This window comes from Eucyclogobius newberryi, unplaced genomic scaffold, assembly GCF_026437365.1.
Source record: "Eucyclogobius newberryi isolate DKJ021-1_F unplaced genomic scaffold, fEucNew1.0.hap1 SCAF_5, whole genome shotgun sequence".
Taxonomy (NCBI): Eukaryota; Metazoa; Chordata; class Actinopteri; order Gobiiformes; family Gobiidae; genus Eucyclogobius; species Eucyclogobius newberryi.
In genome coordinates, this window is record NW_027316167.1 from 35,662,835 (window position 1) to 35,732,556 (window position 69,722).

The 69,722-nt window shown below is 40.9% G+C and overlaps 6 protein-coding genes and 1 long non-coding RNA gene across 8 annotated transcripts; 4 read left to right on the forward strand and 3 right to left on the reverse strand.

Annotated features, from left to right (window-relative positions):
- Positions 1-509: 509 nt before the first annotated feature.
- Positions 510-6,131, reverse strand: psmd13 (proteasome 26S subunit, non-ATPase 13). Its single transcript, XM_072465315.1, has 13 exons — positions 5,924-6,131; positions 4,870-4,948; positions 4,602-4,636; positions 4,465-4,520; positions 4,344-4,387; positions 4,184-4,270; positions 3,270-3,441; positions 2,047-2,126; positions 1,838-1,963; positions 1,689-1,751; positions 1,523-1,603; positions 765-881; positions 510-686 (listed from the first exon to the last, which is right to left on the reverse strand). The coding sequence occupies exons 1-13, from the start codon at positions 6,022-6,024 to the stop codon at positions 591-593; spliced, it is 1,137 nt and encodes a 378-aa protein (XP_072321416.1). The 5' UTR covers positions 6,025-6,131; the 3' UTR covers positions 510-590.
- A 238-nt stretch (positions 6,132-6,369) lies between these two features.
- On the forward strand, positions 6,370-14,297 carry sirt3 (sirtuin 3). Its single transcript, XM_072465322.1, has 9 exons — positions 6,370-6,481; positions 6,569-6,691; positions 6,762-6,795; positions 7,072-7,221; positions 10,167-10,399; positions 11,060-11,160; positions 11,885-12,046; positions 13,399-13,602; positions 13,680-14,297. The coding sequence occupies exons 2-9, from the start codon at positions 6,625-6,627 to the stop codon at positions 13,701-13,703; spliced, it is 975 nt and encodes a 324-aa protein (XP_072321423.1). The 5' UTR covers positions 6,370-6,481; positions 6,569-6,624; the 3' UTR covers positions 13,704-14,297.
- Positions 14,298-16,237: 1,940 nt separating this feature from the next.
- Positions 16,238-17,929, forward strand: LOC140381285 (troponin I, fast skeletal muscle-like). Its single transcript, XM_072465321.1, has 5 exons — positions 16,238-16,348; positions 16,529-16,657; positions 16,873-16,962; positions 17,309-17,485; positions 17,802-17,929. Exons 1-5 carry the CDS (start codon positions 16,280-16,282, stop codon positions 17,880-17,882), a joined length of 546 nt encoding a protein of 181 aa, XP_072321422.1. The 5' UTR covers positions 16,238-16,279; the 3' UTR covers positions 17,883-17,929.
- A 4,512-nt stretch (positions 17,930-22,441) lies between these two features.
- On the forward strand, positions 22,442-28,415 carry aph1b (APH1B gamma secretase subunit). Its single transcript, XM_072465320.1, has 6 exons — positions 22,442-22,738; positions 23,974-24,144; positions 25,316-25,389; positions 25,500-25,622; positions 25,709-25,836; positions 26,607-28,415. The coding sequence occupies exons 1-6, from the start codon at positions 22,626-22,628 to the stop codon at positions 26,772-26,774; spliced, it is 777 nt and encodes a 258-aa protein (XP_072321421.1). The 5' UTR covers positions 22,442-22,625; the 3' UTR covers positions 26,775-28,415.
- An 8,202-nt stretch (positions 28,416-36,617) lies between these two features.
- LOC140380745 (uncharacterized) lies at positions 36,618-48,203 on the reverse strand. The gene is made up of 6 exons (XM_072464650.1): positions 47,935-48,203; positions 47,051-47,131; positions 46,556-46,612; positions 44,641-44,713; positions 38,485-38,992; positions 36,618-38,217 (listed from the first exon to the last, which is right to left on the reverse strand). The coding sequence occupies exons 1-6, from the start codon at positions 48,201-48,203 to the stop codon at positions 37,391-37,393; spliced, it is 1,815 nt and encodes a 604-aa protein (XP_072320751.1). The 3' UTR covers positions 36,618-37,390.
- Positions 48,204-48,546: 343 nt separating this feature from the next.
- LOC140381276 (uncharacterized) lies at positions 48,547-59,813 on the reverse strand. 2 transcript variants are annotated; one of them, XM_072465311.1, is made up of 14 exons: positions 59,732-59,813; positions 59,402-59,451; positions 58,666-58,707; positions 58,540-58,578; positions 58,415-58,465; positions 57,899-57,937; positions 57,767-57,823; positions 56,960-56,998; positions 56,835-56,891; positions 56,674-56,754; positions 53,315-53,386; positions 52,863-52,944; positions 51,740-51,968; positions 48,547-50,912 (listed from the first exon to the last, which is right to left on the reverse strand). In XM_072465311.1, the coding sequence occupies exons 3-14, from the start codon at positions 58,674-58,676 to the stop codon at positions 50,134-50,136; spliced, it is 1,536 nt and encodes a 511-aa protein (XP_072321412.1). In that variant the 5' UTR covers positions 58,677-58,707; positions 59,402-59,451; positions 59,732-59,813; the 3' UTR covers positions 48,547-50,133. The 2 variants fall into 2 exon arrangements, with proteins under 2 accessions (XP_072321412.1, XP_072321413.1); XM_072465312.1 differs by lacking the exons at positions 56,674-56,754; positions 56,835-56,891; positions 56,960-56,998; ... (5 more) ...; positions 59,402-59,451; positions 59,732-59,813 and adding exons at positions 55,050-55,115; positions 55,200-55,229; positions 55,572-55,917 and having other exon boundaries at positions 48,552-50,912.
- A 3,145-nt stretch (positions 59,814-62,958) lies between these two features.
- Positions 62,959-66,593, forward strand: LOC140381288 (uncharacterized). The gene is made up of 3 exons (XR_011931239.1): positions 62,959-63,186; positions 65,415-65,466; positions 66,521-66,593. It is a non-coding gene; the product is annotated as an uncharacterized lncRNA (long non-coding RNA).
- The last annotated feature ends 3,129 nt before the right edge of the window (positions 66,594-69,722 follow it).

The window sequence follows — 69,722 nt, forward strand, 5'->3', positions numbered from 1 at the left end:
TATCACCCAGACCTTGGACCCCCTCACCAACCCGGAAATGCAAACGGCTTGGTTTGATATTCGCCCCCACCCTTGCGAAGAGTGATCTGGCTCCCCCGCCCAACCCGTGACGTAGTCTCAGAGGGCGTGTGTGCCCCGCCCACCCGTGACGTAGTGTGTGTCCCACAGCTGTCTTGAGTGAGAAACGACTAGAAAACGGGTGAGGGGGGATGATGACGCGTGCCTGTGGTTATGACGAGGTCTTGCAGCCACCGCCCGTCAGTTTGGAGATTCGAGGAAAGGAGATAAGTCTGTAATATAGCTAAACACTGCAGGAATCAATCAAAAAAACACTCTGGGTACATATATGAAGCACAAATAGCAATGTAAGAAGGTTATAAGCTCTGAAAAGTCGATTTTGCATGTTATGGGAACTTTAAGTCAAGCTGCTACAGACTCTCAGGATGGGGGAATCAAAGACTTTGTTGCCCTAGAACTTCTGTTTATCATAGAAATGAAAATCCACCGAGTCCAAACATGGGGCACATTTATTTGAGGACACATGTACAGAGGTATGAAACAAAGAAGAGTATAAACAAGAGAATTAGGCTTTATGTGAGAATGTCGTGAGCCTGCTGTTCCACGAGCATCGCCATGTTCTTCACATCTCCGCACCAGAAGTCCAGACGCTCCTTCATGCCCTTGACCTGAGTGAGAAGAGAGAGAAAAGAGCGGTCAATAAAACGCAAAACTCTGCTTCGTACAGGCGTGGAAAGGGTTCGAACCTGTTGCAGGTCGAGGACTCGCGGTTGGACCCAGGTCATCTGTACTTTCTGGTCCACTTCGTCGATGTTTCCCTTGATCAGCCCCACGGACAGAGCCTTCATCACCAGCAGCTCCACCTGGACGACGACGACGACAACAACAACAACAACCACCGTTTAGTTAGTGTGGGCAGAGATTCAAACCAAGGACACATAAACAATGTTTTTAGGTTTAGAACAGAAATGTGCTAAAACATGTCTTTGAACGCAAGTGTCAAACCCAAAATGAAGTGCAGAAAGATCACATACCATTAGTTCACAAAAAAAAATATTTTGGTGGCAATTTTATGATATACAATGTTCTTTATATTAAAAACAATGGCATATACTTAAAAGAAGAACAATTCTTAAACATAATCACAAGAATGAAATAAACCGCTATATTAAACTTAATATGCTCTAATTTTTCTTTTTTTTATGCCACTACCTTTTCTTTCCTTGGTTCCCTGTTTTTTGAATTCAAATTTTGTTTTGTATTTTTCTTATAATTTATTATCATTACATTATTTTATTTTTTATTATGTTTTTCTGTTGTTGCTTTATTGTTTTTGTTGTTCCAAGTTTCAATAAAAAAAATTAAATGAATCCGTCTGCACCAGGTAAGACGACGTCAGACCGATGCAGAACTCATCTCGGCCTTGGCCCAACAGACGCATAATTCCACCTTCAGCCTGGTCAACTGTCTGAACTCGTTTAAGTTTAGTTTCTCTGGCACTGACCTCGTTGACCGGGATCTTTGCGCTCTGGCCGATCTCTGTGAACGTGAGCTGCCTGTGGTTCGCCGGTCGCGTGAACGTCATCTTGAAACGCAAAACACAAACGCCTCTATTTAATGAGCAGCTCAGAAGCAAGAACGCGACCGCCGTCTCCTACGCAATCGCTCACCTCCATGACACACAGCAGCTGGAGCTTCTGCATCAGTTTGGCTTCGTTCGTGGCCAGGTCCGGCTGCGACAGAAGACAAGCATCGGTCTTAATCCTGCGGTATAAAACCAAAGCCCGAACGAGTCGTATTGTGTGTGTCCGCGCCTCACCTGCTGCCCCCAGGCCGACTTGTAGCCCTGAAACTTCTCCACGTTCCCGGCGTTGAAGGCGAAGAGCGTGTCGATGAGCCACTGCTTGTCCGTGTTCCTCAGAGACTCCAGGACCGGGTGCTGCAGCTGAGATCGACAGACGCGCCGTGAGTAAATGCGCGAATAAAGAAGCCTTGAAGAGCGTTTGGGAAATGTTAAAAGTGACGCACCAGTTCGCCAAAGTTGTACACGCCTTCGCCCAAAAGTCCGGCCAAACCCAGAGTGAACGCACGCTCCTGTTTCTCGGAATCTGAAAGAAAGGCATTTTGAAGACGTATTTTGAAAAGGTAAAGTTTCACAGAGGGGGGATGAGCGATTTAAAAACAGAACTTGATTGTTTTAAACTGTTTGCAGCCGTCCAAAGTTATAGCTCATCCCAGTTATTCACCACATTGAGTTTAGAAGCGATTTTCACGACTTTTGTAGGCTGGAACGGTTAAAAACAAATGCTAGCATGCTAACGGCTGCTTCACGGAAAGTAAAACATTCTACAATAAACTCTTAAAAACATTCGGAATTCTGAAAAGGAGGCAGACGCTTCAGTGGAACATAATGTGATTTCACTGGTGAAACTGGGATTAACATCAGAATGTCACAAAATATGAAAAATCCTGGTGGTTTTGTAAAAGTGAAAGCCTCATACATCAGAGCTGCTTTAAACATGTTTAACTTTGTGTTTTTTTCCATCGCTTATTTAAGGAGATTATGACAAACGATGAAGGAAAAAGCCATATTTTTTACTACCACATACTTTACCACAAATTATATATATGTATTTTTGAGGCTCGAACACAATTCAAAGGTTACAAAAGTGTATTTTTCTAAAATTCACAATTGTTGCCGTAAAAACATTAGCATTTCGATCTGACGCAGACCTCACAAAGCTGTCTCATTTTGACCAGAGTCGCTTTTATGATAAATCTGTACTTTATTACATGAAACAAATTGTGTACGGACCATGTAAATAAATCCAATTACAATGACAATAAAGTACAGTAATCGTCACAAAAAAAAACACACGCCCCTTCAGGTCTAGTGTTTACTTCATTTAGATACATTTTATTCACTCCTTGTGCTCTTCCCCGAGTAAAGCCCCGTTTTAGACCGGAAATAGTCCAGTTATGAACCCGATTTAGATGTGGTCGTCCTGAGAAAGCCAATGTTTGAGAATCACCGACCGTTTAGGGCTGTCACTAACAATTATTTTAGTATTCGGCAAGACGCTTTAAACGCAAAGGCTTGAAAAATTGTGACTGAAAGCTTCTAGTTAGAGAATATTTACAATTTAAGTGTATTATTGATCCTTTGACATTTTCATGAAATAACCTTACTTTTTTGCACGTTTGAGTCGATTTAATCCAGATAATAATGCTTCTAGTGACTTGCTCCTCACCTGGCAGGTCCTTGATGTCGACGCAGCCCAGGTATCTCAGCGCGTCCTTGTAGTAGTTGGCGTGGTTGCCCATGATGCGGTGGTACTTGCTGGACAGGTCGTAGAAGCGGCCGTGCACTGAGGTCACGCCGGGCAGATTGTTCAGCGTCTCCTCCACTTCCTCGATGATCTTCTGCGGAGACGCAAAGACGCAAAAGCGCAAGACCGTTTAGACGCATAAGTCAGTCATTTCATTTCGGTTAAATTTTAAAACAAAAAAAGTACTCTGAATGTCGTTTGTGTGTCTTAATAAAGCCGGTTACAGACTAGAGGAATTGTGATCGATTAGACAATTTAGTTTATTTAGACTTGATGTCATTAAGTGTGAATAATTGTTAAGTTGTTAAAAATAGATATATTCATATTTTTAATGGTGTTTTAACCACATTATTCTGATGTTTTATTGTGTCGCGATCCAGCAGCAGCAGTTTCTTCACGTCTTTATTGATATTTCTATTATTTTTCAGTGCATTAAATGTATATTATAATAGTTTAGTGCTGAAAAAATAAAGACTTTTTGCAGATATCCAGCAACTTCAGAATAAAGCTTATTTTAGTCAAACAATTATTTCTATTAAGACTTTTTAACAACATTTTTAATCAATAAAAGGTTGAAATGTGTGACTGAAGCTTAAATCTAAATGTCAAATGAAATGCACTTAAAAATAACCAGTTGTTCTCATTTGGAAAATTACATTAAAATATCAAGTGGACCACTAAAATACTATTGCTGCTCCTATTGGCCCATATTTGAGCAATTACTCGGCTCTTTAACAGAAACAAACCAGACAAAGATCAACATTCAAACGATTTCCAAGTCAAACGGTTTGCTGAATGTCGTCTCGCGTTCTCCATAGTCGCTCCGCTGTGTTTACCTTTGTGGCCGGGAGGTCGCTGATCTCCATTTTGAGGCTTCCGATTGACGTCTTGCACAGAATCACTGCCTCGTCGCTGCTTTTCACCTGAAACACACAAACATTTGTTCAGTGACCGGACGCATCAGACACGGGACACTTCGGACGTGAATTAACTCACCTTTTCCTTGGTTTTCTCCAGGAACGTAATCGCATCTTTAGGCTCTGAAACAACAATGATGAAAGTACTGTTAAGCATCGAAAAATTTGCATTTCTGGACCAGATCGTGAGCGTTTTGTACCGGTCATCTGACGAGCCACGAACAAAATTATCTCCATCAAAGACAGAGGGTTGATTCTGAGGAGAGAGAGAGAGATTCTTCAGAAAACACAAATAAAACATCACAGGTAAACACACGGGGGTGAATAATGGTGTCACCTGTGTTCAAAGTCACTGATGAAGTTGTCGTAGAGCTGAAAAACACAACATTTAGGTTTGAGAAATACAAAGTAGATGGGTGAGTTGTTAACAAACCACTAAAGACTCTACATGAGGAATATAAAGAACCAATTCATTTATTTGAGTTTGTTTATAAGAAAAAACAATAATACTATAATACGGCTGGGCGATAATCACCATTTTATTGGAGCGAATGTTTACCGTTTTACGGATAGATTTCACATAAAATCACAGTAACAGCGCTGACCTGAATGAGTCCATCTCCGTTTTGGAAACACGGGTCTTTCACAAAGTCTGTCAGCTTCAGTGTGACCTGGTGCCACAACCTGCAACAAAAAGAAACCAAGAGCAACATTAGGACACAAGAGCAAAATTCGGAAACATTAGCATTAACATTCCATTTGACTTTAAAACTGTGTCTCTGAGACATTAAACTTCTGAAATGGAAAAAAATAGATGGATCATAGGGCTGAACTTTTGAAAGCAGGAAAAAAAATGTCAGACACAAAATGAACAGAGGTAGACACTAATTTTGCTAGAATTATTTCATTTAATTGATTACCATAGTTGTTTAGAACGCAATCTTGCAAACCTGACCAGTTGAAGCTGAAGTGAAGCGCTTGGTGATTCTGGTGGAGAACATTTGTGTGTGTGTTTTCTCATCAAATATACTCAATTTATTCAATTTCATGAAATTGCATCTCAATTTGTGACAGTGACATAAACCTTCTTTTCTCAGCTCATGCCATGTTTTAGAACCTGTGTATTTGACCAGTGAATGATTATCTGATTACTAAATTAGTTGATTATTTCAAATCTGGCTCTCGACGCTTTGCTGCATGTCCTTCCCCATTCCACGCTGCACTGTTCTGTTCTGTCAAATAAAGAATGTATTTAGAGAATATATTAGATACTTGGCATTTAATCCCCATGTTTAAGTTTTACTGGACAGTACTTACAGAAATGTTGACCCCACAATAGTTTTCCATTTCATCTACAGATATCTTAAATACTAGAAAATTGTTACCCCATCCCAAGAAAAACGCTGTAAAATCAAAATAATAGGTAATTTTGTTATTAAAAACTCAAAATCATTAGGCTTTAAATCTGATGTCAGTTCATCTTTGTTATGGACGTCTTCATTTTGTCTTTATTCAAGAACATTTAGAACATTTTTTTTTTATGTTTTTCTGACAGTAAACATTGGCTTAGCATTAGCCCCGTGACTCAGCGGCGCCGTTAATATGAATGAGCCTCTGTTAGCTTAGCATAGCCCCCACTCTGATTCTGTCACATTTTACCTTTTGTTATAAAGTTCCTCCAGGCCGTGCCACTCCGCCGCCATCTCCGGAGTCGGGCTGCAGCTCTGTTGCTGCTTGAGAAACCCACTAACATCTTTCATTTTGGCTAAATTATGTTATTTCCTACGATGAAGCAAGAAACTGTGTGGTCCGCCTTTTCTGCTTACAAGAGAAGCGGACTGCGCATGCGCTGTAGTGGACCGCAAACGGAAACGTCTTCTGGAAAATAGCACCACCCACTGGACAAAATACGAACTTACACTACATTAGCATCTTTAAAACTTGATTTTGAGATTTACCAAAAAAAAAAAAAAACACACAAAATGTCCGCTACAAACTAAATAGCAAATCTCCATATTTAATTAGAAAGTTGTATATAAGATATAAGGCTGACGTGGATAACAGCGTCTTACGTCATCGCGTCGCAGGAAGGTCAACTGCATTTTCACAGACAAGGCAAACAAGCCCACATTTCAGAAGGATATTTGTAAGAAAACTGATCATAAATGCATAACAATATGCTCAAACCCGACTTTATAGAATATAGGCTGCATAAGGGTGAGTTAACGCACCTTGTATATATGATGAATCACGTTTAAGAGTATTAATTTGCTCAATGTTTTTGAAAAAATACATTTCTTTCAGGTTCTACTCAGACATGAGGAGCCACAGTGAAGAAGACTTTTCTTCATAATTTATGAATGGCATCGGTGCTGGGCTCTTCAGTCATGTTGGCAACTAGAGTTTGTTTATCTCATGGGTTCAATGGTAAGAAGTAATGCAGACTTATAATTATAGTATTTTATTATGGAATGCTTTATTTATGTCTTCTCTGTAGGACATAAAATACTCTTCACAGCCCCTTGTACCAGGTCAGTTCTACTTTTGTGAGAAGAAACATTTTACGTTGACTAGATTATTATTTTATTAAAGTTCACTATCACCATCAAGGGAACAGTTATACACACAAGTAAATAGTAAAAAAGTCTTTCTTCACGTTGTGATGAGCCATTCTTTTTACAATTATTATAAAATTCTTATATTATTATTTCTGTGTTCTACCTGAATAATGACATTGCTACTGTCAACAATTTGTTTGGACATGGAAGTTAAGTAAATTCTGAGGTTCACACAAGTTTCTCCTCTAGAGCCCGGCGATTGTTTGGCTCCGGTGGATCCGCAGACTCGGCGTTGACCCTGGATCAGTTGGCTCTGAACCTGAAGCAGCAGAAGTATCGGAGAGTGATCGTGATGGTGGGAGCCGGTATCAGCACTCCCAGTGGCATCCCGGACTTCAGGTGAGGCTCTTCTGATCGCTCCGAGTGTCATGTGGTGCCGTGTTACCGTCACTTGCAGCTAAACGGGAAAGTCTAAACATTTAACCGATGCTGCGTGACTTTCTGGAGGTGGCACGTCTGGGGGGACCACCGTGTTGCTGAATGTGGTGGGACAAACGCCATATGGTTTTCAGTTTTCATCAATTGTAACGCACGGAAAGATATTGGAATAGCAATTTAAATGCCAACATATTACAACATGGAAGCTAGTGTAGCCAAAAAGTGATCTTTTTGAATATTAAACATGTTTTCTATATAAATTTCACTTTTCATTGAATTTGTTTTATATCAGTGAAAAAGTGGTAGTAAATTGTCATTTTACGTTTTGTTCATTGTAAACCACAATATTGATCTTAAACGGCTGAATAATAGAAACAGGTCCATTGAATTCCTGTTCAAAACTGCAGAACTGAGTGTTACTATAATAATAATAATAATAATGATAAATCTTTTATTTATATAGTGCTTTTCAGGGACCCAAAGACGCTTTGACATATACAAAAAGGGGGGGTATTTACAGACAGGGGGGGACAGCACGTACAATACACAATAAATAATGTACAGATAAAATAAACAAGACAGAAGAAGTAGAAAGAAAATGATGGGGATGTAACAGGGGGTAGTCAGTGGGGTAGAGGAGGCTAGGGGTAGGGGAGGTCATAGGCTTGGGTGAAGAGGTATGTTTTAGGCGGGATTTAAATGTTGTGAGTGAGGGAGAGTGGCGGACAGGTTGGGGGAGGGAGTTCCAGAGTCGGGGTGCTGTTCGGGAGAATGCTCTGTCACCAAAAGTTTTTCGTCGGGATGTTGGTGCAGCCAGGGTGAGAGTGGAGGAGGAGCGGAGGGCTCGGGAGGGGCGGTGGGGGATGAGGAGGTCAGACAGGTAGGGGGGGGCAAGGTGGTGAAGAGCTTTGAAGGTGAAGAGGAGTATTTTAAAGTTTATGCGCTGCTTGATGGGGAGCCAGTGGAGAGAGCGGCGAACGGGAGTGATGTGTTCACGGGACCGGGTGTGGGTGAGGAGGCGGGCAGCGGAGTTTTGGACCATTTGGAGTCTATGGAGGGAATGGGAGGAGATGCCAGTGAGGAGGGAGTTGCAGTAGTCGAGGCGGGAGGAGATGAAGGCATGGATGAGGGATTCAGCAGCGGGGAGGGTGAGGCAGTGTCGGATTTTGGCGATGCGGCGGAGGTGGAAGTATGAGGTCTTGACGATGTGGCTGACATGGGGAGTGAAGGAGAGGGTGGGGTCCATGATGACACCGAGATTGCGTACCAGGGTAGAGGGGGTGATGGTCGAGGTGTCGATGCTGAGTGAAAAGGGACCAGTTTTATTGAGAGTGGATTTGGTGCCAATGAGGAGGAGCTCTGTTTTGTCACTGTTCAGTTTGAGGAAGTTGAGAGTTAGCCATGTTTTGATTGTTGAGATGCAGGTTTCGATGTGGCTGAGGGGAGGGTTTTGGGTGGATTTGGTGGTGAGGTATATCTGGGTGTCGTCAGCGTAGCAGTGAAAGTCCAGGTTGAGTTGGCGGAGGATGTGACCAAGGGGGACGAGGTAGCAGATGAAGAGGAGGAGGCCAGAGGTACCAAGCTAGTGGTTTCTATGGGACTTGCATGATTCCATAGAAATAGAAAGTTTACAACAAATATGGTAAAGCCTTTAAGCACAATTACTCAAATAAAAGTACAAAGTATTTGGAGAAAATATACTGTGGAACTGTTCAGACATTATTCGGAATTTTAGCATTTTATAGATGAGTCATAAAGTGATGAGTGAGTGAATTATCATATTTCTTTAATTATATTTCAGTTCCATAAAGGAAACATCCTTGTGACACTTTTTCTCACACTGATAGGAGTAAGATAAGATAAGATAAGATATTCCTTTATTGTCCCACATGGGGAAATTTCATTGGTGCAACGCAGGTAGATACAGAGGTAGATCCAGAAGAAAAGAACAGATCACTTATAGGAAGTCTGAAAAACACTTTCAGTAGAAGATCTCCTATAAATAAATAAAAACTCCCATAGACAAATAAATAAATACATAAATACCATTCAGTGAACCAGGAACTTGCTTCAGCGAAACTGTACAACAGGAAACGACAATAATAATATTAGAATATAGAAAGAAGGCATGAATAAAACAAAGAGTTAAGTGAGATTAACAGACTAAACCAAATGCCGTAGAGTCCTCATCCTGGTGTTGTTCCTTGTGTGTCCTTCATTAGAGTCCTCATCCTGGTGTTGTTCCTTGTGTGTCCTTCATTAGAGTCCTCATCCTGGTGTTCCTGGTCTGTCCTTCATTAGAGTCCTCATCCTGGTGTTGTTCCTGGTGTGTCCTTCATTGGCGTCCTCATCCTGGTGTTGTTCCTTGTGTGTCCTTCATTAGAGTCCTCATCCTGGTGTTGTTCCTGGTGTGTCCTTCATTGGCGTCCTCATCCTGGTGTTGTTCCTTGTGTGTCCTTCATTAGAGTCCTCATCTTGGTGTTGTTCCTGGTGTGTCCTTCATTAGAGTCCTCATCCTGGTGTTGTTCCTTGTGTGTCCTTCATTAGAGTCCTCATCTTGGTGTTGTTCCTGGTGTGTCCTTCATTAGAGTCCTCATCCTGGTGTTGTTCCTTGTGTGTCCTTCATTTGCGTCCTCATCCTGGTGTTGTTCCTTGTGTGTCCTTCATTAGAGTCCTCATCCTGGTGTTCCTGGTCTGTCCTTCATTAGAGTCCTCATCCTGGTGTTCCTGGTCTGTCCTTCATTAGAGTCCTCATCCTGGTGTTGTTCCTGGTGTGTCCTTCATTGGCGTCCTCATCCTGGTGTTGTTCCTTGTGTGTCCTTCATTAGAGTCCTCATCCTGGTGTTGTTCCTGGTGTGTCCTTTATTAGCGTCCTCATCCTGGTGTTGTTCCTGGTTTGTCCTCAGGTCCCCGGGCAGCGGCCTGTACTCAAACCTGCAGCAGTACAACCTGCCGTACGCCGAGGCCATCTTTGAGCTGGATTATTTCCACCAAAACCCCAAACCCTTTTTCACTCTGGCCAAAGAGCTTTATCCCGGGAACTACAGTCCCAACGAGGCCCACGCTCTGTGTCGCCTCCTGCTGGATAAAGGGCTGCTGCAGCGGCTGTACACGCAGAACATAGATGGACTCGAGCGCCGTGAGTGGACCACAGACTGAATTGGTTAGAGTCTTAGACCGGGTTTGGACTGGGTTTAAACTGGGTTTAGTCCAGGTTTAGATTAGGTTTAGATTAGGTTTAGACCGGGTTTCTGTAAAGAGAGGTGTTGTTTCCCTCTCAACTGAGCACATTAGAAGTTATTTATTTGTCATTATTGGGAATGTCACGATATCAAGTGTTACGATTATTGTGAGAAAAAACATCACAATTTAACGATTATTCGTGATTATTGAGACTGTGACCAAAAACAGTGAAAATTTTAACAAACTGAACTACCTGAAAGACAAAATAAAGTTAAATGTGACAAAAACAGCCAGATAACAGCCAGATGTTTTTTACATTTAAGCAATTTTTTGGAGGATAGATTGAACAAAAAAATATTTTTTTCCCCTTCTTTAACCAAATAAGCTTGACATCTCTAATTACTTCTTATTGCTTCTTAATATTTTTATCTATCAACTGTGCTTTTAAACTGAATATTACAACGGGAACTTAAAGGTATGATCACTCCACCCTCAATGTTATTGGGGGTGGAGTGATCATGTTAAATTTCAAATACTTTAAAAACCTCCATTCTTACGTGAACAGGCCTCCAGAAAAGTGACACAGTGGCTCTTTAGCATTGTGTTTTCTGTGCAGTGGCTGGGATTCCTGAGGAGAAGCTAGTAGAGGCTCATGGGACGTTTTCCACAGCGACGTGCACCATCTGTTGCAGGAAATATAGTGGAGACTACGTCAGAGTAAGTGTGAGCCAGCAGGGGGCGCTATGGCTGTCTGCGAGAGCTCGAGTGTGATCAGTGAGTGAGGGAGACTTTAAAAACACGGAGGAGCTGTCTATTGAGGACAAACTAAATATCACTGAAACGTGTGAATGATTTTGATGAGAAAACAACATTATGAATACAATAATTGTTTAAAAAAAATAGTAATAATAATATAGCAAAATAGAGAACATTTAGCAGATTTTGTAGGTAAAGTATAAGTTTAAAGCAAAAAGGGCCAGTAAACAATGCCAGGGAGTTTTTTGGCCTTCATCGGGTTAAAAGAACAAAGTACGACAAAAAGAACAAAGTATACCAGGTCAGGGGATGTCACTGGATCACGTTCATAATTTTTTTTAGACTTTATTGATCCACAAGGGAAAGGACACAGTAGATCACACACGTTGTAATATAATAATCACAGCAGAACAATTTCAAATAAGGTACAACTAAGTAGATTTGCAGCAAGACATTTTAATGTGCTCAATGTTAATTTAAACTGTTAAAGCTGCACGGCCAGGCAATTCGTCATTTTTGTACTCCATTTTGTTCTTTTAACATGAAGGCCAGGTAAGGCTGAAATTGTTGATGAATTAATAAAGGCTTTTAATATTTTTGTTGAGTGCCTTTACAATGACTCTGATCCTAAACCTGCAGAGCTCCAGGTGAATGTTGGAAAACCTACTCTCTTCTCTGTCTTCAGCCGGCGGTGATGTCCGGAGCAGTGCCACAATGTCCTACGTGCACCGGAGTCATTAAACCTGACATTGTGTTCTTCGGAGAACAGCTTCCTCCCATGTTCCTCAAATACCTCACAGACTTTCCTCTGGCCGATCTGCTGCTCGTCATGGGAACGTCTCTGGAGGTAACGCAACAACACGACTCATGTGGTCAAGTGTGCACGTCATGTCCAAAAAAGAACTTTACTCTCTGGTCCTGTCTTTCTTTCTTTCTTTTTTTTTAAATTTATTTATTTTTCTAGAATAATGTTTTTTTTGTATTTTTTTCTTTTATTTTGTAAAATGAAAAAAGATGTCGGTGTGTTTGAGAAGGGTCATATCATTGGCATCGAGCCGAGAAAACATCTGAACCCCATCAACACATGATCTGTGTGAGGAACAATGACACACTGAAGATTTGTGTGAGGAATAATGACACACTGAAGATTTGTGTGAGGAATAATGACACACTGAAGATCTGTGTGAGGAATAATTACACACTGAAGATCTGTGTGAGGAACAATGACACACTGAAGATCTGTGTGAGGAATAATTACACACTGAAGATTTGTGTGAGGAATAATGACACACTGAAGATCTGTGTGAGGAATAATGACACACTGAAGATTTGTGTGAGGAATAATGACACACTGAAGATCTGTGTGAGGAATAATTACACACTGAAGATCTGTGTGAGGAATAATTACACACTGAAGATCTGTGTGAGGAATAATGACACACTGAAGATCTGTGTGAGGAATAATGACACACTGAAGATCTGTGTGAGGAATAATGACACACTGAAGATCTGTGTGAGGAATAATGACACACTGAAGATCTGTGTGAGGAATAATGACACACTGAAGATCTGTGTGAGGAATAATTACACACTGAAGATCTGTGTGAGGAATAATGACACTGAAGATCTGTGTGAGGAACATGACACACTGAAGATATGTGTGAGGAATAATGACACAGACGATCTGTGTGAGGAATAACGACACACTGAAGATCTGTGAGGAACAATGACACACTGAAGATCTGTGTGAGGAATAACGACACACTGAAGATCTGTGAGGAACAATGACACACTGAAGATCTGTGTGAGGAACATGACACACTGAAGATCTGTGTGAGGAATAACGACACACTGAAGATCTGTGAGGAACAATGACACACTGAAGATCTGTGTGAGGAACATGACACACTGAAGATCTGTGTGAGGAACATGACACACTGAAGAGAAATGAGTGTTTATATTGTAGACGCTTTTTTGAAACTATGTCACGGTGAATGTGTGCCGTGATCAAAGCGTGAGACCGTTTTTCATCTATCCTTGCCCTTTTAGGCCTTCATAGGTCAGTGAACAACACGTGGCGCTGTAAAGGGTTTAAATTGTTTTTCACGTTTCAAACCCGCCTCGACTCATTTACCAGCTCAAGTTGTATTTCATTTTCAAACTCGTTTTCCCAGCCGCTCTCCCTCCGTTCTCCTTCAGGTAGAACCGTTTGCATCTCTGGCCCGAGCTGTACTACCATCCGTCCCTCGGCTGCTCGTGAACCGTGTCCCGGTTGGGCCGTTTCTGTGGAGACGCCGGTCGCGTGACGTGGTGCTCCTGGGAGATCTGGTCCAGGGAGTCCGGACTCTGGTTCAGCTCCTGGGCTGGACCCAGGACCTGGGGCGAGTCATGGAGGAGCTGAAGGTGGGAACGGTCTAAAAAGTCTAATAATACGTATCTTTTATGTCTTTGGTTAATCTTTTTCTGTTGTAATTTCCCAGGTTCACAAAGAGTCAGAGGAGTAACAGCAGGATTAAAAAAGCAGAACTTTGAAGAACTTCTTCCTCACAAAAACTTTCCAAACGTGAATCCAGGGCACTTTTGTTTCAAAGAAGACACTGTGCTTTTTATGGTGCTCTTTATGGTTTAAAGAAACAAAAAATATATATATTTTCATTTTACAGGAACAAACTGGAACATGTAGTTCCAACTTATCTATTCATGACCAGGCCTTTCTTTCATAGTAAAATTGTAAAAATGTGAGCTCTATTTGGTAAAGGCTGAAAGGACTTGAAACTTAGTCCACATAAAAGTTCTCAGTTTTTCTAATTATGACTCAGTTTGGTGGTGTAGAATCTGAGGTAAATATTTATCATAGTTTTACGTCTGTTAAGTGGTTTGTCCTCTGTGATGTCATCAGTGTGCGATGTGCCGTTGAAAACACAGACTTTTTACACTTTTCTGACCGTTTAAAACATCGTTCAACAAAATAAAGGCCTTATATGGTATTATTGTGTGTCAAGTCATAACTGTGGTGTCATTGATATGGATTTTGGCTCTTGTTTACTGTCTGGTTGCTAGGTAACAGCTGCGGAATTACCATGTCATAATTAGAAAAACAGGAGAACCATCATAAAAATGTGTAAAATGTACACAAGAAAACTACTACTCAGAGAAATTTGTTACTTTTTAATTAATTGTTTGCAGCAATTTGGTTCAAAATTTGATAAAAGAAACTGTTTGAACTGAATGTAGTCGTTTTCAGTTTGCTGATGTGAAAGAAGAAACAGCAAAGACATGATTTTCAACTCTAACGACAATTACATGCAAAAAAAAAGAAAGAAGTACAATACACTCAAAACATCTACTCTGTGCCTGTCACGTGAGCTACTTTCCACTACAGTAAAAAAAATAAACATGACGCACATTTAATCACAGTTTGTTGTTGAGGGAAGAATCCTTGAGAGTGTCAGACCAGGAGCAGCTGAGAGACTCGTAAAGTCCTGGTTTAGACCTGGGATAGTCCTGGTTAAGTCCCAGTTGAGTCCCGGCTTAGACCACCAGCTGCCGTCTTCTGTTTCTGGCACACATTTGTCTCCCACGGGTGCCTCGTCTGCTCAGACCTTCAAACGAGTATTTTAGGAATGAGTCCATTTCACAAACAAACATGTAGAGCTATTAGCTTTATTTGTTTTATATTGAGCCTTAATTTTTTAATCTTAAAAGGAATCAGTCACAAATATAAATGTATGTATTTTTTTTCTCAAATTCTCATGTTCCACAGTTGTACAGTAGTATTATTATTTTTTGATTGACCGATTTCGTATTTCGAGATAAAGACTAAAAAAATATGACTTTTACACTAGTTATAAGTGATGTTGCCAAGAAGAAATACAAGAAGATTTTATTGGCCTAAAACAAATTTTAAAAACTAAATAAAAGGGCTGCACACATTGTCCAAACACAAATGTACAATAAAATCGAAATAGAAGATTATTAATTATATCATCAAATGTACTCAAATTTGACTTTAAAAGAGGGGTTGTTATGGTGATGGATGATTCCTATTGCTCTTTTTGTTTTTAAAGGAAATGTCTAAACTCAATGTCTAAACTACTCTTTTGTTTGTTTGTTTTCACGAGAAACTGGTTCCACAAGCTCAAAATGTTCTTGTGTCTTACATTTTGATGCTTTTAGCTGTGAAAAAGACAAATGTTTTGGTGGTTAAGTTCTGCTGGTAAAAAATGTTAAGCTTTGTGTCAGTTTTTGTTTCAAAGATATGAACCGTAAACCAGGTCGACCTTTCTGCATTTTGAGTCTTTAAAATAACCGTCCCGCAGCATTTTCAAAAGCCAAATCTGTTTCAGTGCAATTTCTTTAACAAATTCCCTAAACATGTATTAATAATATGTGCAGAACAAAATACACATTTTCAAAACAGAAATACCCGTTTTTGCAAATTAACTATTGAAACTGAGTCGTAAAGTGATGATCGATGGAATTCCAACAGCATTTATAAAAAAAAAAAAAGGTTTGAAATGTTCTTTATCAGTGCTTTTAAATATGTATTATGATTTAATTTATTCAGTTGTTTCCAGATCTATAAATAAGACAAAGGTTTGAGCATCTCAGCTGTTTTCACAACGAGAACAACTGCAAAGATGTCGACTCCTCCCCCAAAACCCTTGGACCAACTGGACTAACAAAAGACCCCCAGGACCCAGTGTGGACCCAAAACCACAACCTCTGCACCTAAATCTAGACCAGGACTAAACTGGGACTGAACCAGAACTGAACCAGGACTGAACCGGGACTGAACCAGGACTTAACCAGGACCAGAGTCTATAAACGTGTGGCTGAGCTTCTCCAGGATCGGCTCCATCATGGCTGAGTGAGTAGTGCTGTTTTTTCATTTTTAATTCAATCATTTATACTTATAATATTATAGTTTTATTCAGAGCTGATTTGTGGTTAATTTTCAATGATTCCAACATGCATAAGTTTAACACACATTTATGTAATTATGTCTTATTTTGACTCAGGTTTCACAATATTATTTTCGTGTTTTGTCCTTGATAGTTTGACTTAATACTTGATATGCATGTGTAATGTTTTTGTTTGTCGTTTCTTCAGTAAAAAGATGCCATTGTCTCGGAGGAACTACCTCAAGGTACGAGATACTGTTCACTTTAACATTTCCTTTTGTGAGATCAAGATCCAATAAGTAACAAAGAAATTCCATTAGAGCATGTCCAAACAATGGCCGGGGGACCAAAACCGGCCCTCAGTTCTCTTTACTCTTTAATGTGATTGTAAAACAAAACTTTATTTACCCTGTTGTATTTGTCAGAGTTTGCTGCTGCAGATCGGCCAGTCGATTCTGGAGGAAGAAGCCCAAAATAAAGCACAAGAGAAACAGAGCTATATGGAAGAAACCTGTCCCTCATTGTCACTGCCGCAGACTGTGCAAGATCTGCAGGTAAACCAGGTCTAAGCCGGGCCTAAACCAGGACTAAACCAGGTCTAAACCGGGCCTAAACCAGGACTAAACCAGGCCTAAACCAAGTTTGAACCAGGTCTGAACTGGGTCTAAACAGGGTCTAAATCAGGCCTAAACCACAGGGGGCAATCTTCCTCACACAGAAATCAGAAACGGGGCGCTTTTCATGTGACTAATCCTTCTCCCATTTTCAGGAATTATGTAAAAAGTTGCATAAAATGGTCGATCTTGTGGACGACGAGCGCTACGACATGGAACTCAAAGCATCAAAGTCGGACAAAGAGGTAAAACATTAAAGTCAGTGTATTGGTATATTTTATGATTTATATCTACTGAAAACTACATGGTGTTCCTTTAAGTTGATAAGATTCAATTTTAGTTTCCTCGAAGGGCGAAGATCATCATGTTCATACCTGCAGCCAAAGCTTGAGCTCCTTAATTCATCAAAAGTAAATCAACAGGTTAATTGATTCGAAAAATAATGATCAGTTGCAACAGTTTTAAACCGCCTAAAACTGTCAAACTATAAAATAAATGTGTTAAATGGCCGCTTGTTCTACTGACTTTATGAGAGAGTAATGGCCTGCTGCTTCTAACCCTCTAAATTTGACTCTCTGTTCTGTGTTTCAGATCGACGACCTGAAGATCAAGCTCCAGGATCTGAAGGGAAAGTTCAAGAAGCCAGCGCTGAAGAGAGTCAGGATGTCTGCGGACGCCATGTTGGCCGCTCTGCTCGGGTCCAAACACAAGGTCTCCATGGACCTGAGAGCAAACCTGCGGCAGGTTAAGAAGGAGACCAAGGAGGAGGTGAGGACCAGGGGTGGACCAGGACTTAAGGATTCTTTTCAATAGCTCCCCAGTCAGCCAACCTAGATAGTCAACACTAAGTTATAATAGTAGTTTGAGTCTCTAGGTATCACCTTTTACTTTTTCTCTTTTTTTAAAATATGTTTGATATTTTTTTGTAAAAGATAACACATTTTTAACACTTTACGTACTTTAGAGACGGTCCCTAACAAGCAGCAAGGAGAGCTTTCGAACTAACCTTCGGACTTGTGAACCTTCGGACTTATGGGCAGCCATCTAAGTTGTATAACTCCTTACCGTCATTTGTGTTTTGAAGCTTTCTGGCGACTGGAGGAAGAACGTCGAGGACAAAGCCGGGATGGACGGGAGGAAGAAGATGTTCGAGACAGAGGCCTGAAGCGGCGGACATGTTGTTTTTTTGTGTTCATGTTGTGTTTCGTTTAAAACCAGATCACAGATGATAATTACATAAACTGCTTTTGTGTTGGACATTTTTGTTTCATCCTGGATTGATTGTCCACACTGTTCACCTCTCAATAAAACATGCATTAAAATGGAAAGTATTTCTTTAGTTTCTTTAGTACTGTCTCAACAGAATTCCCTAATGCAGCAGCAGTATAATTTAGATTATATTTTCTTCTCCTCCCCAGATTAGTAATTGTTTAGTTTGTTAATGGTGCTCAGATTCAAATTTGCATCAATAATAAACATTCACTGTCACTAAAATAGGTGATTCTAAGGTCCAACAAATATTAGAGCATGAGACCCTCATCTTCACCAGAGAAGTCCAGGGAACAATCCAGATGCGCGGGAACAACAGTTGCTGCTCAGTTGATTAGAGGCTGGACATTTCAAACATCTGCCGTGAAGCGTGGTACTGCAGATGGAGTCAGAGGCGCATCATTCACACCACATTTTAGGAGCGGGTTACATTGTATACATCGCATTTATTCTTCTAAATAAAGAGGCCCTTGAAAATTTGCCATCATACAGCAGTTGTGCCAGATCTGGTTAACAGTTTCTAGTCCGAGTGGAACAGGCGAGTCCCAGATGTGGAAACACTTGACTCTGGCGACGACTCTCTCCACAACGGTCCGGAGATGGGCAATGTTTTGGGTCTGCTCCTTCTGACCGAACCGACCAGGGGAGGTAAGTTTGGCCCCCGCTTCATCCAGGTGGTCCTGAATGTTGAAACATCCATCTGCTATCACTTCATCCCCTGGCTCCAGCAGAGGAAGGATTCCACTGATCCTCGTGAGCTCTCTGTCGGAGATGCAGCTGGAGAAATGACGTGAAATAAATGTGACCAACCCACAAGGAGCAACGCCGATCAGTCCTTTCAAAGTCCTACGGCTCTTGAAGGCTGGACGTGTTTCGGACTGAGAGGTGAGGGATGACCCCGTCTTCAGATACATCTCTACACAGTCCAGAATCACACGCACATTTGGAGAGAACTTCTGGAACATCTGAGGCATGTTCTCTTTTACCTTAGCCCGGCAAATCCAGACGTTAATGTAGGACAGAACAATGAACAGGTAGTTTGCCCAGGTTACAGTAACTCTGCCGACTGTGGCAACACTCACATTAAACTTGTCAGCAATCAGTTCCTCTGTCATGCCCACTGCCACTGTTTGGCGGAATTAACTCATGATTTATTGTTTTTGTCATTGGTTAAAACCAACCGTCCAGACTTCGTTGTAAAATAATTTAAGCTATATTCCCCTTATTAATCGACTTTTCAGCCTTCAAGTTGGTGAAAATACAACATTTCACTGAAAATAAACCCGCCAAACAGATCTGAGCAGATAAACACACGGAGAAACATCAAACTCAAGTGATTTTAGTGTGATATTTAATGTGTTTTGTGACTGTAGCCGGTCTGAGATTTTACCCTTTTTAAAAAAAAAATAAAAAAAACTTATGAAACTCTATTTAACTTAAATGACTGACGAATTAAAGCTACAAATGACAGAAAACATTTTAACCGTGTCCTGCGTTTTAAATTATGAAAATATTGTGAAGCTAACTACTAGCATAACTGACTCAAATTCATTAGCTTTAGCTTTTATCAATCAACTGTGGAAAGTGAAGCTCCAGGCATTTGGTCCCAAAACAAGATTTAGATTGTGGCCCTTTGTTTAAATATATGGACATTTATAATTAGAAAAAAGTCACATGTAGGGATGTCACGATTTAAAATTTTAGTGCAACAATTATTGCAAGAAGAAACATCACGATTTCACAATTATTCACGGTTATTAACATCACGACCAAAACAACAATCAAATCTTGTTTTCTTAACTCCTTACCACTCCTCAATGTGTGACCTGCTTTATTAAATCAAACTTTCTGAATGATCAATTTGACATAAACGCCTAGATAAAAGCACTGTAATTACATTCAGATTTACTTTAGGCTGAGCAGAAGGCACTTAATTTTGCTTCTAAAATCGTCACTTTACCCAATTTTTTTTTTTTTTTTTAAATAACTCATTTGGAAATGTTCACTTTTCTATAAATTGAATTAAAACAAAAACAAAAATGTCACAATTCAAAATTTTTTAGCCTTTGCAATTATATTGTGACCTCAATAATCACGATTATCGATTAACCTAATAATCTTGACCTCCCTAATCACATGGAAAGGGGAACAAGTAATGTCATTTCTTATATTCTAATAATAATACATAACACTTGTATAGGGCTTTTCATGACACTCAAAAAGATGCTCTAGGAACACGAGAGGCATTAGGTTAAAAAAAAGGAAAAAGGGTTGTTATTTGTAAGCCGTTTTGCGTTTTCACTGTTCTTTTTGAAGAAGGTGAGTATGGATGAGTCTCTGATGTGTTTGGGAGTTCAGAAGCAGGTTTTATGAATTTTAAAAGTAGGGAATTGAATTAGGATTATCTTGTTTATCCATCTGTTATATAACATTGTAGATCAAAAGAATCCGAATCTGAAATGCACCAGTAACAGAACATTGAGGAACATTAAATAACAACTGTATATATGTCAAAATAAACACCTTCTATTAGCACATACACATGTGTAAACAACATTATAGTGATTGCATATAGTGTATACATCATTAATATATATACATAAAAATGGAAGAAGATTAAATTATTTATAAAATAAATCCAGACTAAACATGGACTAGAAAAGGACCAAATCAGGTCTACATAAACAATGTTTTGTGAAGGAAAAGAAATGTCAGTAATTCACTTGTTTTAAAACTTTATTCCGGACTGGAAAACGTATTGAACGATAACAAGAAGTGTTTAATTTGTCCAAGTTGCTCAGCCTTTCTTCTCTTTTCAACAGTTTTAGGTTCAATTCAATTCAATTTATTTTTGTAACGCCCAAAATCAATCAGTTGCTTTGTTCTTCAGAGCCGGCAACTTTCCTTCTCTCCATTCGAATAGAAGGAATCTGACCTGTCATCTTTGAAATAAAGTCCTTAGGTGGGGACAGGGAAAGAGAAATGTAGGAGCAGAGAAACGTGTGGACAAATCGGCTCTGCATGAGAGTGACTGACGAGTCCACACGAGGGAGAGTTTATTTCTGATTGAACAACAGGATTAAACATTCACTTTTGAGACAAGACAATTCTGCTCTATTGTTTTACTTTATCTCTTGAGAATTGTCTTGAGAGAAATTCTATCACACCCGCAATTAGTGTTTTTTACTTTTTAATTGCAGGAAGAAAAACACATGAAATAGATTGGAGAATGGTCTGTGATGAATTAATACTATTAATTTACTTCAAATAATGACCTGAAATGGATGTAGAGACATTTTGAATCAGTATGTTTCAATGCACTAAAAAATGCTCATGCCTGTGACATTCAACACATACTTTGAAGATGCACAACTACAGTAGGTGGCGGTAAATGCACCTTCTCAGTTGGCTGCCAACTGCCATTAAAGCAACAACAACAACAACAACATCCAATACTTCACTTCATGCCAAAAGAGAGCTCTCAACTGAACTCAACACTCAACTCAGACAAACAGCTGCCAACTAACTGAATTTCTAAACTTTAGAACAATCAGATCAGAAAAAGAAGACCCCTTTTCGCCACTTTTTTCGGTCTTCATTGCATCACAAGAACAAGGAGGTAACTCTTTTTTTCTGCCCTGGTGAGGTATAAAATCATGAGAAGATTTGGAAAAACACAGCTCTGTTCAATCAAACAGAGTCTTGACATGATGTTTATTGGTTGGCTTTGGGCATTGAACTGTTTATTATCATTTTCAAATACATAAAATAAGCTTACCATAAATAAAAAATCTGATAAAAGTTAATGTCTCCTGGTCCTGTACCAACTGTAAATAAACTTAAACGTGTAAAATAATGTTCTAATGTTCTTTATCATTTCCATTGTGATCATATTTTTTCATTATGAACAAATGTACTTTATTTTTAGTCTGATGTTAAGGAGATATATTGTGCTTAGTATTAAAACTACATTTTTTTTTTAACAGAATGGTTGATAAAGACAGTGATAGAAACTGGTCATGAAACTGGTCCTTTGAACTGTGACCTTTCATCGTAACAAGCAGCCAATTGTTACACGTTTGTGATATTTGAGGGCCAGACATTCCTAGAGGTGAGCATGGCAAAAATTCACATATTATAAACGTTGTTTTGAATAAATGCTAAATTTAAATATGGAGTTTACTGTTTAAAGTAAAAAAATCTCAAATTGGCTGTAATTGAAGACCAAATAATGACAAGCATGAAAGCAGCTTAAACGTCAGCTGTCATTTATTTACTTTTGATTAAATTTGTTTTATTATTTGTTTGTTATCCTTCTCTTTTTAAATGTCTTTTATTTCGTTTTTTTACCCTATTAATATATGTGTTTGTTTGTGTATAATTTAAATAATTGAATACTGAAAAAAAATAAAACAAATAAAGGAAATTATTTCCGCGTTGATCATGTGACCACCGTGAGGAGGAAGCGCCGCATCACAACAACAAAAGCTTCTCATTCCCCCGATATACAACCGTTTGTACCGCCACAGAGAGGCCTGGACCCCGCTGCCTCTCCCGGAGCTTTCCCCTGCAGCTTCATCCACTTCGCTCCAGCGGTTCGAGCAGGTTTCCGTGGCCGTTTTTGTTGAACCTTTGCGGGATGACGGCGGCGGTGTTCTTCGGCTGCACGTTCATCGCGTTCGGCCCCGCCATTGCCCTGTTCGTCTTCACCGTGTCCCGGGAGCCGCTGCGGGTTATCTTTCTGATCGCGGGGTAAGACCGACTCTGGAGGGAGGGAAACACCTCGCCGTTTAACGTGACTTTCACTGCGGAGAAGGGAGTTAAATGTGTGGAATAGCGAGATAAGCTAACACGGTTAAAGCAGAGTTAGCATGGGAGCTAGCCGCTAATAACTTCTCACGTTTCATATCTGAGATCAAGTTTAGACCTGTTTCCTGTTCTATAACACCGGAATGAGGCCGAGCACAACGCATTTTAAGTGTTTATAACAAAAAAAAATGAAAAAAATGAATGAATGTATTTCCAGTAGCTAGTTTTGCTTTTCTTTTACTAAACATGGAGAAAATGCTGTTTTCGAGGCTCTAAATTGTATTTTCAGCTTCACAAATAGTACAATTTGTGGCACAGTATGTAATGAATCTGTAGATGAAACGAGATACTATTCATGCAGTCAACATTTCTGTGAGTGTTTGTCCAGTATAACGTAATAAAACTAAGAAAAATAATTCTATGGGTTTCTGAACCGTTGCCATAGCGATTCACAATTACAACAAAATATATCTTTTGAATGGGGAAAAAACATATAAAATGTGTCCGAGGGCTTTTACCTTTGTGACATTCTGTAGTTTATTCCAGTGAAATCACATTATGTTCATTCTGAATCTGGAATTATACATGTTTTATAAAAACGTTTATAACGTGTTACATTTCTATAGTCTCGTAACGTTAGTGCCCGAGTCCATTTTCTAAGTTTTGGGGGGATATGACCCTTTTTTCCTTGTGGATATCGAGTACATTAAATGTTCACTTATATCATTATGATTTCATGTTAAAAGACAAATAATACATTTGTTAAAAATAAATGTTCAAATTCATACTCTCCATCATATGTTGAAATACTACATAAATGAGCAAAGTGTGGGCGATATTAACAAAAAGGAATTATTTAGTCATTTTCTGCTTTATCTTGGTACATCATATGCTATTAAGACTTTATCATAGTAATAAGCCAGGAATGAGCTTAAAACCCGTGTGTGTGTGTGTGTGTGTGTGTGTGTGTGTGTGTGTGTAAACGTCTTGTGCTTCTATCGTTGCACAGAATGTGAATATGGACCACACAATGAATCATAAAAGTGCAGAAATACCACTTGATGTTTTCGCTCTGTTTTTGAGCTTGTTTTCAATCGTTTTAATTAGTGACCATTAGAACCAGGACTAGACCCAGGAGGACTAGAACCAGGTCTAACTCTTGTCCCTTTCGTCTCCAGAGCGTTCTTCTGGCTGGTGTCGCTGCTGCTCTCGTCGCTCGTCTGGTTCATCTCGGTCCAGATCAGTGACAAAAGCAGCCTGTCGCAGCAGAAGAGCCTCCTTATCTTCGGGGTGGTGCTGTCCGTGCTGCTGCAGGAGACGTTCAGGTTCGCCTACTACAAACTGCTCAAGTGAGTAACGCATATCGCAGCCGGAATCGAGTGAAGACTGGATTTTAAATCTCAGCAGAGGCAGTGTTCTTTTGCTTTGATTATAGTGACAGTTTGTTCATTTAAATGTCGTGATAGATGATAATATTGAAACAACATTATGTCTCTTTCTTAATTTATTCCTTTTTTCCCAGCGTTTGATAAAAGGAAACTAACAGCTTCTAGACGTGCTAAACAAATAAAATAAATGTATTACAGTAGTCTTTTATGGATTCTGCCTGGACTTTTTCTACTTTTCTACAAATTTTTAGTTAAATTAGTTTCAGCTTTTAAAAGGTGACTTTACAGACAGAACCTACAGAGAGATTTGTTGATATCTAATTACCAAGCCTTATTGATATCTAATTACCAAGCCTGATTTATTAAAGTCTAAAAGTTGACACAAAAACTAAATAATAAATCCAAACTCCCCTCTGTAAATGTTTTTATGTTTAGTGTCATTTAAACCTGCACTTATTGTCCCAAATATGTGACATTTTGGCTGTATTTACACGGAAAATGCATTATTTCTAATTGAAAACATGACATGATGGAAAACCTGTAATACATGTTTTAACGACAGCAGAAGATTCAACTGTCAAAAATTTAAACACACGAGCACCTCGAGATGCGGCAGAGGAGCATCCTTCTCACATACTTTTACAATCGCAAAAAAACGCACATTATGCGCTAGCCTCAGCTAATAGCTAAAACTGCAGTGACTAACAGCTAAAACTGCAGTGACTGTATCAGTCGGAGCCTAGAGCCTGATATTCACTCTTGAGCATGTGACCCTCGCTCAGTGGGACTGTGTTATGTCTCATGACTTTAATTCATCACGTTTTATAGTGTGATATACATTCATCTTATAAGACGTAAAACCCGTGCAGTGGACACCCGTTTGAAAACGCCATCAACCAATTAAACCCCCAAAGGACCAAAGGCAGATGTCTTTACCATTTCGGGCCACACCCCTGTTTGGGACAGAGCAGAGCTTCAGCCGTGTCATATTTGTCCCGCTTTCCCCGGGTTCAGTTTCACACATTCACACAGAAAGCAGCAGAGAATGTGGCTGTGGCGCAGCGTTTCTGCAGTTCGAGCCTCTGATCAAATAAAGAACAAACCATCAGCTGACATTTGTTGTGTTTTTCAGAAAAGCCAATGAGGGTCTTCTGACACTGAGTCAAGAGGAGACGATGCCCATCTCCATCAAACAGCTCGCCTACGGTAAAGTCCCTCCTTTTCCGTAGTTTTACAGTTACACAGTTAGTTTTATGTCAAACGTAAATGCAGAAAGCTGTTTGGCCTGTACATAACAGGTGTCTCTCTTGTCTCAGTCTCCGGCCTCGGCTTCGGGTTCATGAGCGGTGCGTTTTCGGTGGTGAACATTTTGGCTGATTCGGCGGGCCCCGGGACGGTCGGGATCCACGGTGACTCGCAGCACTACTTCCTCTCCTCGGGTCAGTGTTTCCGTGAAGCTGAGCAAACAACGTCCTCTCATAATCTCTCCAAAAGTCCATTTAAAAACTGGTACACTTCTCTGCAGCGTTCATGACGATGGCGATCATTCTGCTGCACCTGTTTTGGGGCGTGGTGTTCTTCGACGGCTGTGAGAAGCAGCGCTGGTGGGCCGTCGCCGCTGTCATCGCCAGCCACCTCACGGTCTCCTGTTTGGTGAGGAAAATGCACGCCCAAAAACCAAAACGTGACTCAAAGACAGCCATGTTTCCACTGGTTTGTTCTGGAAGCGCATTAGTCCAGTCCTAAAGTCTCTGTCTTAAAGTGCCCCCTACAGGTTTGATGACTCATTGAACTAAAACGCAGAAGATAAATATGTTTAAAATGTAGAGATTATACAAATTTTATCCCAGAGTAGCACTTTAAGTCTCTGTCTTAAGTCTCTGGTCCATTCCAAAGTGGCCCCTGAGAGGTTCTAGCTCCCAAAGCCGTCTGCCTCTTTTGGGCTCCAGGTGGACTTTAGCTCAGGAGGAGCTCCACAGCCAGATGATCGGATAAGGCAGAACGCAGACTCAAAGGGTGACCGAAAGTGACCAAAAAATGAACAAGTGACAAAAAAGCTTCAAAAGAACATCAAATGCAACTAAAACTCATCTATAAATAATAAAAAGTGACAGAAAAGCGTGTATTTCCACTGATGCAAAGCTAAACAAAGCTAGCAAAGCAGGTTAGCAACAGCTGTTTCCTGTTTATCGACACACGGCACTCGCTTTGTCAAGACCCAAAATATGATATTTCCAGGTCATTATACAGCTCACATTATCCAAAGCCAATACATTACATAAAGAGAGGTTAAATCGTGGCGTAGAGGCTTTGCAGAGAAGTCAAATTAATGAGGCAAAACTGTTCCTGTCTATTCTAGCTTTAGCCACGTCTCACACACACAAACTTTGAACGGTTTTCTGTTTTGTGTGATTTTCCTTTAGACGTTCCAGAACCCGCAGTACGTGGCCAGCTTGGTGCCCACGTACGTCATCATGTTCCTGATGGGCGTGTGGGCGTTTTACTGCGCTGGCGGGTCGCTCCGGAACCTCAAACTCTGCCTCACCTGCACCGACAAGGACTTCCTGCTCGCCAACCACCGCGCCAGATAACTCCTCCCCCCTTGCATCGCCACCAAAACGCGCTCAAACTGTGGGATAATCGCGCGTCTCCAACTTGCGGGATCGTTGAGTTTGTTGCTGTTTCAGATCAGGGCTGCAGTAATCGTGACTATTAAAATAAACGTTGTAGGGCTATAAATAGTCGTAATCTGGACAAAACAGACCCTAAAATGAAAAGACCTTTTATAACAAACACACCAGATTTGAACCTTTATTTGGTTCAAAATGTATTTGAAAAGTCTAAATGTTCAATAGAAATAAACGTTTGACTGTCAAACACTGAACTAATCCTTAGTCGCAGCTCTAAAACGTTAATCCTAATTTCTCTGGAGTTTACAGACTCTAAAGACAAAGAAGACGGCACTATTAAATCAAAATGTTGAAAGAAATTGAACGATTTCAGATTTTCTTCAATAATACACTTTATTTGTGAATATTGTCCGTCTAGAAGCCTTCAGTCATCATATTTCAACCTTTTATTTGGTATAAAATATAGATAGAAATAAATAAATCGCTAGTTGCAGCTCTGAAACTTTGACTATTTTGATACTCGTGATCGTTAAATGGACTTTACAGACTGTATTCAAATTATTCTCCATCTGGAAGCCTTCAGCCACAACAATTTTGTCTTTATCTGATTAAAAATGCATATATTTGAGCCAGTTTTTGTGTTATTAGCTGTGAACCAGGTCTTAACATCTACTCTAAGGTTTAAACTTGAAGAATTGCAGATAGTTTCGACCTTGTTCATGGTTCATGTCTCTAATCACTGGTTCTGTCCACATGAAACAAAAACTGGCACAAAGTTCGACGTCTTCTCTGATGGCACGAATAAACAAATGAAGTAACTTTTTCACAACGGCTTCAGAAAGTGGTGCCATTGTTCACAAAAATGTGCAAAAATCACCATTTGTGCATCATAAGTTTGGATATTTCTTTAAATGAAACTGAATCGTGATGTTAAAAACCGAAATATGGACACGATGAAAGAGAAATGGACCACAATTGTCTTTTTTTTTTTTTTTTTTTTTTACGTGGCGGCTTTTGTTTTTGCACAGCTCTGCCTTTAACATTTCAAACTGCTTCATCTTTTCTATTGATCCTTTAAACTTCTGCGAACAAAAATGAACAAATAAGAAATTGAGAGACATTTAGCTTTGTTAATGAAGGCAAAGTCATTTGTTTTAGGTTTTACTGGACAAACGCTCTCAAACTGTTGAAACCACAATCGTTTATGATTAATTGCATAATTCGCCACAAATTGTACATTTTGAGAAGCTCGGATGCAAGAAAAAACACAGAAAAGCAGATTAACTGACATTTCAACACCGGAAAATCCAAATTGTTGCTTATTTTGTCGTAAAGATTTAAAACTGCGCGTATTTAGAGCTGATCTCTGCTAGTCATTGAACATTTTTTGTTCTCTACTTCATTTTTCCAATATTCAGGAGTTTGGAATATTTTAATGACCTTTTTTAAAGCGTTGATATCTTCGCTGTCACCAGAAACACTGCTGTGCCACACCTTCACCTTGCCGGCTCCAGTTCTTACGCACATTTGGGATTTTCTCTGAATCTGTTTGTAAATAGAAAAGCAGAATGTGATTCTTGTTCTTCGACTCTTCCTCATTTGTATGTTAGTTTTATTAAATTTGTCTAAACAGATTTAAAAGTTGCTGTGCAGTTGTTTGATGGAGCCGTGTTCAAACCTTTGATTGGAGTAAGTGATCAGAAGGAAGTGACATAATTTTGTGCCATTTTAATCTAGAGTCAAACCTCAGGTAAAAATCTACACATTTACTGCAAACTAATGAACAACATACAACGTACAAGTCACAGTAATGAACCTGAGAGAAGCAGGAGAAACGGTGTCCACATCTGAAGACAAAGGAAAGATTCATTCAAAAATAATCTAACACGGATAAATATAAAGTAACAGGGCGCTTTAGAAAAACACAATTTATTACAGAAATACCTTCTGATTAACTTCTGTGATTAGCTTTAACGTGGCTCTCCTGATCCTAAAAACACTTCTATATAGATAATGTTTGTGTGTCATCAACACGATATGAACACAACCATTCTGTTTACTTCACAACTATTAATTCAAAATAAGTATTAGGAGTAGATAAACTTGACTTTTTTGTCTTTGCACTTTACGTGTTTATTAAAAAGTGCTGCTTTATTATATTATTTAACAGTATTGTCCTCCACAACAGGAGCTGGAACTGGACGTTGGTTATTACAGGTTACCATGGCGACGCTCTCTAGCCTTCATTATAACTCGGCGTCTGCGTTTTGAGGTTGAGCGCATCCTTTGGGAAAACGGGGACATTTGTGACAGGCGTGTTGATCTTCAGAAGAAACGCACCAAGAGATGGTTCAAGAAGAATGTGAAGAACTGAAAGAAGAGATGGAAACATGGAGAGGCCAGAAGAGTTTGACCAGATCCAAACTGCCTCAAGAAGTCATGTCGCTATGTTCGATGGCATGGATGTGAAGAGCTTGAACTATTACAGAACAAAATGTCCAACATGAACCAACCTAAAGTAATATTTAACATTTTATTATCTGAAAACCACCAATAGATGAGTTTCCCCATCAACAACTGCACCACAGGTAAAACACAACTGATCAGCCAGATACCGTTGGTAGCTGGAGGATTGGTCCCCGGGCGCTGTCCTGTGGCACCGCTGTGGCATTGAAGGATGGGTCAAATGAAGTGTACTTTAGATCTGAGAAGTTAGCAGCTCGTAGCATTAGGGATAGAGCTTAGTGGATTTATAATAATTACACTATTTACAGGCAATAAGGTTATTTATAGTGTAGTTATGGTGTAGCAGTTACCAACTCGTAATGGCTTGAACATTTGTTCAGAAGCTTCGAGATGAATTGAGATGAATTCAGCCACTGCTTGAGCTTTAGACGTCCAGCCCAACAAACTATACCTGAATCATTTTCTACAATGGAACACTCCTGGACAAATGAGGGATGACAACAAAGGTCTCCAATGTGTTCCAATATGTGGATGAATAAATTATCAAATAAATAAATGCATAATAAATTAAATGTCCCCAGAAATGATTTGTTAGGTGATTTTAAGTGTGTAGGTGTGCGTATGACTTACTAAATGCAATTGAAAAAACACCATGTGATTTTATTACATAATTATAATTAACACATGAAAAATGGGTCTCAGCAGCAGTCAGGGCGATCAAGGCAAGTAGTGATTAACCATTAAAATCTAAAATTACTGTGCGTCACAAGTATAGAAACATTTTTTTCTGAAATATATCTAAATAAGCCTGTTTTCCCCTCACTTCTGCTGCTGAAGCCTCTACAGGACGCTGAGCAGTACTGCTGGAAGCTTGGTTCTTCTTCTCCTCTCTCAGTCTGACCATGTTCAGAGGTCTGTTCATGCTCCGCCCTCTAACATGAGTTTTTAGAACCAGAACTCTGCACATGTGCTCTGAGGACAAACTCAAACAACCTAAATAAACCTGTGGGAATCTTGTGCCTAACTGAGCATGTGTAGAGGAGAAGTGAAGCCCTAACTGAGCATGTGCAGAGAAGTGAAGCCCTAACTGAGCATGTGCAGAGAAGTGAAGCCCTAACTGAGCATGTGCAGAGAAGTGAAGCCCTAACTGAGCATGTGCAGAGGAGAAGTGAAGCCCTAACTGAGCATGTGCAGAGGAGAAGTGAAGCCCTAACTGAGCATGTGCAGAGAAGTGAAGCCCTAACTGAGCATGTGCAGAGGAGAAGTGAAGCCCTAACTGAGCATGTGCAGAGGAGAAGTGAAGCCCTAACTGAGCATGTGCAGAGGAGAAGTGAAGCCCTAACTGAGCATGTGCAGAGAAGTGAAGCCCTAACTGAGCATGTGCAGAGGAGAAGTGAAGCCCTAACTGAGCATGTGCAGAGAAGTGAAGCCCTAACTGAGCATGTGCAGAGGAGAAGTGAAGCCCTAACTGAGCATGTGCAGAGGAGAAGTGAAGCCCTAACTGAGCATGTGCAGAGGAGAAGTGAAGCCCTAACTGAGCATGTGCAGAGGAGAAGTGAAGCCCTAACTGAGCATGTGCAGAGAAGTGAAGCCCTAACTGAGCATGTGCAGAGGAGAAGTGAAGCCCTAACTGAGCATGTGCAGAGAAGTGAAGCCCTAACTGAGCATGTGCAGAGGAGAAGTGAAGCCCTAACTGAGCATGTGCAGAGGAGAAGTGAAGCCCTAACTGAGCATGTGCAGAGGAGAAGTGAAGCCCTAACTGAGCATGTGCAGAGGAGAAGTGAAGCCCTAACTGAGCATGTGCAGAGAAGTGAAGCCCTAACTGAGCATGTGCAGAGGAGAAGTGAAGCCCTAACTGAGCATGTGCAGAGGAGAAGTGAAGCCCTAACTGAGCATGTGCAGAGAAGTGAAGCCCTAACTGAGCATGTGCAGAGAAGTGAAGCCCTAACTGAGCATGTGCAGAGGAGAAGTGAAGCCCTAACTGAGCATGTGCAGAGGAGAAGTGAAGCCCTAACTGAGCATGTACAGAGAAATGAAGCCCTAACTGAGCATGTGCAGGGAAGTGAAGTCCCAACTGAGCATGTACAGAGACGTGAAGTCCCAACTGAGCATGTGCAGAGAAGTGAAGTCCCAACTGAGCATGTACAGAGAAGTGAAGCCCTAACTGAGCATTTGCAGAGAAGTGAAGCCCTAACTGAGCATGTGCAGAGAAGTGAAGCCCTAACTGAGCATGTGCAGAGGAGAAGTGAAGCCCTAACTGAGCATGTGCAGAGAAGTGAAGCCCTAACTGAGCATGTGCAGAGAAATGAAGCCCTAACTGAGCATGTGCAGAGAAGTGAAGCCCTAACTGAGCATTTCCAGAGAAGTGAAGCCCTAACTGAGCATGTGCAGAGAAGTGAAGCCCTAACTGAGCATGTGCAGAGAAATGAAGCCCTAACTGAGCATGTGCAGAGAAGTGAAGTCCCAACTGAGCATGTACAGAGAAGTGAAGTCCCAACTGAGCATGTGCAGAAAAGTGAAGCCCTAACTGAGTATGTGCAGAGAAGTGAAGCCCTAACTGAGCATGTGCAGAGAAGTGAAGCCCTAACTGAGCATGTGCAGAGAAGTGAAGCCCTAACTGAGCATTTGCAGAGAAGTGAAGCCCTAACTGAGCATGTGCAGAGAAGTGAAGCCCCAACTGAGCATGTACAGAGAAGTGAAGCCCTAACTGAGCATTGAAGTGAAGCCCTAACTGAGCATGTGCCGAGAAGTGAAGCCTCAACTGAGCATTTGCAGAGAAGTGAAGCCCTGAGTATGTGCAGAGAAGTGAAGCCCTAACTGAGCATGTGCAGAGAAGTGAAGCCCTAACTGAGCTTTTGCAAAGAAGTGAAGCCCTAACTGAGCATTTGCAGACAAGTGAAGCCCTAACTGAGCATGTGTTGAGGAGAGGTGAAGTCCTAACTGAGCATGTGCCGAGGAGAAGTGAAGCCCTGAGCATGTGCAGAGATGTGATGCCCCAACTGAGTATGTGCAGAGAAGTTAAGCCCTAACTGAGCATGTGCAGAGAAGTGAAGCCTTAACTGAGCATTTGCAGAGAAGTGAAGCCCTAACTGAGCATGTGCCGAGGAGACGTGAAGCCCTAACTGAGCAGCATGTGCAGAGAAGTGAAGCCCTAACTGAGCATGTGCAGAGGAGAAGTGAAGCCCTAACTGAGCATGTGCCGAGAAGTGAAGCCCTGAGCATGTGCAGAGAAGTGAAGCCCTAACTGAGCATGTGCAGAGAAGTGAAGCCCTAACTGAGCATGTGCAGAGAAGTGAAGCCCTAACTGAGCATGTGCAGAGAAGTGTCATGGAATTAGACATACACCGATGCTATTCCTTAACACATCGAGAACACAATTCAACCTAGAATATGAAACGACACAGAAACATCAGACATTTGTGTGGCATGCATGGGAGAAAACGCGGGGACTGTGTCAGCCAGGCCGTTGTAAGGAGCCTGGCTGACCCTCCTGCGTCTCACCCCCGCGTCTCACCCCGTTTTTTTCCCATGCTGGTTGGTTTTATTAGATATTCTGGAAAAGGCGGGTCACATTTCTCATTGGTCAGCCTCACATCAAGGCACTTGGTATTTTTCCGTAGAGATCAAGCCTTGGGTAAACATTACCCAGACTCCTCTGGGTTATCACCCCCCCTAGGGTAAACATCCTTTGGCCCATCTTTACGACCCCTTCACAAACAAATGCAGTTTGTCACACACCCGTTCTTCTCTTAGACTAATGATGCAGATAAAATATCACTATTATGCAGATAAAATACATCACAGAAATATAATCATATATTCACATTTTATCACAAGAAGTGAAGCCCTAACTGAGCATGTGCAGAGAAGTGAAGCCCTAACTGAGCATGTGCAGAGGAGAAGTGAAGCCCTAACTGAGCATGTGCAGAGAAGTGAAGCCCTAACTGAGCATGTGCAGAGGAGAAGTGAAGCCCTAACTGAGCATGTGCAGAGGAGAAGTGAAGCCCTAACTGAGCATGTGCAGAGGAGAAGTGAAGCCCTAACTGAGCATGTGCAGAGGAGAAGTGAAGCCCTAACTGAGCATGTGCAGAGAAGTGAAGCCCTAACTGAGCATGTGCAGAGGAGAAGTGAAGCCCTAACTGAGCATGTGCAGAGAAGTGAAGCCCTAACTGAGCATGTGCAGAGAAGTGAAGCCCTAACTGAGCATGTGCAGAGGAGAAGTGAAGCCCTAACTGAGCATGTACAGAGAAATGAAGCCCTAACTGAGCATGTGCAGGGAAGTGAAGTCCCAACTGAGCATGTACAGAGACGTGAAGTCCCAACTGAGCATGTGCAGAGAAGTGAAGTCCCAACTGAGCATGTACAGAGAAGTGAAGCCCTAACTGAGCATTTGCAGAGAAGTGAAGCCCTAACTGAGCATGTGCAGAGAAGTGAAGCCCTAACTGAGCATGTGCAGAGGAGAAGTGAAGCCCTAACTGAGCATGTGCAGAGAAGTGAAGCCCTAACTGAGCATGTGCAGAGAAGTTAAGCCCTAACTGAGCATGTGCAGAGAAGTGAAGCCTTAACTGAGCATTTGCAGAGAAGTGAAGCCCTAACTGAGCATGTGCCGAGGAGAAGTGAAGCCCTAACTGAGCAGCATGTGCAGAGAAGTGAAGCCCTAACTGAGCATGTGCAGAGGAGAAGTGAAGCCCTAACTGAGCATGTGCAGAGAAGTGAAGCCTTAACTGAGCATTTGCAGAGAAGTGAAGCCCTAACTGAGCATGTGCCGAGGAGAAGTGAAGCCCTAACTGAGCATGTGCCGAGAAGTGAAGCCCTGAGCATGTGCAGAGAAGTGAAGCCCTAACTGAGCATGTGCCGAGGAGAAGTGAAGCCCTAACTGAGCATGTGCCGAGAAGTGAAGCCCTGAGCATGTGCAGAGAAGTGAAGCCCTAACTGAGCATGATCAAAGAAGTGAAGTCCTAACTGAGCATGTGCAGAGAAGTGAAGTCCTAACTGAGCATGTGCAGGAGGAGTGAAGCCCTAACTGAGCACGTGCAGAGAAGTGAAGTCCTAACTGAGCATGTGCAGAGGAGGAGTGAAGCCCTAACTGAGCACGTGCAGAGAAGGGAATTAACAGCAGCACCACGTTTCAACAAAAGGACTTGAAAACTATCGTTTAAAGATAAGTCTTTGTAGTTAAGTCTCTGTTCACGTATGAAATGATTAGACGTTAGTTAGGAACACATTCAGTATTTTGTGTAATGAATACTGCCTCTAATGAGGTTTTTTCACTTAAAGGTGGTATGGACGATTTTTTTCAGCAAATTTGTTATAATATTTCCTCGTGGCGTGGATAAATCATTTGTCCTGCCACGTATCAATCATAAAACGCACCTACCGCTCACCTGCAGCCGCGTCAGGCTCGTCCCCACGTTTCCGCGTGCCTAAGCCATGGATGGATCTATCATAATATAGTTCCCTCAGTGTACGGGGCAAAATGAAGACGGAGAAAGACAGTTCGAGCTGACGCAGAAGTGGACAGAAATCTACGGGAGATGAGATATGCGATGCGCTCTGTTGCACTAATAAACAAACGCACGTGTGTGTTGTATCAGTCCGCACGGGTGCGCATATGTTCTCCACTGAATACTCATGACCAGCCCAAGTCTGCTGTCGACCTCACGCTACTGGATTTCAAACACGTGACTTATTTTGTCACATGTTGCAGACGGGAAGTTACCGCTCACACCCGGAACAAAACCTTCACCTTTATTCACAGTTTAAGTGCATCAACATGAATTTATAACAGTTGTATTATCAAAATGTAGAAAAGGTAATTAAAAAAGAAAGTTTTGACAATAATAAACACAACTATGAACTGAACGTGTCTTTGATTTAAAAAAAAAAAGTAAGAGAAGAGTATGTTATAGTTATGATTAGTGTGATTTGACATTACATTACATCTCAGATTCTTCTGTGTGTGAGCAGCTTTATGAATTCAATCTTTATGAATGATTTAGCTACTGTGAATGATAATATAGTACAAATAATAACATATAAAGAACACTTTACATTTAGTTAACTTACTGTGAATAATAAAATAAGAAACAATAACAGATAAAATGCACTTTATATTTTCTTTTGTTGAACAATAGATTGAAAAATGTAAATTACTTATTTTTGCTTTAAAAAAAAATCTTTGTAGTGTGTAAATTAAGTGCATGTATCTTTACATCCTTATTCCAGTCTTTAGAATGAACACTACATACAGTGGATACGGAAACGTTCAGACCCTTTTAAAAATGTTCACTTTTTGTTTCTTTGCAGCCATTTGCTAAACTCCAAAAAGTGAATTTTAGTAAAGAAATAAAAATAAACTTATTTAATACATTTGCAAACATTTATACATTTCTGTTTTTTTCTGTCAAGATGGGCTGCTGAGTGTACATTAATGTGAAATAAAATTACGGTAACTTTTATTTTAGCAAATGGCTGCAATGAAACAAAGAGTGAAACATTCAAAGACGTCTGAATACTTTCCGTATCCACTGTATGTCACATGACCATGTCCAAACAGGAAGTGCAATCATAAACAGAACTGTGCAACAGGCAAGATAAATCATTATTTTTAAGTTAAGCTGTCATATTTACTTTTAAGTGCAATAACATCCATCCATCCATGTTCTTCCGCTTATCTGGGGCCGAGTCGCGGGGGCTTAAGCAGGGACTCCCAGACTTCTTTCTCCCCAGACACTTCTTCCAACTCCTCCGGGGGGATCCCGGGAGAAACATAGTCCCTCCAGTGTGTCCTGGGTCTTCCCGGGCCCTCTTTCCGGTGGGACATGCCCGAAACACAGGAGGCATCCGGAACAGATGCCCGAGCCACCTCAGCTGGCTCCTCTAGATGTGGAGGAGCAGCGGCTCTACACCAAGTTCCCCCCGTGTGGCCGAGCTCCTCACCCTATCTCTAAGGGAGCGCCCAGCCACCCGGCGGAGGAAACTCATTTCGACCGCTTGTATCCGCGATCTTGTTCTTTCGGTCATTACCCAAAGCTCATGACCATAGGTGAGGACAGGAACGTAGACCGACCGGTAAATAGAGAGCTTTGCCTTTCGGCTCAGCTCCCTCTTCACCACAACGGTCCGATGCAGCGACTGCATCACTGCAGCCGCTGCACCGATCCGCCTGTCGATCTCACGCTCCATCCTTCCCTCACTCGTGAACAAGACCCCGAGATACTTGAACTCCTCCACTTGGGGCAAGGACACCCCACCCACCTGGAGAGGGCAAGCCACCTTTTTGTGCAATAACATTTAATGAATGAACATCCAACTTATTTAACAAAGGTTATCGGTTATTATTATTATTATTATCTGGAAATGGAATGAAGGCAATTTTTAAGGCCACATCTTATGTACACTGCCTGGCTAAAACAAAGTTGAAGGTGGCGACACAGGTAGAGAATTATTCGTGTCATTCTGCTTTGGCAAAGGAACAAGAACTGAAAATAATGTTTATGCTGAAATCCACACGACTTTCTCTCAGTCAGATGTTCCCTCATCAGGATGCGGTGTTAGTGTTCCATCCACTGGCAGCAGAGGGAATTAGCAAGGGGAAATAAACAAAAGCTAGCTTGCCCCGACATGCTGATGTGAGCACACAGTTGTAATGAAGGTGATTTGAGTCAGAAATGCTCAGAATGAGTCTGTGATGATTTATGGGGTTAAAAACAGCACAGGAGACCTCCAGATCTCCATCTTTGTGTTTTTGTGAGGCTCAGAGAAGAAGCAGAGAAGAGCAGCTCGTAAACAGGATTCATGAAACAAAAAGTGAAGATAAAAACAACTGCAGCTGTGTTTTTGATGAGAGATCAGTATTATAACGTGGTTCAAAGCTCCAAAATGTCAAGCTTTTGTTTATTCATACATTTTTCAGCCCGGAAGGTTTCATCTCTTCTTTTAGGGAGTGTGGCCTTCACAAAACACAATGCCGTGGAGATGGTTCAAAAGTCCATAGATAAGTTGACTATATTTTACAGTGGGGAAGGCAAATGGGGGCTCACACAACATGGAACCCAGAGTCTTTTAACAGTAGTGCAGCCCCTGCCTCGCAGTGCTAACCACAGGGGAATTCAGTTTGCACCTTTCAGTGCCGTATAAAGCCTGATCCAGTCTTGTGACCAAGTAGAATCATCCTCACTTTCATAGTCAGGCTCCTGTTCAAGTTTTATTATTTTCCTACGCGTACGCTCTGGAATCTCGTCTTCGGCGTTTCTCTTTGGTCTACCTCGGGGTCGACCAGTACGGGCCCGTCTGCTTTTTGACTTCACGGTCTGCTCACTCTTTTCCTCCTCTTTCACTTTCTTCTCCTCTTCTTCCTGTGGGTGATACTTTTTAAGGTGGCTCTTTAAACACACGTTATGATTGAAGGCTTTGGGACAGTGTTTGCACCTGTACGGCCGCTCCCCGGTGTGAAGGCGCATGTGCGACTTCAGGTGGCTGTCTTGTTTGAAGCTCTGGAAGCACACGGAGCATTCGAACGGCCTTTCCCCCGTGTGCACCGCCACGTGTCTCAGAAAATGTTGCTGATCCGCAAAGCTCGTCCCACACACTTTACATTTAAACGTATCGAAGTGTTTCTCTTTTTTGTGAGCGGCGCGTTTCCTGAAAGTGGGAAACGTCAAAGCGCAGTGCGGACATTTGAACGGATCCTTCTGCTTCAGGTGGATCAGCTCGTGCCTGATCTTGTCCACTTTGGTTTTGAAGCTGACGTAGCAGAACTTGCAGTGGTACTCGTGGGTTTCCGAGTGCATGTAGCTGTGGACTTTGAGAGCAGGTTCGGAGACGAATCGTCGGCCGCAGTCGTTGCAGGGAAACCGTTTCTCTTTGTGATCGCATTTGTGGCTCTTCTTGTAAAACTCCCCACACTCGGTGCAAAGCTGCATCTTCAATTTGGGCTCTGAAAGAACGAGTACAGACAGATTACATTTTGTTTATTTGTTTATATGCTGAACAATCTAACCAAACCGTTAAACTAGAAAACATAACCTGGTAAATTAATGAAGTAGGCTATGGTACAAAATATTCATTCATCATAATTAAGAAAAAGGATGTGTTAAATTAAGATTAACTGCGATTAATGAAGGTCTGTTTTTAATCGCAACAAATTTTGGTCAAATTTTGTGATTTTGTGATATAAATAATTGAATTGAAGCAGAGTCCTCACCAGCCTTGATTTTGCGCCACTTCTTTTCCCTCTTCTTTTCCCTCTTCTCATAGTCGCTCTCATCGTCTTCGCTCTCCTCATCCTCGCTCTCCGCCTCTTCGCGCTGCTCTTCTCTGTCAGCATTCTCCTTTTTTTTCCTGATTTGATACTTCAGTTTAGGAGTCCAGTCGTTGTCCGAGTCCTTTTTGCAGCGCTCTTGCTCAGCGCCGGACCCGTCGCTCTCCTGCTCCACTCCTGATTCGTCACTCTCATAGTCGTCTCTGTTCTTCTGATCCACGTCTGGTCCTTTGCTCTGATCCACTTCTCTGTTCTTCTCCTCCACTCCTGACCCATCGTTATCATCGTCGTCTCTGTTCTTCTGCTCCACGTCAGATCCTTTGCTCTCGTGGTCGTCCTCGTCTTCTTCTTCTTCATCTTCATCATCATCATCTTCGGCTTTGTCTTCACTTTCTCCATTGCTTCTTTCAGCATCCTCCGCACCACTCACATGCTCCTCTTTTGGCTCCCTCTGTAAAGAACAACAGCTTTTTGATCTACAACGACTTAGTAACACCGGCTGTACGCTGACTCCGGTCCCGAACGCTGCACCCGCACTGGAGTCAGCGTACACAAGGTGTAAGTATCAAGTAATGAATGAGCTCGATAAGCACTCGAGGCCGAATGTGTAGCAAAACCCAGGTCTAGTTCTAGGAATCTATATTGCTCTAAAATAATCAATACTTTGAAACAATTACAGCTGCATAAGAAACTTTACACAAGCACAGCCAATATTAGATGCGACAAATGATGGAACTACTTTATAATTACTTGATAAAACCCATAATATTATCCATCTATTCTTTAAGCTCATACATTCTAAGATTGTTGACATTGTAGTTTTTGGACAAATTTGAATATAACTAGCAGTTGAATATTTTGTTGAAGTTATAATGTGTGTATAGCTCTGTAAATACAATACCCTGCAAATAGGAATGATAATAATAAAAAATATAGCCGCAAGTGGCAATGATCGGCCCTTGCCACGCCGCCGCTGCCACGCCGCAAGAGGAGGGGGCGCTAACGCGCCCCGATTGTCCTTTTATTACGCCTACTGCTGAATCTGTGACGCTGTCACATCTTCTCCCCTTTGTTTTACCATCAAAAAGCAATTTTATTTTGAATTCTTGGCAAAATGTGCGGCTTTGCCGCACAGACACCGTGACTCTTTGAATAAAAATGTGGATAACTTTTGATGGTCCACCCCTGAAGATGAGTCTCACCAAATTTCAGGTTAATAGGGCTGACGCCCTGGGAGGAGTTTGTGAAAGTCTAAAGTGTAAACATGTTCAGGCGATTTCCCCATTGGAATAACATGGAAGGTTTCGGTCATCGTTACGGCAAAGCCATAACAATTATGACATGGGTCTAATTTACTTTTTTGATGGGTATGCCAAAATTGAGTTGTGTGTCAAATTTCATATAATTTCGCAAAACTAAATATTTAACCTCCATATAAAATCTGTAGGGGGCGCTGTGGCTCCAAATTAATTTATTTCACTTCAAGTAGGTTTAGGGCAAAGAGTTTAACAACTGATTCTAATTTGACGCAATTCGGACTTTATCTGCGCAAACGGCAGAAATGTTAAATTTGGGAGATTTCTGAAATTCTAGCTACAGTTTGCGGCTTCGCCGCACAGAGACCGTGACAGGTATCAATGTAATTTGGATAACTTTTGATGTCCCACTCCTCAGTAGCATTTTCACAAAATTTCAGCTTTTTAGGGCCAACGCCCTGGGAGGAGTTCGTAAAAGTACGACGTTTGGAAAAACTCCGAAGTCATGTTTAGCCATTTTTGAAGCAATATGGCCGACATTTGGTTGGGCGGACGGCGTTGCCGTAATAATATTTTTTACTTCTCTTGTCACCATCTACCTCTGCGCCAAATTTCATGATTCTACGATCAGATTTTTTTTGGGTCATTTCCCATCTCTCAATGCATTTTTGGTACATTTGGGGGCGCTGACGCGCCAATTTTTTTATTTTAGAAAAGGGAAATAGCCAGAATGTAGAGAGGCACGATTTTTAGAGGTGTGCAAATTTTTGTGACTTTTCGTCAATGTTCACAGGGTGAAAAATAGGGGGGTTGGTCCCGAGAAGAAAGAAAGAAAGAAAGAAAGAAGAAGAAAGAATTAAAGCCGCAAGCGGCATCCAACGGCCCTCGCGGGCCGCCGGCCTTCCGACTCTGCGCTTTCGACTTGATAAAGATGGCGCCCTTATTGTGTGTTGAATTAAAAAAGAACTTGACAGACGGCGACACATTGGACATGGCCAATCCAGTGCAAATCAACACAAGTGTCAGTCAAATTTGCTGCTCCGCCGCACAGAGACCGTAGCACTTGGAATAAAAATATGGATAACTTTTGATGCCGCGCTTGTGTAGATGATATTCCCAAAAGTTAAGCTTGATCGAGCTATTGCCCACGGAGGAGTTTGTTAAAGTGTGAAGCATAAATGTGAACATTTTAGAGATTTCGCTGTTTTCCCATTTGTGACATCTATTTGCGGGTCCGCCACACAAAGACTGTACCACTTAGAATATAAATATGAATAACTTTTGATGCCCCGCTTGTGTAGATGATTTTCCCCAAATATGAGTTTGATCGGACAATCGCCCTAGGAGGAGTTTGTTAAAGTGTGAAGCATAAAAATGTGGTGATTTGAGCGATTTTGCGATTTTCCCATAAGGATAACATGGGATGTTTCTGTCATCGCTACGGCTACGCTTTACCAAATATGACTTTGGCTCCCATACTTTTAATTTGGGGATGGCAAATGAGAATTGTGTGCAAAATGTCATGTCATTTGGAAAAAACTCTTGTTTATAGGCCACTCTGAAGGCCAAATAGTCCAAATTCTGCGAAAAGTTTGCGGCTCAGCTGCACGGAGACCGTAAATGTTATCCATAAAATTTGAATAACTTTAGATGCCCCACTTGTCTAGAGGAGGTACACCGATTTTTAGGTCGGTGGGCCAAACACACTAGGAGGAGTTTGTTAAAGTGTGAAGCGTAAATGTGAACATTTCAAGGATTTGGCGTTTTTCCCATTTGTGACAGTATATTTGCAGCTCCACGGCACAGAGACCGTACCACTTAAAATCAAAATATGGATAACTTTTGATGCCCCGTTTGTGTAGATGATTTTCCCCAAATATGAGTTTGATCGGCCAATCGCCCTAGGAGGAGTTTGTTAAAGTGTGAAGCGTAAAAATGTGGTGATTTGAGCGATTTTGCGATTTTCCCATAAGGATAACATGGGATGTTTCTGTCATCGCTACGGTTACGCCGTACAAAATATGACTTTGGCTCTCATACTTGTATGATCAGGATGGCAAATTAGAATTTAGTGCAAAATGTCATGTCATTTGGAAAAACTCTATTGTTTATAGGCCACTCTGAAGGCCAAATAGTCAGAATTCAGGGAAACGTTTGCGGCTCCGTCGCACAGAGACCGTAAAAGTTATCCTTAAAATTTGGATAACTTTAGATGCCCCACTTGTCTAGAGGACGTACACCGATTTTGAGTTTGGTGGGCAAAACGCACTAGGAGGAATTCGTTAAAGTGTAAAACATAAAAATGTGGTAATTTGAGAGATTTTGTGGTTTTCCCATAGGGATAACATGGGAGGTTTCTGTCATCGCTACGACTACGCCGTAAAAATTTAGGCATTTTTGTGATTGGCTTTTGTGATCGGGACGGCAAAATAGAATTTTGGGTAAAGTTTAGACAATTTTGGTAAAACTAATTTTTGACCTTCAATGTTAATTTAAAGGTCACTCTGTAGGGGGCGCTATCGCGGCCATTTCAATTTTGTCAGCCTAAACTGGTCCAAACTAGAAAGTTGAACAACTGATTCAAATTTGGTCCTAATCGGACTGGTTTTGATCAAATGGGAGCAATTTCTAGATCTGCAATATTCCAAAATAAGTTGTCCAACTTTGCGGCTGCGCCGCACACAGACCGGTAAAGGTATCTCAAAAAATTGGATAACTTTAGATGCCCCACTTGTCCAGAGGACGTCCGCCGATTTTGAAGTCGGTGGGCAAAACGCCCTAGGAGGAGTTCGTCAAAGTTTGACGTGAACAAAATGGCTAACACAGCGTGTTTTCATTTTCAAAGGAAGATGGCGGCCATAGGGTAAGTCTGGGGGCGTGGTCACAATGATTTTTTTTTTTGTCCTCACGAGAGGAATGCGTGTCCCGAATTTCGTAGCTTTACGACAAAGTTGACCTCGGGGCGTCTCCCATAGGCGCAATGTATTTTGACTTTTGTCGGTGGCGCTGTCGCGCCATTTTTCTGACGAAAAAAAAAATGGCCCAGAAAAAACAAAATTTTTCGCCGATTCTGAATTTTGGGCAAAGTTTGGTGAGTTTTTGAGCATGTTCAGGGGGTCAAATTAGAGTTCAAAGCGCTGAAGAAGAACAAGAAAAATAATAAAAATAATAATATTTTTAGCAAAAACAATATAGCCGTTTCCACTATAACAACAAATTATACATCGTTTGAAAGCTCTAAGCCTTCCCGATGCCGCCATGGGGTGGAATCATCATTACGAGCGCTTACGCGCTCGTCACTCCCTATTCCGTCGGGCTGCCCCGCCCACTCCCCATAGACTTCCATTGATTTGAGCAGATACAAGCATGGCCCATGCCTGCGGCATGGATTCTCGCGTACGGGACGATGCCAGGAGGGTTTTTGGAGGAATGCAGCGCTTCGCGCTGCTGTTGTCAACAATTAGTGAATGCTATGACTATTTCTGTCATAGCAGGAGTAAGTATGCATGATCCATGCCTTCGGCATGGGCTAGTTCACTGTACTTGCCAGGGGCGACAGTTGCAACGCTGCCTTTGGCAGCGTTGCGGGAGCAATAGGCCCTCCGCCCTGCTGGGGCTCGGGCCTAATAATATTCCGATGCGAAAACAATGTTTCCCATTTTTCAAATATCATAAACTATACATTTTCGGAAAGCGCTCGCGCTTTCCTACCTCATGGTGTGGGTCCCTGGTCACTGACGGGTACTTTCGTTAATTTTGAGTGGGCTCCGCCCACTTTGTGTTTTTGGCCCTCTAAACAGTAATAATGTTCAATTTTTGCATTACATGCTTATATGCACGGAACATGCAAGAGATGGGGAACGTATTCGTGAGGTACTTAGCGCAAATGAGTGCTTTACTCCCAATCTAAAGTGCTCGTTTAGTGCGCACTTTTGCACGGGCTTCGCCCGTTTACAACGGTAATGTTCCATTTTCCTACTACTAATTAGTATGCACGGGGCGTGCATGAGTGGAGGAGTGCGTTAGTGAGTGTTTGGAAGTGGGCCTTACGAGATTAATAGGCCTCTCGCCAGCTTGTGGCGCTCGGGCCTAAAAATAGACTTGCCACAAGCTGGCAAGAGGCTTATTAGTGCAGTAAGACCGTGCAAAGCACGGCAGCGAAAGTGCGACGCACTCGCCCGCTTCCAAACACTCACTAACGCACTCCTCCACTCATGCACGTCCCGTGCATACTAGTAGGAAAATGGAACATTACCGTTCTAAATGGGTGAAGCCCGTGCAAAAGTTTACATGGGGATGTTTGCGCTAGCTCACAAATACTTTTCCCATCTCTTGCACGTTCTGTGCATATAAGCATGTAATGCAAAAATTTAACATTATTACTGTATAGAGGGACTTTGTGAGGCGCAGCCGCAAACTTTTCCCTTTATATGTAAAGTAAAGGGGAGAAGATGTGATAGCGTCATGGATTCAGCAGTAGGTGTAAAAAAAGGAAAATTCCTCTTGCGGCGTAGCGGATATTGATATTGTCAATTTCAACCTTGGAAATGTAAAGCTGGTGTCGCACATCCCTAAAAAGCAGCTCTTTGGAAATCAGAATATAATGCTAGAGCTCTGTTAACATGATAGCTGTTGATAGCATTTACAGTGATGGCAAAACTCCGCCCTGCCCTCTGAAAGTAGTGAAAAAGTGAGTATAAACTCCTCATGTTGGATAATTAAGATGCATAGACTGCACCAGGAAAGTGAGGAATAACTTTCGAGCAACTGGTTTTTACGTAAAAATCATGTACAGCTCCTTTACAGTTCTTTCATGTGAACCCAGAACATCCTTACGTCTCACCTCCAGAGTCACTTCGATGCTTTGGGGCTGATGCGGCTCGTTTCCGTTTCCAAAAAAGCCACATGCTGGACACCTGTTTGACACATTAAAATCTTACATTATTACAAGTATTGCAGAAAATCTAAAGAATTAGGAGACATTTGTTAAAGCTCAAGTGCAAAGTTATGTTTCAGAGTAGAGCTCTGTGTAATCTGAAGAGTTGTACTCTTCTGTGTCTCAAGGCCAAGTCTGTTTCACTAGTCTCACTCAGGATTCTCCACATCCACCAAAACCCTTTAACACATGCTCACTTCCACCAAAACCCTTTAACACACGCCCACTTCCACCAAAACCCTTTAACACACGCCCACTTCCACCAAAACCCTTTAACATACACCCACTTCCACCAAAACCCTTTAACATACACCCACTTCCACCAAAACCCTTTAACATACACCCACTTCCACCAAAACCCTTTAACATACACCCACTTCCACCAATACCATTTAACACAATTTGAGTTTCGATTGAATGTTATGTTTAACGAAAGATGCCAGTATTGAAAGAGGACAGTTTGTCTATTTATGAATCATAAATCCAACGTCACATTTTTTTAAATATCAAGTTTTCAGTTTAAGTAACATTAAAGATCCCATCATGCTATTTTTCCCATTTCGTAGTCTACTCTAAGGGTATATTTGATCATAATAAGTGCAACACCAATAATATAATAGTTATAAAATATCACCCATATCTTGGACTCACAAACCCGGAAATGCAAATGGCTTAGTTTGAGATTCACCCCCATCCTTGCGAAGAGCAATCTGTCACCCCCGCCCACTCTGGGACGTAGTCTCAGCCTGGAGACGGTGGGAATGTAAACAGAGGCCGAGGCGTGCGGCGCTACACAGCGCAGGACACAGCAGCACATGTCAGCAGCAGCGTTGGAACAATAGAAGTAGCGTTTGAAGCTAACTGTGCCTAAATAGCCGCGGTTCCTCTCGAGCGCGGGGGCGGGGGGAGGGGTGCGTGTTATAGGTACAGAGTGCTTCCTGGAGGATGGGCTGAAACAGGGAAGTGTGAGTAGGCCCCGTTCGTCTGCTCATCCAAGGGGAAGGATAGAGACTTTTCTCTAGCTAAAAACTGCAGGAATCAATCAAAAAAACACTTTGGACACATATGAGGCACCAATAGCACTGTAAGAAGGCCAATAGCACTGTAAGAAGGCCAATAGCACTGTAAGAAGGTTAAAAGCTCTAAAAAGTCAATTTAGCATGATATGGGAATAATCAAACCATGTTTTGGGATATTGAAAAAAAAAAATATTACAAGTGCAGTGTTTACAGAGTTCAGACTCTTTAAAGTTGGTGTCCACTGCATGATTTTGTCTGTTTGCGGCGAAAGATTTATGATGGTGGGGAAGACCGTGAGTCATAGGACCCTCGCACAGGGACTGTGTTCTGTCTTATGACTTTTCATTCAGCATGTGTTGCAGAGTGACATAAATAACTCTTATAAGATGTAAAAATCGTGCAGTGGACGCCAGGCTTAAGTCTGCTCCAGATCGGTCCAAGTTCTCTAAGTCTAAGTTGTCATGGCGACTGAGTGAAACTCAGAGTGAGTCTGATTTATGAAACCCATGAGTAGTAAAGTAAGTCAGACTTGGCCATTTGAGTGTCGCTTAGAAAGGATACAAGTTTTATGAACCTGCTCTGGTCTCCCTGGAAACAGGTTTAGACCTGAAACATGGGATTCTTACTGAGTATTAGTTAAGCAGTTCTCATTCCAGTCTTTGCTCAAATGTAAGCCGTAAACTTATCTTAGAAGAAATTTAAAAATAAATAATAATTTCTAAAATGATCCGACCTGGCCATATTCAATTATCATTTTAATGGACAAATGCTAAGCTAGTTTCTAAAGAGCTATAAATACTGACTTTAGCTCAGGTCCAGATGAACTGCCGTGTGTGGTGCACTTCTGAGATGTTTCAGTCCTGCAACACAAAACGTGATCAGAAGATGTCAAAATGAAATTATCTTAATCAATTATTAATCTCGTAGATTCGTAGAATTGATTTTTGTTGAGACAAAATCTTCCGTTTAGCAAACAATCCTGTGAAATATTTGCCATAAAATCATAATAAATGTAAACATTGTTCAGATTAAAATGGTTTACAGTATAAATATTACTCTTTTAAAAGGATTGTTAGAATGTGTCAACGTGTTTGTTACTAATTACATCAAAACCTCATGTTATGAAGCCCTTAATCAATGATAACAGTAGATTTGACTTTTGCTTTAAATATCAAAATTGTGACAAATGAAAGGATTAAGGTATAGGTTAAATCAGGGACTAAACCAGAACTAAAGCAGGACTAACCCAGGGACTAACCCAGGGCTAGACCAGGACTAAACCTGGTCTATTGACTCACTCGTCTGACTTTGGTGCTGGACATTTGAACGTGGGTTTCGCTGGTATCTGAGACGGAGCGATTTGAGTGAACTTCTCGTAGCTGCAACAAAAATAGAAACTAGGTGATAAAATATAAGATATTGAGGCTAAAACCAGATAAACAATTAAATCAAAATAGTAAAATGGCCCCAATGGAGAACCCAAATGTGGGTATTGGAGTGGATATTAAGTATTTTATAATTGTCCTGTAACATCTTTATTACTCAATCTTTTCCTTATAAAACCGTAGATGTTTGGGTCTCAAATGTATCTCACAAGTAAATTAGAAGTCGCTGGGAGATGAATTTAGGCAATTACTAATTTAATACATGTAATAGTGTTGCATTTATCGTTTCATTGCTCTCGAAAAGCTTTCCTTATTTCTTAGACTTGTAACTTGGTCTGTTGGTGAGACCCACTCCCACATTTAGATTTTTTTTAAACCTTTTGGTGGAACATTATCGGTAAAATGAAAAAAATAAAGTAATTTACTGTAGTCATTTTCAACCTCGGAGTCCAAACCAGACGGTGGGGACTATAACGAAGGCCTTATAATCACCTTAAGTATTTTATAATAATGACTGTTATATTACGTGTATATCAACCCAAAAATAATTATACTTCATCCATATAAACCGGTAAATGTCTGCGTCATCGATGTCTCCACAGGTAAAACACGGGTCGCGTCAGGAAACATCTGCTTTCCTCTCCTCCTCCGCCGCCGCGGCCCCTCTCCCTGATCACCAATTAAGCCATTCCGCAAAAACGCCCGTCTTTTAGGGGTTTTTCCCGTTTTGGCGCGTGCATTTCGCGGCGTTACGTGGCACACTTCCAGGTAAACGTGAAATGTGAAATGAGGCTGACCTGTCCAGGAGGTGTTCGGCCAGTTCGCAGTCCTGCGCGAAGCCGAGCCGGACGTGCAGCTCCCTCCATCGCGGGTGCGTCTTCTGGACGTTGACGCGCGTCTTGCTCCGGTCCCGGTCCCGTTCGCGCTTCGCACTTCTCGCCTTTTCGCTCAGTTGTTTCTTGCGATTAGACGGTTCCGTGTCCGGCTCTGGATCGGCCTGAGAGAGCGCAGAGTCGGGCAGAGACCAGAGGGCCACGGTGCAGACGCGGAGCTCTGAAGTCGCCATGTTTTGTTTTCTTTTGGAGCAGCGCGCTCTCTTCTGGCGATAAGAGGAACTTCTGCACATGCCTCTTGTGGTTTGATTGATGATTAATTATGTTCTGTCGGCTATTTCAAAATATTGAATCCACTGGTGATTTTTCTTTGAATGCCTGTTTTATAAAACCTGCACAGAGACCAAAATTCAGTCCAGACACTGCAGGTGAATAAGAAAAAAAACTTTTAATTTAAACATCAATTTTACAACTTTGCATTGTTTTTTCACATAAGTATAAAAAAATCTTTTACAAGTTTTCACCATGTCATGTTTTCCTATAGGATTTATGTGTAAAAGCTGCTACAATGTCTTAAACGACATTTAAATGTAAAAAAATGAGCAGAGCAAGTTTAAATGTTTGTCTTCATTTTGTCAACATATTGGATACATAAACCTTTACTGAGGATTTTGGATTTGTGTAGATTTGAGTCAACTAGATCTGACTGCAAATTGCCTTTTTAGAATCTTGTGTGAATAAATCCTTGTTCTGTTCCGACAAAACAATGTCCCGGTTAAATCTTTGGATGAAGTGGATGTTATATAGCCATATTAGATAAATAATTGAGATTTAAATGTATGTTATAGGTTAATAGTAAAAAATCATAATGTGTTCTTTAATGTAGATAGTTCACTAAGATGAAATGCTATAGTTTTATTTTCATAATGGAACCTTAGGTACGTTCAATATGGAACTAAATAAACTATTTGTTTGAAAGAAATATACATTTTGCATTTGAGCAAAACTTTGGAACCAGAAACCAAAGCCGCGGAAGGGAAACACTTCCCATCTCTGTAAGATCAGGAACTCCTCATGAGTCACAATGTAAATATCCAATGAAAGTTGAACAAATGCGAAGAACAAATGTATCTACGAACAATAAAGTTAAGGTGGGTATATGGATTAATATTCTCTGCATGTAACCCATCTTTCAAATGGCGCAGGAGCGACCAGTCTCAGGACCAGATCTCAGCCTGGTCCGGAGGCTGTAGCTGGAGGACTTCATGTGGTGCACCTTTTGGGTTAATGGGGGAATCTGGAGAAAACCCACTCAGACACGGGGAGAAACATGCAAACAGAGCGACCCGGGTGGGACGGGAGTCGAACCAGCAACCTTCTTGCTGTGAGGCTTGAGTGCAAACTTATCTACAGACAATAAGTTAAACTTTATTGAGTATAGGCCCAGTCATTACTGAGATATTAACAATAAACCAGGGCAACAATGTTGAACAAAACATTTTGAATTCTATGGATTTAAACTGGAACTTTAAACAGCCGACATCACCTGTGACGTCACAGCTGTTGGAGGTCAGCAGTAATTGGCAAAAGAGTCAATGGAGAGTAATAAAATGTTCTCTTAACATCGTAAAAGCTCAAAACACTTCTAAAATGTGTTTCAGATAAGTATACTGACAAATATAAAAGACTACAACTAAATGTTTAGTTTGTACCAGGCAAAAAGTTAAAAATTTGCACAACCTGGTGAACACAACCCATTCAGTCCATTAAAGGAATTACGGAGGATTTTTTGGCGCCGTTAAGTCCTCCCACATATCAATCATCCCTTTTGTCCTACTGCACACCTGCAGACTCGTTCTGGCTCGTCCCCAGCATAGCAGCACGTCTCCATGGATGCGCATGGATGGTTGATATGCCGATGTGTGTTTAGCGAGATCCTTCAGAGTACAGGCTGAAGAAGACTGTGTTCGAGCTCAGAAGAGACGGAAATCTGTGGATACGAGAGATGCGATCCAATCCGTCGCGCTAATAAACAAACACACGTGTGGCAGCAAGGCTTTTACGCGCTTCCGCACGGGGATCAGGGTGCACATGCGCACTTTTCAAAAAGGGACAAACAGTCGCTTGAGTTCTCTAATCGGCAAAAAATCTTCTATTATTCCTTTAAGTAGAATCCTCTTCACTTTCATAGTCGTAAGTGTCCCGTTCTGTTTTTAACTTTTTCCGTCTCATGGTCATCTTCTTCTCTTCTGCATTTCTTTTCGGTCGGCCTTTGGGTCGACCGGTCGTGCACCATTTGCCTCTCAACTTCACCGTTGTCTCCCCGTCCTCAGTCTGCTCACTCCGTTCCTCCTCCTCCTCTTCGTCTGGGTGATACTTTTGAACGTGGCTCTTCAAACTCACGTTATGATTGAAGGCTTTGGGACAGTGTTTGCACCTGTACGGCCGCTCACCGGTGTGAAGGCGCATGTGCGACTTCAGGTGGCCGTCCTGTTTGAAGCTCTGGAAGCACACGGAGCATTTGAACGGCCTTTCCCCCGTGTGCACCGCCACGTGTCTCAGAAAACTGTGCTCATTTTGAAAAGAAAGCCCACACATCTTACATGTATTTTTTTCTACATGTTTCTTTTTGTGAGCGGCGCGTTTCCTAAAAGTGGGAAACGTCAATGTGCAGTCTGCACATTTGTACGGATCCTTCTGGTTCAGGTGGATCAGCTCGTGTGCCAGCTTGTTGGCTTTGGTCTTGAAGCTGATGTTGCAGTATTTGCAGTAGAATTCGTGGGTTTCCAAGTGGAGGTGGCTGTGGTGTTTGAGAGAAGATTGAGAAATGAATCGTCGGCCGCACATGTTGCACACAAACGGTCTAATTCGGAGGTCGCACGTGTGGCTCTTTAAAAAAAACGCTCCACACTCGGCGCAAAGCTGCCTTTTCCGTCTGGGCTCTGCGAGAAAGAACAAACAGATTACACTTCAAAATTACTAAAAACACAGGAAACTTAATATGTAGAAAAGTTGCTTAACGTGTTCTGAAACACATGAGATTCTTGTACTAGTTCATCAGATCATGTTTACAGCACCCAGGACAGGACATTTCCCAAATATATTATCAATATGAGGCCATGTAAAACTATATAAAAGGGATGACATACAGTAATGAGCTTAGTTTAGTCTTTATTTGAAGGGATCAATCTCAGGCAAATTAATGAATGTTAAAGTAAATTCTACCGTTTCTCTGGGGAAATTTGTCCTCTGCATTCGAACCAACCGTCAGTGCTGGTGGGGAAGGCCTCATTTCCTCAGAAACTACGATAAGATAATCCTTTATTGTCCCACATGGGGAAATTTCATTGATGCAACGCAGGTAGATACAGAGGTAGATACAGAGTCTACATTTACGGGTCTGTGAGCGGGGTCCAAGATATGGGTGATATTTTCAACTATTATGCGTTATGGGTGTTGCACAACAATTATATATGATCTTTAAGTTTGTTTGGTTCTTGAGTCAGATATTTGTTTAACCTGTCTTTATAGACCTGGGTTAGGCTGTTGTTTTTTGACTTTCCCAATGCATTGTGGTCAATATTGACAAGTGCTGCCCTCTGTAGGGAAGAGTGTGAACATTTCGACAAAGCCATAGTGATGAACATCGCTACTTGTGCTCCAAATGAGTGACTCGTCGCCCGTTGTGTACCCTTTAATTACAGACTGAAGGCGGTTGCGTGTACACTCAGGTCAAACCGGAGGTGACTAGGACGAGTCTCGTACTCACTATCGTCGCCGCTCTCGTCTTCGCTCTCGTCCTCTTCGTCGAATTCGCTCTCCTCTTCCACGTCCTTTATTGCACGTTGATGCCTCGCCTTTGGAGTCCAGTCATCGTCCTTTTGTTCCACTCCTGATCCCTCACTCTCCTCCTCTTCCTCTTCTTCCTCCTCTTCTTCTTCCTCACCCTCTAGATCGCTCTGATCTGCACCACTCACAGGCTCCTCCGTCTGCTCCATCTGTGAACAGCAAAGACTTTTATACTTTCTCTCTGTAAATAGTGATCAAATATGTAAATCCTCATTCTGGCCTCTTCGTAGTGACAGAATGTACATTTTCTGACAAAAACATAGATGGTGCACTTTAATAAGGACGACCAAACTTATTTTGTCAATATAAAATCTGTTTCTGAAATTTAAAAAAAAATAATAGTTATAAAATACGGACACAAAATTATGAGCTTTGTGTTTTTGATTGAAAACAATCACATTTTTTTGTAGTTTTTCCTGGCCGAGAGGGAGAGTCTAAGGACAGAGGACCCTGGGACATCGTCCCTCGCCACCACAGACATTGTCTGACTCCATCGCCACCACAGACATTGTTGATTCATTTCTCCCTGTGGCCCTCAGAGGCAACTGTTGTTGTGATTTTGGGCCTTACAAAAATAAATTGATTTGATTTGTTACCACATACAGAAGCTGGTTAGTCTCTGTTGGGGCTTTAAACTCCTATTATTTATTTTCCCAAAGTTTCTGAAAAAAAAAAAAAAAGTTTAATTCCAGATCCTGCACGAGCCTCGACTGTTGAGCGCCGTATCATCGCTCAGCACAACGGTTGCTGTGATGGCTAAAACTCTGCAGAGTCCCACCTATTTACCAAACTATTATGGATGAAATTCAGTTTTTTCTTTTAATGACAGAAAACCAATATAACAACAACCTGATCATTTAAGTCAATTTTGTTCACAAATCAGTTTTCTACTGGTCAAACTGGTCCCTCACACCAACAATCACCCCAAGAACACAAAGACAGAACATATCGTTAGAATAAGCCCAGCCTGATTTGGTCCTTCCTCTGCCCAAATAAAGGCTATAAAAATAATGCTAAACAAGAAGCACATTCTGCATTCTCACCTCTAGAGTGACTTCGATGCTTTGGGGCTGAAGCGGCGCGTTTCCATTTGGAATCTTTGAAACAAACCCACGTGCTGGGCATCTGTTCAACACATTAAAAACATTACAGCATCATTTAGTTCAGCTGAAAGTCTATGATATCCACACATTATCCACTTGTGAGTTTTGCTTTTTTTTACCATTATGTTTCTGTACTTTAGGTTGGACATCTAAATTTGGCCAGATTAAAAACACACTTGATAGTTTTAAGATTTTTCTCCCTCTTTCATTCGTCCGCTTGAGCCCAGTGCAACTTTTCTGGTTGAGGGTTCGCCATTAGTTTATTTCCATAGATAAATAAGCTTAATTAAATTCTGCAGAACATATCAGTACAAGCAATAACACATCCAGAGGCCAGTTTCAAATACCAACGCTAATGGCCGCGAAAAATGATTATGATTTATTATACTCACTTTGACACAGGTTTAGATAAAAGACTGTGTGCGCTTGACGTCTGAGTTAATGATAACGACGGCGTCTCGTCCCTGTAACAAAGTCATTAGGCCATGTCAAAACTAATCCAAGCAAAGTTTATTTTAACTAATTATTTATGGAAATGGGACAAGAGCTGGTGCCACAATATTCTCGGTCCGGCCGTAATCAGCAAAAGTTGGGAGTACCTTTGTGTGTAATAACAAATAAAACAAGTCTGAAGTGTTGGCAACACTGAAGCCATTTCTTTGGGCATTTCTTTGGTTTATTGATCGTACAAATGAAGAGCATTACAGGTGTTTTCTCAAATACATGTAATTGATCCTTAACTTCACATTGAAAGAAAATGCTACGGCAACATTTACAATATAAGAAAGATAAAAACAGTCAAATCAGACTCCCAACTGTCCAGCTGGAGCGAGGTTGTGATCAAAAACCTTTGTCAGGACCAGAGCAGACTGCCTTTTCTTCAACAGGACTGCAATTTACCATATTTAAAAAAGGACACATTTTATAAAAAATTCACTTTTTTGAGCTTGTATCTCTCGCAGCAGAAAAATTCTCTTGATTTTTTAAAATTGAGAATTCTTGTTCGGCTACTGCGGATTCATTTGCAGTCCACACCAGAGGTAACCGGGCCAATCACATGGCATTTGGGGCAGGACTAGACCAATCAAAGAGCAGCATTGTGTTTGGGCTAAAACAACCAAAACCAAAACAAACACTAGGGCGCCGATGGACATCCTTGGGCCTAGAAAGGCCCAAGGAGAAATACGGAGAAATACGGACAGTTTTGCTTTTCAAAAAGGTGCACACAATGACAATCTGTACAATTGTGGAGGAAAAGGAGGACTGTACTTTTCTGAACTCTGGATTTAACACAATCGAGATGTTTCAGATTCTTCTTCTGTTGTGACGCTTCGATCAATCAGTGTGAAGTATTTTTTAACGTCCCAGCAGCTTTCGGCGAGAGCTTAAACCATCATTCAACAAAATAAGGGTAATAATTATTGTCAAATCATAACCGTTTCTATGGATTTCGGCTCACGTTTACAGTCTTGTTGCTAGGCAATATTTGTGGAATGATATTTGTGCTCATGTCCAACCAGGAAGTACAATTTTTAAAGAAAATTGCTAAATGTTTAGTAAAATTCCTTCATGGGCCGGGAATTGAACCCAGGTCAAGGAGCCTTCCCAAGCACAAGTCTGGGAAAAGGAAGAGTGGCCAAAGAAAGACACAGACCTTCAGCAAACTTTTATAGGCAGATTAAAAATATAGAATATCTGTATGTGTTTTTATTTTTGAATTATGTGCGATATTTTAATCCATTGTTAATCCATTCGAGATTTATTCACAAATGTGTAAATGCTAAAACCTATATACATATAATTGTTTTAAATACCCCGCCTAAGGCCCGAAGTCACTGGGATAGGCTCCAGTCACCCGCGACCCCGAAAGGGAACAAGCGGTAGAAAATGGATGGATGGATGGATGTTTTAAATACATTCTTCTATGCAGTAAAGCATTCTCTCTGAACTGACACCAGTGCCATGATATTCTGAGGTTTTATTAACGAGCCCGGTGCACAGGCAGAACCCTCAGGTAAGCAACTATGATTATAAAAACAATTATTCAGATCATTTACATCCAGAAAAGTCACGCTATAAATGCTGCATTTTGTGCATTTAACTTTTGAAAAGTCCAGACATGTGTACCTTTCATCCAGCTGCACAGACTCCTCCTTCAGCTCTTCAACACAAACCACATCAAAATCATCAGCACTAGAACAAAACAATCCCACACAGATCTATGAAAATCATGTCATGCATAATACACCATATTTGTGGTACGTTATGGTTACCTACTGTTGTGGAAGTGACGCATTCTTCTCATAACTGCAAGAGAAATGCAAACGCTGCTTCTTAGTTTGTGTTTATGTCACCGACTCTTGTATTTATTTCAATCAGAAGACTTCACTCAGTCAAGTACAAATGTGGGAATCAACCTTCAAACTGGGGTAATATTTTTCCACGTTGATATTGTAAAAGACAAATAAAAGTCTAACGGGACTGTAAGTTAGAAGTGTTATTCCAATGCCCACAGACATTGTGTTTAAATAAATGAACGTTGTGTTAGCCGCATGCTAATGCTAACCTTTAGGTCTTGCTACAACTTTGTACAAAAGGAAAAACCCTCAGTGTGAAGCAAACAACACGTTTAAACTCTTCAGAACTCACTTGTCCAGAAGAATACGAGCCAGTTGTAAGTCCAGCGTGAGTCCGAGCCGGTCCCGCAGCTTTCTCCACCGGGAATGATTATTACCAATATTGATCCGTGTTTTAGCTCTTCTCGTGTCTTTCAGGCGCTTCGCGTCTTTCTTTTCCTCCGCAGACTTTCTCTTCTTAGGCTGTTTGGCCGTGTACGCCGTGACGGATAACGGCGGAACGGGAAACTTCCCGGTGACGGTTTGGTCCGAGGCCGAGGCCATGCTGCGGTGTTGACACTCGTGCACGCGCAGCACGCACAAGGAACAAGCTCGGGAGCGCGCGCGCACGGTCACGTGACCATCACTACTATTATTACACTATTAAAATGTATAATTAACTGAGCTATATCAGAAAATACATTACTTTAAAACATAAGACATCGGTTGTCACGTAGCACCATGATTTTTGATGATCAACTTATCTACCTTAACCAAGCAAAAAAACTAACTAAACCTGCTTTTCCATAAGAATTCCTTAATTGGCAGCATGTGATTGGCTATATTTATTTTATTATGTTACTTATATTACAGATGTGGCCAAGAGTGCACAGGTGCATCCTGGGTAAATGAGCCAAACCAAGGCTGCAGAAAACATAAGGCTCTGGGTGAAACAGTGTCGAGGACGGTTTTAAAATATACTGTCTGGAGATAAAAGTAATTTGGCCCGTTTACGAGGATAAAAGTCAGATTCAAACCATTAAACTGAGTCTCTAACCAGTCCTTAGCTCTAACAAACCCTTTGGCACATTGTTAATATCCACATTTATTATTAATGTTAAGACGGTGAAGTGACACTGAGGTTGACCACCAAAGCACACCCATTATGGCTCTTCCTTCCAGATTGACGAGAGATAAAATATTTAGCACAAAATTCAGTAGTATCATCGAAGTCCAGATGATAAAACTGAATTTTTCTACAATGGAACACTCCTGGACGTCTTGTTATAAGCACAAAAAAAAGGAGTACTGCTTTAGACATTTAATCGTTTACCAAAAAGTGAAGTAACTAAAACGGGACTAAAGCAAGACTAAAGTAAGGCTTGTGGAAAGCTAAAATAGGGCTAAAGACTCACAGGTTTGACTCCGGGGCATCTGGAGATTTGGTTGCGATTTGCTGTGGTTTCAGAGATGAGATTTGGACAAACTTCTCATAACTGCGACAGAAACAAGTTGTTAGCAGTAATAAAAGCCCCATAGCCACAAAGGTGATCAGTCAGGTTAACATGTGACTTACGCCTCTTTTGGAAGCTCAGATTTGCCTTTGTCTGCGTTTCCGTCGTCCTTGGAGACGCTACACAGAGAAAACACGAGGATGAACCAGAAAATACAAATATTTTTAAAGTGTGCACTAGAGCATACCTCCATTCTAAAGGCTCCAGTTTGACGCCGTTTATGTCCCTGTAATTAGTTACAAAAAGGTTATTAAAAGATTAAGATCAGGCCTTACCATTTGTGAACTCATTGATCATTCATCAGCACAGAATTTGTTTCTTTTGAGTCACACCTTAAAAAGCCTAATAAGAGAAGAACAATCCAATTAATCATTTGTTTCAATTAGTCCTACACCATGACATAATTTTATCACAAACAAAAGCACCAATTACAGCACAATAACAATGAAATCAAAGCAACTGAGAACATTCAGGCCAATTCAGTTATTGTAATGGTGTTTTTTGTTCCAATACATTGGAACCAGGCTACTATCTTTTTCTGCAAAATGAGGAAGAGGAGGGGGGAGGCAACAGCAGAGGAAGAGGAAGGAGGAGGAAGTAGGAGGAGGAAGAGATAGAAGAGGAAGCAGAGGCAGAACAACAAGAACAGGCAGAGAAGGAGGAAGCCAAGCACTGATCTGGACCACAGTCGTCATCTTCCTCTTCTTCTGGGTTTATAGGCTGTGGAAAAACAAATTAAAGTGGTGCACCTGTGCCACCTTCTGGAAAGGAGTGTAAACCAGATTGTCCCATCCATTTAAATTCATGGCTGGACCAGAGCAAACACCAGGAAACACCGAGAACTCAGGTTTAGAATGTTCATGCGATTTCCATGAGTGACGCCATGCGCCAGGGAATCAAAATGTGTAAAGTTACTTGAAGAGCATTTCCCAACATCTGAGAACATCTAGAACAGTGAATGTGTAGATCAGTCTGTAGTGAACAAGTGACTTACGCATCTTTTGGAAGCTCATATTTGCCTCCGTCTGCGTTGCCGTCGCCCTTGGATACGCTACACAGAGAAAACACAAGGATGAACCAGAAAATACACAATCAAATGTTATAAAAGTGTGCACTTAGAGCATACCTCCATTCTAAAGGCTCCAGTTTGATGCCATTTATGTCCCTGTAATTAGTCACAAAAAGGAGAATAAAAGATTTAGATCTGGGCCTACTATTTGTGAACCCATGAACATTCATCAGCACTGAATTTGTTTCTTTTGAGTCACAATTTGAAGAAAAAATAGCCAATTTAGAAGAGAAGATCAATCTAATTCATTTATTTCAATTAGACCTACCATGACAGGATAAACAAATCATAGCATCAATTACAGCACATTTGGAAACGACACCAACCATGAAATCAAACAACTGAGCAACATGTTTGTTTTCAGGACATTTCAGTTATTGCAATAGTGTTTTTTTCAAAAATTAAAAACCTAATACATTGACACAGCTGACTGATATCTCTCCTGCAAAATGAGGAGGAGGCGGCAGCAGCAGAGGAGGAGGTACAAGTACTGATCTGGACCAGAGCCAACACCAGGAAACACTGAGAACTCGGGTTTGAAATGTTCATACAATGAATGTCCACGGGACTTACGTGTCTTTTGGAGGCTCATATTTGGCTTCGTTGCTGTCGTCCTCAGAGAGGCTAAACAGAGGAAACACAAGGATGAACCAGAAAATACATAATCAAAGGTTATAAAAATGTGCACTAGAGCATACCTCCATTCTAAAGGCTCCAGTTTGAAGCGTGTTTTGATCCTGTAATTAGTCACAAAAAGGGGGAACAACAAAACGGTGAATAAAGCTTTAGATCTAACCCTACTATTTGTATTTATGTGAACTTACTGATCCTTCATCTGTGCGGAGTTTGTTTCTTCCGATTTATACCTTGAAAAAAAAAAAAAAAAAAAAAAAGACAACTTAAAGGCGCAATGGACGATTTTTCGGCGATTTGAGAACGCAGGCGGAAGTGCGCATGCGCACTCCCCCGTGCGGACTGATACAACACGCATGTGCGTTTGTTTATTAGCGCGACGGATCGCATCTCTCGTCTCCCGTAGATTTCCGTCTTCTTATGAGTCATCTCGAACAGTCTTTCTCCGTCTTCATTTTGTCCCGTACACTGAGGGACAATGAACTATATTATGATAGATCAATGCGCTTAGACACGCGGAACCGGCTGCAGGTGAGCGGTAGGTGCGTTTTATGATTGATACGTGGCAGCACTAATTGGCAGTCCACGCCACGAGGAAATAAGACTCAGATTTGGGTAAAAAAAAAAAATCATCCATTCAACCTTTAATTAGGCCAGGGAGTCTCAGGACTTGAGTATTCAGCTGAAGAATCGAAGAGTGTCCACAAGGTTTCTTCACTACAACTGGGACAATAGTCGGCTTTGTGTATAGCCCATTAAAGGCAGAGTTAGAGACACATGCGCCTGACCCAAGAATTTATTTAGCTTTTCAAAATGACTTACGACTAATACAAATTTACAGTTCAGAGTCAAACTTCATGCCCTCTGTGGTTAATGTCTCTCCATTGGGTGAAGGCATAACCTGTGTATCATATCTGTGACACATACCGGTGTTTATGTACTCATGGTTCCTCAGGGTCCTTTTGGTTCAGGAAGTGCTGCCAAAAAAAGAGAAACAAGAGTTATGCAATTTGATCAACACATTCTGTACAGATGAAAAAACTTACTTCAATAGTTACTCATAAATATTCTAAATCTAATGTTGTCACATGGGACTCGAACCCTTGTCCTGACAACACTATCTGGGCAACACTATCTTTGAAACACTGGGTGACAAAGCTTATTGTTGTTGGTACAACAGGGCAAACCTTGTTGTTGTGCAGATTTAAACCGTTTAAAATCACTATAATCTGGTGACAATCAAAAGCACAACCTCACCTGTCGTGGCTGAAACGCTTCTGGTTCCGTTCTGTTCCTTTCTGATGCAGGTTTTTGTAGAAATCGCGGATAGGAATAGAAAGTACTTTTTGGCGAGTGTTTGACGGAGCCTTCACGCACGGACCATGAATGACACGCTTCCGGGAGCGTGCGATCCCATTGGCCGCTCAAGACCCCGTGACTTTACGTCATCTAGAGGTCAAAATAAATATCGGTACGTTCATTTTTGAAAAATATTATTATTAAAAAATGTATTAATAAATTTGAATATGGAACAACAAAAACAACAGAACAAAAATAATACTAATATAAAGAAACAATCTGGATCAGAGAGAACACAAGGTGAAGGAATAAAATGAGAAAATAAAGGGGTGGCATCAAACAAAGAGAGTGTTAGATTTATAGCATATTGAGTTCAAAATAACGATCCTATTTTGTCCATTGTTTTGTTTTGTTTTTTTGTCTATTTTAAAAATACCTACATTTAAACAATTAAACACTGCACTGTGGCCTGACCTCTCTTTGATACCGTATCGTCTGATCGTCTGATTTCTGGATTTTTCTGAATTAAATTAACTGTTTACATCTGACAATGAACAGTGCCTAACTTATTCCAACTTTAATGTCCAACTAAAAACTAATTTATGAACAAAGTATACATGAATTACTCTAAATTGCCCCTAGTGAATGAATGTGAGAGTGTGTTAACCCTGCAACGAGCTGGCCCCTGTCCAGAGTGTACCCCTATGGCTAATGGATAGGCTCCAGTCACCTGCAACCCCTAACAGGAACAAGCCGTAGAAAATGAATGAATTTATCTTATTGTTTTATTATGCTTCTATATTCTTTTGATGTTGCTCTAATGATATCACTGACCCACTGCTACATGGGGATGAGGGTGTTCATCTGCCCTGGTTCTGATAGAGAAGTCAAACACAAATGTATCTGACTCTAGTTCTTACTCACCTGACGATGTCCCTGGCAGAGCAAGCGGGAGAAGAGGGAGAAGACACACCTGAAAATACAAAACAGGAGAAACATCACTTTCATTGTGATTCACAGATCTGATGTTTGTACTGCAGGAAGAAACGTTGTAACATTTACACAATTAAACTTATTCATATTAAAATCCTTATTAATAGAATTATTTATTATTATTTATCCTCAACTTTTAAATTTACATAAGACTTTTTTTCTGCCACTGTTGATGGTTCTAATGTAACACCTGTGCCTTCCTTCATCTTGACTTCTGACCTCTGACTCAGCAGTGATGCGTTTCCTGTGGACAGCTCCTCTTCAAACAGTCTGTTCCTGAAGTTCTGGTGCTGAAACTGGAGCTGGCTCTGACCGTGATAGTAACTGTGAACTGGAGTGTCTTCATCAGGTTCTTTGGTCCAGTGGATCACAAAGTCAGATCCTCTGAAGCGGCAGGGCAGAACACAACTGTCCAGAGGAATGCAGGACCTCATCATCTACAAAAGAAGATAAGAAGAAACTTAGTGTCAAAAGGAAATAAACTTGATTTAGCAGCAGCTTCATATTGAGTGAGTGTGTGTGTGTGTGTGTGTGTGTGTGATTGTTTTATATTGTATAATATTAAACGATAGTGTTTTATGCTGCACTACCTCCTGGTGGTTCTGAAGTCTCTGAGGACGAGATTTAAACCATTTGGACATATGCATTATTTGTAATACATACATTTTTATGCAGAAAACTGGACGATGAACATTCTGAGCCTGATGAGACCTGATGGTTCTGTCCGTCTGTGAGAGCAGGATCTATCCTTCTCTGTGATTCTCCTCCGGGTTTCTACTTTCTCCCAAAGGTTTGTAGTTTTTCCTGCAGGAGGAGGGGCTAAGGACAGGGGGTGCTAAGACAATTGCTATGGACATTGTTTAATTTGTTTTTCCCTTCTCTTTAGGGCGACTGCTGTTGTGTAGGTATGTAGGTTTCCTATATACTTCTATTTGGAGCTTTCCGAAGTATATAGGAAACCTACACACACGGATCAGTACCTGCTCTTTGGCTCTAATCACCCACTACAGCACAAACTGGGAGTGATCAGAATATTACAACACAGAGCCCAAGAAGTGCAAAGGACAAGAGGAAAGAGGAAAAACACATCCGGAATGCTCTCTCACACTGTGGATACCCGGCTTGGGATCTTAACAAGTGGATCTTAAGTGAAGAGAACCAAAAAGCAGGACAAAAGGGACTAAAGGGAAACAGAACCAAGAAGGGTGTTTCTATCTCTTATGTCACGGGAAGAACTGCTCTGTCGGAAAAACTGCAAAGAATTTTTAGACAACACAAAATCCCTGTTTATTTTAAACCAGGCAAAATGCCGACACAGAAACAGAGCAGAGTAGAGTAGGATAAATATTTGAGACTCGATTCACAAATTGAGATGAGAGTCGAAACATTTTGTTTTTTACAAAAAACTGATTATTTTTCTAACACTCCTGGATGAATGAGGGATTACACCGACATATTATTATTGTTGTAATTATTATAATAATTGTTATTATGATGATGATGATGATGATGATGATGATTATTATTATTATTATTATTAATACAATTATAAGAAATAAAGTGTCAGTCAGGCACATGTTGGATCTGTCCAAGTTTAAATTCAAAGCAAAAATCAGTTTTTCCACTTTATAAATGTGCAGTCCTTCTGTCGGCTCAGTTCCTTTCATCCATTTCTTTGTTATTGCCTTTTTTCGCAGCAGTCAAAAGTCCACTCCACAGGTATCCAACCATCATCTCCATCGCAGGAGTCCTACAGCCAAGGTACGTTGTGTCAAAGTCAAATGGAATATCGGTGTTAAAGACAATCCACAGCATCTCCATCTCTGTCTCAAGAAAGAGTACTGTTACTTCAACAAATACAACTCAAGTAGGAGCATGTATCCGAAAACTATACACTTTATTTCAAAGGTTACTGCAGTAACCTCCGAGACTACCGCTGTTGTGATTTTGGGCGTTCCAAAAATAAATTTAATTGAATAGAATTATCTGAACATCTGTATTTCCAGACCTCATTTCAGTTTGATCATGTTTAGGCTTTAAATGATAGAAAACGAGCAATAATAAAGCATATTCCTTTACACTATATGTCACATGTCCCAGATGCTCTCCAAGCCCCGCCTCCTCCTCCCGCCCTCCGTGCGCGCGTGCGTGTGTGCCTGCTGCCTGCACCTGCACGTGCGTTATGCTAATGAGCAGGTGAGTGGAGCGGGGCTCGCGGGGGCTCGCGCGGTACTCAGACTGCGGCCTTGCGGAGAGCAGCAACAGATGCGCGTGCAGCGGCGCGAGAGCCGGTGATGACGGGTTTTTCGGACGAGCTGTGAACCGCGCGCGACTTTTACCGAAACCGATGGAGCCGCGAGCGGGAATCACGAGGAGAGACGTGGCGCGGGCTCTGCCGCTCCTCGTGCTCGTTTATCAAGGTGAGTTTACACCCTAACCCACACACATTTACATTTATATTACTATTAAATACAGTGAACCACAGTCAGATGTATTCACCACAAACTACTAGAGTTAGAATAAAGTTACTATAATATTATTCTAGTAAAAGTTTAAAGTAATAAAGGAACTTCCTCCAGTAAAAATAATATCAATTAGGTCTATTTGGGGACATTCCTGATATTAAGAAAGTTAATTTAACTGCAAGGAATAAAAACTTTAGATGCTGCACACAATCTGATATTTTCATCTCAAATAGAAACCAAAATGATAAAAACTACATCAAATCTAGAAACACTTAAATTAAAATCCTCACACAGTCACCACAACATTGGAACTAAACCGGGACTAAACCGGGACTAAACTGGGACTAAACCAGAACTAAAGTAAGAATAGATTTGGGCTACAATACAATTAAAACTTGGCTAAAGCTCAGATGAAAAAGGTCCTTAGAGTGGGAAGAGGATCCAAAACGTCTGAAAACTACTACAAAGTACAACTTCTATGTAACTTAGTAAACTGAGTACTCCCTCCTCTAACTTTCATAAGTTTGTATTCTCAGTCGTTTTCAGACACTTTTGCTCTTACTTGAGTCATATATTGTACAGTTACAGTCTCGTATTTGAGTAAAAGTGTATTTTCTGTAAATCTACAAGTGACAAAAGCTTTATGTCAACAATATGATTAATAATTTGTATATTTTTGTTTCTTGCACTGCTCATTTTCATCTCTGTTGCTTCAGATATGATTTAGTTTGTCTCATTTTTATTTTAATCGTTGTGTACTTCAAATTACATGAATATCCGAGTAGGCTATAAATGAGACGTTATGCCAAGACAATTACCCAAGTACTTTTTTACTCTTACTTGAATAGTTTCGTTGAACATCTATATAAATAATATGAGTTTGAAGTAACGTTACTCTTACTTAAGTGAATATTGGAAACCGTTTTAGAAGTCTGTGTCTGACCATGTTGACGTGCAGCAGAGACATAAAAATGTATTTGTAAACTGAACTCGGTGGTAGTAGTTGAACATTTTTTGGAGGTAGTTTGTGACAGATGGATGAGGACTTGTCGCTCCGTTAGTTTTTCTGCAGCAGGTGTTTGAGGTGCTACTTCTCGGGCGCTTCACCCGGAATAAGGTGCTTCTGTTGGGGGATGGTTTCAGAGCGCAACTGCTGCCTGTACCAATGTTGCACTTCTGTCTATTACAACTGCATATACATTTTACTCCTGTCTATTACAACTGTATAAACGTTTCATTCTGTCTATTACAACTGTATAAACGTTTCATTCTGTCTATTACAACTGTATAGACGTTTAATTCTGTTAATTACAACTGTATGATTGTTTCACTTCTTTCTATTCTATATCTCTAAATAGTTTTCAGTGTTTTAAAAGACTAAACATATCTGCTCACAAACAGAGCTCCTCTGGGTGAGAGGACAGGTCCAGTTCATTGGAATGTTTAGCGGGGCAGTCTGCAGCCCGTGCTCTGGCCAGGGCTGGGACCATCACGATACATAGGGTCCAAAACAATATGTATTGCAATTTTAAAATATTGTGATTTACGAAATATTGTGATTCAATTTTAGGTCCATAAGTATTGCAATACTTATAATAATTCAAAATAACAAAGTCAATTTGCATTGCAAAACAGTAATATAAAGTTTTATGGTTCAATATGATAAGAAACTACAATATTTTTACCTGAATTAATTCAAAAGGACAAAAAAAAAAAAATAGTGGGGAACCAGGACTGAACCAGTAAAAGCTTTTGACTTATTTTTGCTTCTAAAATGATCACGATTATGTTTCAGAAGTGGGAGTTCTATTGAAAAATGAATGAAATCGCAATTGTTGTTTTGAAGGTAAACTCAATTAGAATATTAGGGGAAAAAGAGACAGTATGAAGTGATATTTCTGCACAATTGTGGTTGAATTTATGATTTATGATTCGGGCATCAAAAAAGACATTTACAGATTTATTTTACCTCATTGTGATGCGTGAAAATATAGAGATGATGCAAAAACAAGATTAAGATATTTGTTTTTTGTCGATATCTTTGTGAGATCTTTGAATATTTGAACCAACTCACAATCAAATTCATTATTTTGCCGTAAAATAATGCCCTATATTTTCAGTGTTCTGTTTCAAAACGTTGACAATCCATAGACGTTAAATCATGTCGGTCTTTTGTCTTTCAGCTGGTTTGTCGTGGGGAGCAGAGCGAGTAAACCTGCAGCAGGAAGTCAACAAGTGAGTGTGAAGACCAGGAAGGAACCAGGCTTGAACCAGGACTAAACCAGGACTAAACCACGGCTGAACCAGGACTGAACCAGGACTGAATCAGGACTGAACCAGGACTGAATCAGGACTGAACCAGTGCTGAACCAGTGCTGAACCAGGACCGAACCAGGATTGAATCAGGACTAAACCAGGACTAAACTAGGACTGAACCAGGACTGAACCAGTGCTGAACCAGGGCTGAACCAGGACTGAACCAGGACTGAATCAGGACTAAACCAGGACTAAACCAGTAAGGAACCAGGACTAAACCAGGAAAGAACCAGGATTAAACCAGGGCTGAACCAGGATTGAACCAGAAATGAACCAGAAATGAACCAGGACTGATCTAGGACAAAATACAACACCAAAAAACACCAAATTGCAGGAAATCTGTTCAGGTCAGGTCAAACCTACGTCAGGTCAAACCTACGTCCTCTCTATGTCGTACCTGCTCAACACAAAGTGCCATTCAAACGTGTTTTCAGCATTAAAAAGGTTGTAATATTTGGGTTCACACATGTTTTCCTATAATCTATAAATCTAAATACAGTGTTGTGAGTGCCTAGTGAGATTCAGGTATAACTTTTGACCACACCTTTTTTATAAAAACTGTTGAATAAAGGTGGTTATGTGTCCTGGAAATACTTTATCACATGACAAAAAACAATGTACAAGCACTTTAAAGGAAACCTGGGACTAAAACCAGGACTAAACAAAGACTAGATTAGGACTAAAACCAGGACCGAACAAAGACTAGGACTAAAACCAGGACTAAACAAAGTCTAGACTAGGACTAAAACCAGGACTAAACAAAGACTAGATTAGGACTAAAACCAGGACCGAACAAAGACTAGGACTAAAACCAGGACTAAACAAAGACTAGATTAGGACTAAAACCAGGACTGAACAAAGACTAGACTAGGACTAAAACCGAGACTAAATAAGACCGGGGTGTTGGGGGCAGTATCTGAATTTGGGATGTTTTTTGTGGCGTGTGAACAAACGTGTGGTTGTTCTCTTGCAGTGGGAGTCTGGGGACAAAAGCGGAGAAATGGGACACCGTGGCCCACGGAGACCAGGTAAGACCAAGAGCTGGTCCAGACTCCGACCGGGGAGGAGCCTCCGGGGCCCTCCCCCTGAAACCACTACAGAGGGAGGCAAAAGTCTGGGATATTTAAGTGGATTATGAACAATTACAGTTTCACTACAGGCAAAACTATTACTGCTCCTGACAATGTTTTATTTTTTAACTTAATTCACTTATTTCACTCCAAATGCATTCTTCTCCCTCAGAGACTTAAAGATCAATCAGTGTAATTGGATATAATCCATTATTCAGATAATTGTCACCCAATTGAGTAATTAAATAATGGGTATCTTTACACAGACTCAAGAGCATGTTGTCGAGAGGTTTTATGATTCAAAAAGACAAAAAAATGTTTTTTTGTCTGTACATTTACTCTGGATCTCAACCTTCGCTTTATCTGGGTCAAACTGAGTCATGGCCTTTCTGGTTCTAAATGAATCAATGATGGAACAAATTATCCATGATTAATCGAAAGAATAATTGATAAGCAAAATAATTGTTAGTTGCGGAACCTTTTTATTGATAAAAAGCCTGATTTATTCACGTTTTAGAGACTAAATAAGACAAAATCGCTGTGGTTCTGTGGCGTTAATGAAGGCCGACATTTAAACCTGGCTCATTTTTCAGATTTAACTGTCACGAATGTGTTAAATTTTTGCCATTTTCACACATAAAACACCTACAATATTTATGAAAACATTAAATTTTTACACAGGAGGAGTTTCACAATGATAGACTCTAAGTTTAACATTCTTTCCTATATTCACCTGCACCTGGCTGTTTGGACGGAGCAGAGGGTCAGACACTTTTCAGTCTTGAGCGTTTGCGTGTGGACGGACAGACAATCGGACACTCGTCCCTAAGTGAATATTCAGTTCACGAGTTTGTCTGAGGCGTGAGAATATCCTGTTTATGGCATACACGTTCACAATTTCAACAGAAGAACTGCTCCATGGGACCAGGCCTAGATTTGGAGATGTTTATCGGAAAAATACACTTTATTAATGACAAGAAAACACGAAAACTGATGACGCAGCTCTGGCTTTTGTGTCGACAGAGAAAGGCCTTATGACCAACTGTGAGAAATGGACTTTTAGGAGCTTTTGACCCCATTATGATCGTTTCCTCTTGTCATTAAGCCACTGCAGTTGTATTTAGAGGGATTCATGTATGTTTGAGACGTCTCTACGCTCAGATTTACTCTTACTTCTTTCAGAAATGGCATCTTCTTAAATGGTGACACACGTAGAACCTTCTGCTCTCGTGAACTGCAGCTCTCCATCTCAACGTGTTTCTTACCTGGTTAAATAAAGGTTAATAAATAAATAGAGAGGGTCAGTAAGTAAGAGGATATCGCGATTTAAGACACGATTTAAAGTGTCTTGACAACAGCAAATATTTATCGGCAGAAATAATATCTTGATACCTTATATTTATATTATATTTATCGTCATTGATGGTGATTTTATTCCATTTTTGCAAACCATGATCCATCAGAAAAGTGCAGAAATATTTGCTTGTTTGAACACTGCAGGTTTCTTTTACGTTAAATCGTCATTCATCATCATCACTCAACTTTACAAATATCATTTTATAGAAACGACAGTCAATACTATTTTTTTGTACTTTTCTGTGTTTGGATATACTTTTTGAGTTCCCTCGCCTTCATTTTCACCAAACAAACTCGTGTCGGTCCACTTTTTGGCACATGTTGTTCGGATAAATTTTGCGTCTGTGTTTTGTTGATAAGAATCTGATGAAAGCTCCAGAGAAAAGCTCCATGTTCCAGGTCTGTCCTCCTCCGAGTCCTCCTCCGAGTCCCCCTCTGAGTCCGACTCGGTTCCCACGGCGCCACACCCACACAGACAAACTGTTGTCCAAAATATGCTGCAGTTTTCTCTCATTCATAAACAGCGACAATGAGGGAATTGTGACGGGTCAGAAAACGGCCTGGGATTGAAACGCGATGCTCAGGAGTTTCAATATTGCCACAATAAATCCCACTTTGGTTCAGAAAGTAGCCGAAGAATCAAGGAAAAGCTTAAATCATTTGTCACAGTTACGGAATTATGCGTTGACTCGTTAAACCTTTGTTAGCGAGATATTTTCCTTGTCCTGATTTAGATTTTATTGGATTTTTTCTTGTCAAAACCATATAAAATGACTTTTTTGTATTGATTTCATAAAGATAAACGAGACAGTCTTTTAATTACTTCCATTTAATACAGAACATAGGAGAAAATGCATAACAAAGTATCTCAATCTCCATTAAAATTTGGATAATCGCAAAGCCTTTTTTGTGAGTAAAACCTTGAAATTGAGCTTGATTTGGTTATGGTTTACTCCTCATCTAAAGGTGCACTGTGTAACTTTTCTGCCACCCGTTGTCGTCATTCGATGTTATTGTGTTTCACTTCATGGTATAAGATCTTACCTTTATTCAATTACAGGTTATTGCAATATTTTGATGACTTCATTCATATTAATGAAGTTGCATTGTTGCCTGGATTTCAGTTGATGTGCTGCCAAGACAGTAGAGGGCAGCACTAAGCCTCTGAGCACATTCTGTCAAAGTAGTAATAGTAAGAACTGACACATGGTTTATTCATTTTGGAAACAGGATGTGCCCTGTGTCACCAAAGTATCAATACTGATCATTCAATACTTTCAGAGAATCATTCAGTATCAATACATTCAGAGCAGTGTTAATATGCAGTGTTCAGGAGGGAGGGAGGGATGTTCAGAGCACAGTGGGACACGTGGACACTTGGACACTGGATGTGGCAGACGCCTGAACGCTCAAGACACACAAAAAAAAAAAACTCAATTGTATTTTTAGTCCATGGACACATTTAATTACATTTTTTGGACCACAACATCAATATGGAGGTAAGCAGCTCTCCACCAGAAAAGTTACATCGGGAGGTTGTTCTTCAGTGGTTTTCTATTTTATTGTTTTCATGTTTTCATTAGATTTTATGATCAGTTTGGGTTCATTTCTTTGCCACGCCATCCACACACTCTTCAGTATTAGTCGCCTTGTTTCCTTCTAAACTCGTCAATCCTACATCTAACATTGCCTTATCTGGTCGTGTGTTGGACGTTCCTCTCTTCTGCTCCACCACAGTCACGACGCAGG

Coding starts and splice junctions, on each gene's coding strand:
- LOC140381276 (XM_072465311.1), bottom strand. Junction 58,466..58,539: donor CTGGAGCCTTTAGAATGGAG/GTATGCTCTAGT, acceptor TCCTCTGTTTAG/CCTCTCTGAGGACGACAGCA. Junction 50,913..51,739: donor AGACGAGAGCGGCGACGATA/GTGAGTACGAGA, acceptor TCTTTCTCGCAG/AGCCCAGACGGAAAAGGCAG.
- LOC140381285 (XM_072465321.1), top strand. CDS start 16,280: ATGTGTAATGTTTTTGTTTGTCGTTTCTTCAGTAAAAAGATGCCATTG. Junction 16,658..16,872: donor AGACTGTGCAAGATCTGCAG/GTAAACCAGGTC, acceptor TCCCATTTTCAG/GAATTATGTAAAAAGTTGCA. Junction 17,486..17,801: donor AGAAGGAGACCAAGGAGGAG/GTGAGGACCAGG, acceptor TGTGTTTTGAAG/CTTTCTGGCGACTGGAGGAA.
- sirt3 (XM_072465322.1), top strand. CDS start 6,625: ATGGCATCGGTGCTGGGCTCTTCAGTCATGTTGGCAACTAGAGTTTGT. Junction 6,796..7,071: donor TTCACAGCCCCTTGTACCAG/GTCAGTTCTACT, acceptor TTTCTCCTCTAG/AGCCCGGCGATTGTTTGGCT. Junction 11,161..11,884: donor ATAGTGGAGACTACGTCAGA/GTAAGTGTGAGC, acceptor CTCTGTCTTCAG/CCGGCGGTGATGTCCGGAGC.
- aph1b (XM_072465320.1), top strand. CDS start 22,626: ATGACGGCGGCGGTGTTCTTCGGCTGCACGTTCATCGCGTTCGGCCCC. Junction 25,390..25,499: donor CATCAAACAGCTCGCCTACG/GTAAAGTCCCTC, acceptor CTCTTGTCTCAG/TCTCCGGCCTCGGCTTCGGG. Junction 25,623..25,708: donor GCACTACTTCCTCTCCTCGG/GTCAGTGTTTCC, acceptor ACTTCTCTGCAG/CGTTCATGACGATGGCGATC.
- LOC140380745 (XM_072464650.1), bottom strand. CDS start 48,203: ATGGCGACTTCAGAGCTCCGCGTCTGCACCGTGGCCCTCTGGTCTCTG. Junction 47,132..47,934: donor GCCGAACACCTCCTGGACAG/GTCAGCCTCATT, acceptor TTTTTGTTGCAG/CTACGAGAAGTTCACTCAAA. Junction 38,993..44,640: donor GCATCGAAGTGACTCTGGAG/GTGAGACGTAAG, acceptor TGTTCTTTACAG/AGGGAGCCAAAAGAGGAGCA.
- psmd13 (XM_072465315.1), bottom strand. CDS start 6,024: ATGAAAGATGTTAGTGGGTTTCTCAAGCAGCAACAGAGCTGCAGCCCG. Junction 4,949..5,923: donor GAGGAACTTTATAACAAAAG/GTAAAATGTGAC, acceptor TTTTTGTTGCAG/GTTGTGGCACCAGGTCACAC. Junction 1,752..1,837: donor AGTCGGCCTGGGGGCAGCAG/GTGAGGCGCGGA, acceptor CTTCTGTCGCAG/CCGGACCTGGCCACGAACGA.